The 72,089-nt window shown below is 45.0% G+C and overlaps 2 protein-coding genes across 2 annotated transcripts in view; one reads left to right on the top strand and one right to left on the bottom strand.

Annotated features, from left to right (window-relative positions):
- Positions 1 to 23,701: 23,701 nt before the first annotated feature.
- Positions 23,702 to 54,104, bottom strand: ogg1 (8-oxoguanine DNA glycosylase). The gene is made up of 10 exons (XM_079530791.1): positions 53,856 to 54,104; positions 48,943 to 49,027; positions 46,867 to 46,992; positions 45,798 to 45,942; positions 43,847 to 43,985; positions 42,631 to 42,813; positions 30,275 to 30,456; positions 28,994 to 29,141; positions 25,939 to 25,988; positions 23,702 to 25,060 (listed from the first exon to the last, which is right to left on the bottom strand). Exons 1-10 carry the CDS (start codon positions 53,881 to 53,883, stop codon positions 24,800 to 24,802), a joined length of 1,347 nt encoding a protein of 448 aa, XP_079386917.1. The 5' UTR covers positions 53,884 to 54,104; the 3' UTR covers positions 23,702 to 24,799.
- A 2,405-nt stretch (positions 54,105 to 56,509) lies between these two features.
- Positions 56,510 to 72,089, top strand: part of LOC306917907 (receptor-type tyrosine-protein phosphatase beta-like) — a gene marked incomplete at its 3' end in the record, with an annotated part of 33,353 nt that continues 17,773 nt past the window's right edge. The window contains exons 1-5 of the mRNA XM_079530805.1: positions 56,510 to 56,642; positions 66,474 to 66,533; positions 69,140 to 69,239; positions 71,597 to 71,687; positions 71,832 to 71,908. Of these exons, the coding sequence (XP_079386931.1) occupies positions 66,529 to 66,533; positions 69,140 to 69,239; positions 71,597 to 71,687; positions 71,832 to 71,908 (273 nt within the window). The 5' untranslated portion in view covers positions 56,510 to 56,642; positions 66,474 to 66,528. The remainder of the gene's footprint in view (positions 56,643 to 66,473; positions 66,534 to 69,139; positions 69,240 to 71,596; positions 71,688 to 71,831; positions 71,909 to 72,089) is intronic.

The following is a 72,089-nucleotide window of genomic DNA, read 5'->3' as shown; positions in this document are numbered from 1 at the left end:
TCAGGGTAGAAGACAGACTCCTTCCAGGCCTAGGGCCCATGATGACCCTCCTCTATAGGTTAGGGTTAGGGTTAGGGCCCATGATGACCCTCCTCTATAGGTTAGGGTTAGGGTTAGGGTTAGGGTTAGGGTTATGGTTAGGGCCCATGATGACCCTCCTCTATAGGTTAGGGTTAGGGTTAGGGTTAGGGTTAGGGTTAGGGTTAGGGTTAGGGCCCATGATGACCCTCCTCTGTAGGTTGGCTCAGGCCTAGGGCCCATGATGACCCTCCTCTATAGGTTGGCTCAGGGTAGAAGACAGACTCCTTCCAGGCCTAGGGCCCATGATGACCCTCCTCTATAGGTTAGGGTTAGAGTTAGGGTTAGGGCCCATGATGACCCTCCTCTGTAGGTTGGCTCAGGCCTAGGGCCCATGATGACCCTCCTCTAGGGCCCATGATGACCCTCCTCTATAGGTAGGCTCAGGGTAGAAGACAGACTCCTTCCAGGCCTAGGGCCCATGATGACCCTCCTCTATAGGTTAGGGTTAGAGTTAGGGTTAGGGCCCATGATGACCCTCCTCTGTAGGTTGGCTCAGGGTAGAAGACAGACTCCTTCCAGGCCTAGGGCCCATGATGACCCTCCTCTAGGGCCCATGATGACCCTCCTCTATAGGTTAGGGTTAGGGTTAGGGTTAGGGCCCATGATGACCCTCCTCTATAGGTTAGGGTTAGGGTTAGGGCTAGGGCCCATGATGACCCTCCTCTAGGGCCCATGATGACCCTCCTCTATAGGTTAGGGTTAGGGTTAGGGTTAGGGCCCATGATGACCCTCCTCTATAGGTTAGGGTTAGGGTTAGGGCTAGGGCCCATGATGACCCTCCTCTAGGGCCCATGATGACCCTCCTCTGTAGGTTGGCTCAGGCCTAGGGCCCATGATGACCCTCCTCTAGGGCCCATGATGACCCTCCTCTATAGGTTAGGGTTAGGGTTAGGGCTAGGGCCCATGATGACCCTCCTCTAGGGCCCATGATGACCCTCCTCTATAGGTTAGGGTTAGGGTTAGGGTTAGGGCCCATGATGACCCTCCTCTATAGGTTAGGGTTAGGGTTAGGGCTAGGGCCCATGATGACCCTCCTCTAGGGCCCATGATGACCCTCCTCTGTAGGTTGGCTCAGGCCTAGGGCCCATGATGACCCTCCTCTAGGGCCCATGATGACCCTCCTCTATAGGTAGGCTCAGGGTAGAAGACAGACAAGACCGCAGCGCAAGGTCCTAGGGCCCATGATGACCCTTCTCTATAGGTTAGGGTTAGGGTTAGGGTTAGGGTTAGGGTTAGGGTTAGGGTTAGGGTTATTCCTAGGGCCCATGATGACCCTCCTCTGTAGGTTGGCTCAGGCCTAGGGCCCATGATGACCCTCCTCTATAGGGTTAGGGTTAGGGTTAGGGCCCATGATGACCCTCCTCTATAGGGTTAGGGTTAGGGTTAGGGTTAGGGTTAGGCCTAGGGCCCATGATGACCCTCCTCTATAGGGTTAGGGTTAGGGTTAGGGTTAGGGTTAGGGCCCATGATGACCCTCCTCTGTAGGTTGGCTCAGGGTAGAAGGGCCCATGATGACCCTCCTCTATAGGTTCTCTAGGGCCCATGATGACCCTCCTCTATAGGTTCTCTAGGGCCCATGATGACCCTCCTCTATAGGTTCTCTAGGGCCCATGATGACCCTCCTCTATAGGTTGGCTCAGGGTAGAAGGGCCCATGATGACCCTCCTCTATAGGTTGGCTCAGGGTAGAAGGGCCCATGATGACCCTCCTCTATAGGTTCTCTAGGGCCCATGATGACCCTCCTCTATAGGTTCTCTAGGGCCCATGATGACCCTCCTCTATAGGTTCTCTAGGGCCCATGATGACCCTCCTCTATAGATTCTCTAGGGCCCATGATGACCCTCCTCTATAGGTTCTCTAGGGCCCATGATGACCCTCCTCTATAGGTTCTCTAGGGCCCATGATGACCCTCCTCTATAGGTTCTCTAGGGCCCATGATGACCCTCCTCTATAGGTTCTCTAGGGCCCATGATGACCCTCCTCTATAGGTTGGCTCAGGGTAGAAGACAGACAAGACCGCAGCGCAAGGTCTTTCTTCAGTGCTTTCTTTTTGGACCAATGACTTGACTGTAGTGTACACTGTACTTTTTTGCGGTAATTATGTATTTGCCCGCGGACCCCCATCTGAAAAAGTTTTGTACCAGCCAGGGACCCCCAGCCAGGGACCCCCAGCCAGGGACCCCCATCTGAAGCCAGGGACCCCCGGGGACCCCCATCTGAAGCCAGGGACCCCCATCTGAAGCCAGGGACCCCAAGGGACCCCCATCTGAAGCCAGGGACCCCCGGGGACCCCCATCTCGGCTAGAAGAGAAGATTTGTGTTAAATGTTTTTTAACATCATTCAAACATTTTCATAATCATACTAGATACAGCTGGAACTCTAGTGTCACTGCCCTCTGCTGTCTGCCCGGGGTAATGACACGGAGGGGTGTTGGATTGGGTCAAAGCCTGAAATGAAATGAAATGATTACTATATTTACCCAGGGTATCTGGGCTAAGCTCAATAACTTGTTTCCAGCCAGGCCCTGCTCATAGAACACATTTCATCGTAGTGGTTCAATGCCTTGTTCAAGGGCACTTCAGCGGTGGTAATTTTAACGTGTCGGACCGCTGATTCGAACTGGCGACCTTCCGGTATCAAGACCGCTCCGCTATCCGTTCGGCCACCGCTGCCACTAAATAGCCTATAGCTGGAACTACAGAATAAGGGTTAGGGTTATAATAATTTCTACCAGGCTGTGACGTACAGTAAGGCTGTGACGTACAGTAAGTCAGTCTGGAGTCAGTACAGTAAGGCTGTGACGTACAGTAAGTCCTGCCTGGAGTCGGTACAGTAAGGCTGTGACGTACAGTAAGTCCTGGAGTCAGTACAGTAAGGCTGTGACGTACAGTAAGTCCTGCCTGGAGTCAGTACAGTAAGGCTGTGACGTACAGTAAGTCCTGGAGTCAGTACAGTAAGGCTGTGACGTACAGTAAGTCCTGCCTGGAATCAGTACAGTAAGGCTGTGACGTACAGTAAGTCCTGCCTGGAGTCAGTACAGTAAGGCTGTGACGTACAGTAAGTCCTGCCTGGAGTCAGTACAGTAAGGCTGTGACGTACAGTAAGTCCTGGAGTCAGTACAGTAAGGCTGTGACGTACAGTAAGTCCTGCCTGGAGTCAGTACAGTAAGGCTGTGACATACAGTAAGTCCTGCCTGGAGTCAGTACAGTAAGGCTGTGACGTACAGTAAGTCCTGGAGTCAGTACAGTAAGGCTGTGACGTACAGTAAGTCCTGCCTGGAGTCAGTACAGTAAGGCTGTGACGTACAGTAAGTCCTGCCTGGAATCAGTACAGTAAGGCTGTGACGTACAGTAAGTCCTGCCTGGAGTCAGTACAGTAAGGCTGTGACGTACAGTAAGTCCTGCCTGGAGTCAGTACAGTAAGGCTGTGACGTACAGTAAGTCCTGCCTGGAGTCAGTACAGTAAGGCTGTGACGTACAGTAAGTCCTGGAGTCAGTACAGTAAGGCTGTGACGTACAGTAAGTCCTGCCTGGAGTCAGTACAGTAAGGATGTGACGTACAGTAAGTCCTGGAGTCAGTACAGTAAGGCTGTGACATACAGTAAGTCCTGCCTGGAGTCAGTACAGTAAGGCTGTGACGTACAGTAAGTCCTGGAGTCAGTACAGTAAGGCTGTGACGTACAGTAAGTCCTGCCTGGAGTCAGTACAGTAAGGATGTGACGTACAGTAAGTCCTGGAGTCAGTACAGTAAGGCTGTGACGTACAGTAAGTCCTGGAGTCAGTACAGTAAGGCTGTGATGTACAGTAAGTCCTGGAGTCAGTACAGTAAGGCTGTGATGTACAGTAAGTCCTGGAGTCAGTACAGTAAGGCTGTGACGTACAGTAAGTCCTGCCTGGAGTCAGTACAGTAAGGCTGTGACGTACAGTAAGTCCTGGAGTCAGTACAGTAAGGCTGTGACGTACAGTAAGTCCTGGAGTCAGTACAGTAAGGCTGTGACGTACAGTAAGTCCTGGAGTCAGTACAGTAAGGCTGTGACGTACAGTAAGTCCTGGAGTCAGTACAGTAAGGCTGTGACGTACAGTAAGTCCTGGAGTCAGTACAGTAAGGCTGTGACGTACAGTAAGTCCTGCCTGGAGTTGGTACAGTAAGGCTGTGACGTACAGTAAGTCCTGCCTGGAGTCAGTACAGTAAGGCTGTGACGTACAGTAAGTCCTGCCTGGAGTCAGTACAGTAAGGCTGTGACGTACAGTAAGTCCTGCCTGGAGTCAGTACAGTAAGGCTGTGACGTACAGTAAGTCCTGCCTGGAGTCAGTACAGTAAGGCTGTGACGTACAGTAAGTCCTGGAGTCAGTACAGTAAGGCTGTGACGTACAGTAAGTCCTGCCTGGAGTCAGTACAGTAAGGCTGTGACGTACAGTAAGTCCTGTCTGGAGTCAGTACAGTAAGGCTGTGACGTACAGTAAGTCCTGGAGTCAGTACAGTAAGGCTGTGACGTACAGTAAGTCCTGCCTGGAGTCAGTACAGTAAGGCTGTGACGTACAGTAAGTCCTGCCTGGAGTCAGTACAGTAAGGCTGTGACGTACAGTAAGTCCTGGAGTCAGTACAGTAAGGCTGTGACGTACAGTAAGTCCTGGAGTCAGTACAGTAAGGCTGTGACGTACAGTAAGTCCTGCCTGGAGTCAGTACAGTAAGGCTGTGACGTACAGTAAGTCCTGGAGTCAGTACAGTAAGGCTGTGACGTACAGTAAGTCCTGGAGTCAGTACAGTAAGGCTGTGACGTACAGTAAGTCCTGCCTGGAGTCAGTACAGTAAGGCTGTGACGTACAGTAAGTCCTGGAGTCAGTACAGTAAGGCTGTGACGTACAGTAAGTCCTGTCTGGAGTCAGTACAGTAAGGCTGTGACGTACAGTAAGTCCTGCCTGGAGTCGGTACAGTAAGGCTGTGACGTACAGTAAGTCCTGGAGTCAGTACAGTAAGGCTGTGACGTACAGTAAGTCCTGGAGTCAGTACAGTAAGGCTGTGACGTACAGTAAGTCCTGGAGTCAGTACAGTAAGGCTGTGACGTACAGTAAGTCCTGCCTGGAGTCAGTACAGTAAGGCTGTGACGTACAGTAAGTCCTGCCTGGAGTCAGTACAGTAAGGCTGTGACGTACAGTAAGTCCTGCCTGGAGTCAGTACAGTAAGGCTGTGACGTACAGTAAGTCCTGCCTGGAGTCAGTACAGTAAGGCTGTGACGTACAGTAAGTCCTGCCTGGAGTCAGTACAGTAAGGCTGTGACGTACAGTAAGTCCTGGAGTCAGTACAGTAAGGCTGTGACGTACAGTAAGTCCTGCCTGGAGTCAGTACAGTAAGGCTGTGACGTACAGTAAGTCCTGGAGTCAGTACAGTAAGGCTGTGACGTACAGTAAGTCCTGCCTGGAGTCAGTACAGTAAGGCTGTGACGTACAGTAAGTCCTGCCTGGAGTCAGTACAGTAAGGCTGTGACGTACAGTAAGTCCTGCCTGGAGTCAGTACAGTAAGGCTGTGACGTACAGTAAGTCCTGCCTGGAGTCAGTACAGTAAGGCTGTGACGTACAGTAAGTCCTGGAGTCAGTACAGTAAGGCTGTGACGTACAGTAAGTCCTGCCTGGAGTCAGTACAGTAAGGCTGTGACGTACAGTAAGTCCTGCCTGGAGTCAGTACAGTAAGGCTGTGACGTACAGTAAGTCCTGGAGTCAGTACAGTAAGGCTGTGACGTACAGTAAGTCCTGCCTGGAGTCAGTACAGTAAGGCTGTGACGTACAGTAAGTCCTGGAGTCAGTACAGTAAGGCTGTGACGTACAGTAAGTCCTGCCTGGAGTCAGTACAGTAAGGCTGTGACGTACAGTAAGTCCTGCCTGGAGTCAGTACAGTAAGGCTGTGACGTACAGTAAGTCCTGTCTGGAGTCAGTACAGTAAGGCTGTGACGTACAGTAAGTCCTGGAGTCAGTACAGTAAGGCTGTGACGTACAGTAAGTCCTGCCTGGAGTCAGTACAGTAAGGCTGTGACGTACAGTAAGTCCTGCCTGGAGTCAGTACAGTAAGGCTGTGACGTACAGTAAGTCCTGCCTGGAGTCAGTACAGTAAGGCTGTGACGTACAGTAAGTCCTGGAGTCAGTACAGTAAGGCTGTGACGTACAGTAAGTCCTGCCTGGAGTCAGTACAGTAAGGCTGTGACGTACAGTAAGTCCTGTCTGGAGTCAGTACAGTAAGGCTGTGACGTACAGTAAGTCCTGGAGTCAGTACAGTAAGGCTGTGACGTACAGTAAGTCCTGGAGTCAGTACAGTAAGGCTGTGACGTACAGTAAGTCCTGTCTGGAGTCAGTACAGTAAGGCTGTGACGTACAGTAAGTCCTGGAGTCAGTACAGTAAGGCTGTGACGTACAGTAAGTCCTGCCTGGAGTCGGTACAGTAAGGCTGTGACGTACAGTAAGTCCTGGAGTCAGTACAGTAAGGCTGTGACGTACAGTAAGTCCTGGAGTCAGTACAGTAAGGCTGTGACGTACAGTAAGTCCTGCCTGGAGTCGGTACAGTAAGGCTGTGACGTACAGTAAGTCCTGCCTGGAGTCAGTACAGTAAGGCTGTGACGTACAGTAAGTCCTGGAGTCAGTACAGTAAGGCTGTGACGTACAGTAAGTCCTGTCTGGAGTCAGTACAGTAAGGCCGTGACGTACAGTAAGTCCTGGAGTCAGTACAGTAAGGCTGTGACGTACAGTAAGTCCTGGAGTCAGTACAGTAAGGCTGTGACGTACAGTAAGTCCTGCCTGGAGTCAGTACAGTAAGGCTGTGACGTACAGTAAGTCCTGCCTGGAGTCAGTACAGTAAGGCTGTGACGTACAGTAAGTCCTGGAGTCAGTACAGTAAGGCTGTGACGTACAGTAAGTCCTGGAGTCAGTACAGTAAGGCTGTGACGTACAGTAAGTCCTGCCTGGAGTCAGTACAGTAAGGCTGTGACGTACAGTAAGTCCTGCCTGGAGTCAGTACAGTAAGGCTGTGACGTACAGTAAGTCCTGGAGTCAGTACAGTAAGGCTGTGACGTACAGTAAGTCCTGCCTGGAGTCAGTACAGTAAGGCTGTGACGTACAGTAAGTCCTGGAGTCAGTACAGTAAGGCTGTGACGTACAGTAAGTCCTGCCTGGAGTCAGTACAGTAAGGCTGTGACGTACAGTAAGTCCTGCCTGGAGTCAGTACAGTAAGGCTGTGACGTACAGTAAGTCCTGCCTGGAGTCAGTACAGTAAGGCTGTGACGTACAGTAAGTCCTGGAGTCAGTACAGTAAGGCTGTGACGTACAGTAAGTCCTGCCTGGAGTCAGTACAGTAAGGCTGTGACGTACAGTAAGTCCTGGAGTCAGTACAGTAAGGCTGTGACGTACAGTAAGTCCTGCCTGGAGTCAGTACAGTAAGGCTGTGATGTACAGTAAGTCCTGGAGTCAGTACAGTAAGGCTGTGACGTACAGTAAGTCCTGGAGTCAGTACAGTAAGGCTGTGATGTACAGTAAGTCCTGGAGTCAGTACAGTAAGGCTGTGACGTACAGTAAGTCCTGGAGTCAGTACAGTAAGGCTGTGACGTACAGTAAGTCCTGGAGTCAGTACAGTAAGGCTGTGACGTACAGTAAGTCCTGCCTGGAGTCAGTACAGTAAGGCTGTGACGTACAGTAAGTCCTGGAGTCAGTACAGTAAGGCTGTGACGTACAGTAAGTCCTGCCTGGAGTCAGTACAGTAAGGCTGTGACGTACAGTAAGTCCTGCCTGGAGTCAGTACAGTAAGGCTGTGACGTACAGTAAGTCCTGGAGTCAGTACAGTAAGTCCTGGAGTCAGTACAGTAAGGCTGTGACGTACAGTAAGTCCTGCCTGGAGTCAGTACAGTAAGGCTGTGACGTACAGTAAGTCCTGCCTGGAGTCGGTACAGTAAGGCTGTGACGTACAGTAAGTCCTGCCTGGAGTCGGTACAGTAAGGCTGTGACGTACAGTAAGTCCTGCCTGGAGTCAGTACAGTAAGGATGTGACGTACAGTAAGTCCTGCCTGGAGTCAGTACAGTAAGGCTGTGACGTACAGTAAGTCCTGGAGTCAGTACAGTAAGGCTGTGACGTACAGTAAGTCCTGCCTGGAGTCAGTACAGTAAGGATGTGACGTACAGTAAGTCCTGCCTGGAGTCAGTACAGTAAGGCTGTGACGTACAGTAAGTCCTGGAGTCAGTACAGTAAGGCTGTGACGTACAGTAAGTCCTGCCTGGAGTCAGTACAGTAAGGATGTGACGTACAGTAAGTCCTGCCTGGAGTCAGTACAGTAAGGCTGTGACGTACAGTAAGTCCTGGAGTCAGTACAGTAAGGCTGTGACGTACAGTAAGTCCTGCCTGGAGTCAGTACAGTAAGGCTGTGACGTACAGTAAGTCCTGGAGTCAGTACAGTAAGTCCTGGAGTCAGTACAGTAAGGCTGTGACGTACAGTAAGTCCTGCCTGGAGTCAGTACAGTAAGGCTGTGACGTACAGTAAGTCCTGCCTGGAGTCGGTACAGTAAGGCTGTGACGTACAGTAAGTCCTGCCTGGAGTCGGTACAGTAAGGCTGTGACGTACAGTAAGTCCTGCCTGGAGTCAGTACAGTAAGGCTGGGACGTACAGTAAGTCCTGCCTGGAGTCGGTACAGTAAGGCTGTGACGTACAGTAAGTCCTGCCTGGAGTCAGTACAGTAAGGCTGTGACGTACAGTAAGTCCTGGAGTCAGTACAGTAAGGCTGTGACGTACAGTAAGTCCTGCCTGGAGTCAGTACAGTAAGGATGTGACGTACAGTAAGTCCTGCCTGGAGTCAGTACAGTAAGGCTGTGACGTACAGTAAGTCCTGGAGTCAGTACAGTAAGGCTGTGACGTACAGTAAGTCCTGCCTGGAGTCAGTACAGTAAGGATGTGACGTACAGTAAGTCCTGCCTGGAGTCAGTACAGTAAGGCTGTGACGTACAGTAAGTCCTGGAGTCAGTACAGTAAGGCTGTGACGTACAGTAAGTCCTGCCTGGAGTCAGTACAGTAAGGCTGTGACGTACAGTAAGTCCTGGAGTCAGTACAGTAAGTCCTGGAGTCAGTACAGTAAGGCTGTGACGTACAGTAAGTCCTGCCTGGAGTCAGTACAGTAAGGCTGTGACGTACAGTAAGTCCTGCCTGGAGTCGGTACAGTAAGGCTGTGACGTACAGTAAGTCCTGCCTGGAGTCGGTACAGTAAGGCTGTGACGTACAGTAAGTCCTGCCTGGAGTCAGTACAGTAAGGATGTGACGTACAGTAAGTCCTGCCTGGAGTCAGTACAGTAAGGCTGTGACGTACAGTAAGTCCTGGAGTCAGTACAGTAAGGCTGTGACGTACAGTAAGTCCTGCCTGGAGTCAGTACAGTAAGGATGTGACGTACAGTAAGTCCTGCCTGGAGTCAGTACAGTAAGGCTGTGACGTACAGTAAGTCCTGGAGTCAGTACAGTAAGGCTGTGACGTACAGTAAGTCCTGCCTGGAGTCAGTACAGTAAGGATGTGACGTACAGTAAGTCCTGCCTGGAGTCAGTACAGTAAGGCTGTGACGTACAGTAAGTCCTGGAGTCAGTACAGTAAGGCTGTGACGTACAGTAAGTCCTGCCTGGAGTCAGTACAGTAAGGCTGTGACGTACAGTAAGTCCTGCCTGGAGTCGGTACAGTAAGGCTGTGACGTACAGTAAGTCCTGCCTGGAGTCAGTACAGTAAGGCTGTGACGTACAGTAAGTCCTGCCTGGAGTCAGTACAGTAAGGCTGTGACGTACAGTAAGTCCTGGAGTCAGTACAGTAAGGCTGTGACGTACAGTAAGTCCTGCCTGGAGTCAGTACAGTAAGGCTGTGACGTACAGTAAGTCCTGGAGTCAGTACAGTAAGGCTGTGACGTACAGTAAGTCCTGGAGTCAGTACAGTAAGGCTGTGACGTACAGTAAGTCCTGCCTGGAGTCAGTACAGTAAGGCTGTGACGTACAGTAAGTCCTGCCTGGAGTCGGTACAGTAAGGCTGTGACGTACAGTAAGTCCTGCCTGGAGTCAGTACAGTAAGGCTGTGACGTACAGTAAGTCCTGCCTGGAGTCAGTACAGTAAGGCTGGGACGTACAGTAAGTCCTGCCTGGAGTCGGTACAGTAAGGCTGTGACGTACAGTAAGTCCTGCCTGGAGTCAGTACAGTAAGGCTGTGACGTACAGTAAGTCCTGCCTGGAGTCAGTACAGTAAGGCTGTGACGTACAGTAAGTCCTGGAGTCAGTACAGTAAGGCTGTGACGTACAGTAAGTCCTGCCTGGAGTCAGTACAGTAAGGCTGTGACGTACAGTAAGTCCTGCCTGGAGTTGGTACAGTAAGGCTGTGACGTACAGTAAGTCCTGCCTGGAGTCAGTACAGTAAGGCTGGGACGTACAGTAAGTCCTGCCTGGAGTCGGTACAGTAAGGCTGTGACGTACAGTAAGTCCTGCCTGGAGTCAGTACAGTAAGGCTGTGACGTACAGTAAGTCCTGCCTGGAGTCAGTACAGTAAGGCTGTGACGTACAGTAAGTCCTGGAGTCAGTACAGTAAGGCTGTGACGTACAGTAAGTCCTGGAGTCAGTACAGTAAGGCTGTGACGTACAGTAAGTCCTGGAGTCAGTACAGTAAGGCTGTGACGTACAGTAAGTCCTGCCTGGAGTCAGTACAGTAAGGCTGTGACGTACAGTAAGTCCTGCCTGGAGTCAGTACAGTAAGGCTGTGACGTACAGTAAGTCCTGGAGTCAGTACAGTAAGGCTGTGACGTACAGTAAGTCCTGCCTGGAGTCAGTACAGTAAGGCTGTGACGTACAGTAAGTCCTGCCTGGAGTCAGTACAGTAAGGCTGTGACGTACAGTAAGTCCTGCCTGGAGTCAGTACAGTAAGGCTGTGACGTACAGTAAGTCCTGCCTGGAGTCAGTACAGTAAGGCTGTGACGTACAGTAAGTCCTGCCTGGAGTCGGTACAGTAAGGCTGTGACGTACAGTAAGTCCTGCCTGGAGTCAGTACAGTAAGGCTGTGACGTACAGTAAGTCCTGCCTGGAGTCAGTACAGTAAGGCTGTGACGTACAGTAAGTCCTGGAGTCAGTACAGTAAGGCTGTGACGTACAGTAAGTCCTGCCTGGAGTCAGTACAGTAAGGCTGTGACGTACAGTAAGTCCTGCCTGGAGTCAGTACAGTAAGGCTGTGACGTACAGTAAGTCCTGCCTGGAGTCAGTACAGTAAGGCTGTGACGTACAGTAAGTCCTGGAGTCAGTACAGTAAGGCTGTGACGTACAGTAAGTCCTGCCTGGAGTCAGTACAGTAAGGCTGTGACGTACAGTAAGTCCTGGAGTCAGTACAGTAAGGCTGTGACGTACAGTAAGTCCTGCCTGGAGTCAGTACAGTAAGGCTGTGACGTACAGTAAGTCCTGCCTGGAGTCAGTACAGTAAGTCCTGCCTGGAGTCAGTACAGTAAGGCTGTGACGTACAGTAAGTCCTGGAGTCGGTACAGTAAGGCTGTGACGTACAGTAAGTCCTGGAGTCAGTACAGTAAGTCCTGCATGGAGTCAGTACAGTAAGGCTGTGACGTACAGTAAGTCCTGGAGTCAGTACAGTAAGGCTGTGACGTACAGTAAGTCCTGCCTGGAGTCAGTACAGTAAGGCTGTGACGTACAGTAAGTCCTGGAGTCAGTACAGTAAGGCTGTGACGTACAGTAAGTCCTGGAGTCAGTACAGTAAGGCTGTGACGTACAGTAAGTCCTGCCTGGAGTCAGTACAGTAAGGCCGTGACGTACAGTAAGTCCTGGAGTCGGTACAGTAAGGCTGTGACGTACAGTAAGTCCTGCCTGGAGTCAGTACAGTAAGGCTGTGACGTACAGTAAGTCCTGCCTGGAGTCAGTACAGTAAGGCTGTGACGTACAGTAAGTCCTGGAGTCAGTACAGTAAGGCTGTGACGTACAGTAAGTCCTGGAGTCAGTACAGTAAGGCTGTGACGTACAGTAAGTCCTGCCTGGAGTCAGTACAGTAAGGCCGTGACGTACAGTAAGTCCTGGAGTCGGTACAGTAAGGCTGTGACGTACAGTAAGTCCTGCCTGGAGTCAGTACAGTAAGGCCGTGACGTACAGTAAGTCCTGGAGTCGGTACAGTAAGGCTGTGACGTACAGTAAGTCCTGCCTGGAGTCAGTACAGTAAGGCTGTGACGTACAGTAAGTCCTGCCTGGAGTCAGTACAGTAAGGCTGTGACGTACAGTAAGTCCTGCCTGGAGTCAGTACAGTAAGGCTGTGACGTACAGTAAGTCCTGCCTGGAGTCAGTACAGTAAGGCTGTGACGTACAGTAAGTCCTGCCTGGAGTCAGTACAGTAAGGCTGTGACGTACAGTAAGTCCTGGAGTCAGTACAGTAAGGCTGTGACGTACAGTAAGTCCTGGAGTCAGTACAGTAAGGCTGTGACGTACAGTAAGTCCTGCCTGGAGTCAGTACAGTAAGGCTGTGACGTACAGTAAGTCCTGCCTGGAGTCAGTACAGTAAGGCTGTGACGTACAGTAAGTCCTGCCTGGAGTCAGTACAGTAAGGCTGTGACGTACAGTAAGTCCTGCCTGGAGTCGGTACAGTAAGGCTGTGACGTACAGTAAGTCCTGCCTGGAGTCAGTACAGTAAGGCTGTGACGTACAGTAAGTCCTGCCTGGAGTCAGTACAGTAAGGCTGTGACGTACAGTAAGTCCTGGAGTCAGTACAGTAAGGCTATGACGTACAGTAAGTCCTGGAGTCAGTACAGTAAGGCTGTGACGTACAGTAAGTCCTGCCTGGAGTCAGTACAGTAAGGCTGTGACGTACAGTAAGTCCTGCCTGGAGTCAGTACAGTAAGGCTGTGACGTACAGTAAGTCCTGGAGTCAGTACAGTAAGGCTGTGACGTACAGTAAGTCCTGCCTGGAGTCAGTACAGTAAGGCTGTGACGTACAGTAAGTCCTGGAGTCAGTACAGTAAGGCTGTGACGTACAGTAAGTCCTGCCTGGAGTCAGTACAGTAAGGCTGTGACGTACAGTAAGTCCTGCCTGGAGTCAGTACAGTAAGTCCTGCCTGGAGTCAGTACAGTAAGGCTGTGACGTACAGTAAGTCCTGGAGTCGGTACAGTAAGGCTGTGACGTACAGTAAGTCCTGGAGTCAGTACAGTAAGTCCTGCATGGAGTCAGTACAGTAAGGCTGTGACGTACAGTAAGTCCTGGAGTCAGTACAGTAAGGCTGTGACGTACAGTAAGTCCTGCCTGGAGTCAGTACAGTAAGGCTGTGACGTACAGTAAGTCCTGGAGTCAGTACAGTAAGGCTGTGACGTACAGTAAGTCCTGGAGTCAGTACAGTAAGGCTGTGACGTACAGTAAGTCCTGCCTGGAGTCAGTACAGTAAGGCCGTGACGTACAGTAAGTCCTGGAGTCGGTACAGTAAGGCTGTGACGTACAGTAAGTCCTGCCTGGAGTCAGTACAGTAAGGCTGTGACGTACAGTAAGTCCTGCCTGGAGTCAGTACAGTAAGGCTGTGACGTACAGTAAGTCCTGGAGTCAGTACAGTAAGGCTGTGACGTACAGTAAGTCCTGGAGTCAGTACAGTAAGGCTGTGACGTACAGTAAGTCCTGCCTGGAGTCAGTACAGTAAGGCCGTGACGTACAGTAAGTCCTGGAGTCGGTACAGTAAGGCTGTGACGTACAGTAAGTCCTGCCTGGAGTCAGTACAGTAAGGCCGTGACGTACAGTAAGTCCTGGAGTCGGTACAGTAAGGCTGTGACGTACAGTAAGTCCTGCCTGGAGTCAGTACAGTAAGGCTGTGACGTACAGTAAGTCCTGCCTGGAGTCAGTACAGTAAGGCTGTGACGTACAGTAAGTCCTGCCTGGAGTCAGTACAGTAAGGCTGTGACGTACAGTAAGTCCTGCCTGGAGTCAGTACAGTAAGGCTGTGACGTACAGTAAGTCCTGCCTGGAGTCAGTACAGTAAGGCTGTGACGTACAGTAAGTCCTGGAGTCAGTACAGTAAGGCTGTGACGTACAGTAAGTCCTGGAGTCAGTACAGTAAGGCTGTGACGTACAGTAAGTCCTGCCTGGAGTCAGTACAGTAAGGCTGTGACGTACAGTAAGTCCTGCCTGGAGTCAGTACAGTAAGGCTGTGACGTACAGTAAGTCCTGCCTGGAGTCAGTACAGTAAGGCTGTGACGTACAGTAAGTCCTGCCTGGAGTCGGTACAGTAAGGCTGTGACGTACAGTAAGTCCTGCCTGGAGTCAGTACAGTAAGGCTGTGACGTACAGTAAGTCCTGCCTGGAGTCAGTACAGTAAGGCTGTGACGTACAGTAAGTCCTGGAGTCAGTACAGTAAGGCTATGACGTACAGTAAGTCCTGGAGTCAGTACAGTAAGGCTGTGACGTACAGTAAGTCCTGCCTGGAGTCAGTACAGTAAGGCTGTGACGTACAGTAAGTCCTGCCTGGAGTCAGTACAGTAAGGCTGTGACGTACAGTAAGTCCTGGAGTCAGTACAGTAAGGCTGTGACGTACAGTAAGTCCTGCCTGGAGTCAGTACAGTAAGGCTGTGACGTACAGTAAGTCCTGCCTGGAGTCAGTACAGTAAGGATGTGACGTACAGTAAGTCCTGGAGTCAGTACAGTAAGGCTGTGACGTACAGTAAGTCCTGCCTGGAGTCAGTACAGTAATACAGTAATTCATCTCCTTTACGTAACATAAAGCTCTGTTCAATGACTGGCCTTAATTCTTTAGCATGATTCACTCTCTGCTGCAGTACCACACACACACACACACACACACACACACACACACACACACACACACACACACACACACACACACACACACACACACACACACACACACACACACACACACACATTGCAGTAATGCCCTCCTCCCTTAGAGTATATATACTCTAAGCCTCCTCTCCTTTCCATGCCATGCTGGAAGGCAGCGTTCAGGAGAATAGCTTTTATTTTTCTCCAAAGTCTCCTGAACTTTTGCGTTGAACTAATTTGTTTATAAATCCATGTCGTTACACACCTGCATCTCCACTAGCTAAAGAGTGCTGGGTTGCACCCCGAAAATATCGTCGCAGCGCGACGCGCTGAGAGCTTGTAGATCAGCTATTTTCGTCCAAAAGTGCCCTCTTATGGGATTTCAGCCCCTCTAAGGTGACATTCACACCAGAAAGCTTTGCTGCGATTAAAACGAATCCTGCTGCGCATTGTTGAAAAGTGCACTTCGTTTGGCAGGTGAAGTATCTGAACCTGAACAGAGAGACTGGTTTTCTCTCTATAAAGCTCATGAACAAACTTCTAAAATACTTAGGCAAAAGTACTCAGGATAAACGCGGAGGCAGACAGATGAATGAGGGTTTCCCGAGTCCAGGTTTATTGTAAAGACAAAGTACAGCTCATAGCCATGGGGCCAGAGCCCCATGCCTACATCCTTCAGGCTCTCGGCTCCAGGACTTCTAACTCTTACAAACATTTGCAGTAGACCTTATACAAGCCCAAATCCCAATACACATTTGAAACAGACAGTCGTTGACACCCAAACCAAAATGTTAGGTGTGGTCACAGGAAACACATCAAAAGACCTCTCTCTGTTCTAGGTGCTGCTATCAGCGTAGGCCTATTGCTATTTAGCATAGGTGCAATTAAGCTGTGGTGCCCAAATGTCTAGCCTGTTGGTCCTGTAGCCTCTCACTCATGAGGAGAGATGAGACACTTTTAGTTTAGAACAATTTAGTTTATGTCTAGTTTAACATGATGTAGGCTATATTGATGAAATGTGGTTCCACCAGATACGACACAGGTGTGAAAGCTCATTCGAAATCTAATGCGTATCAAAGAACCGCATTCTACTCCGAGCAAAAACGGGGGTTTCGCTTCGCTTCCAATCGCACTAGATTACGATTCTGTGCAGGTGTGAATGCAATCCGCAGTAAATAAAGGAAATGAAGCAAACAATGTGGCGGGTGAGGAGCTGAACACAGTTGGAGACGGAGAAGGCATATTTTACGCAGCGCAAAGATGTCCCGTTACCGTGGATATACACGTGGTCGAATGAGCAGACTGAAGCCCTGATCGAAATGAGGACGAGTACATTAATCAATTGCTTAAGGAAACACATAAAAACACTGCAGTGTATTATAGCCTAGAGAATATTCTGTCTGTCTGTCTGTGCGGGCGGTAAACATGGAGTGCTGTCACTGTGTGGGACTTACATCTCAATAAACTTGTAAACATTTTGCGCTGCTGTCTGTTAACAGTGCGTGGCTGCGTGCGGGGAGAGAGAGAGAGAGAGAGATAGAGAGAGAGAGGGGGGGGGGTCCAGTCCCAGACGGCACGACACATGCACGTTATGAGTATAATTGTATCACCATAGATTTCACTGTGTAGGCTAGTTTATGAATGGAACACATTGATAAAGGTCCCCCCTGCTGCGTTTCCAATTGCTGCGGATGACAGTGTGAAGGCAAACCGCAGCAAATTAAATATGCAAGAAGTCCCAATTCTCCTCCCATTCGCATCGAGTCTACCGAAGTATTAGGTGAGAATGTGACCTTCACTCTGCACGTCTCTGAGTTGTACCGAACCGACCTCCTGCTGTTAGTGACAGGGTGAACTGACAGTGAGTTGTACCGAACCGACCTCCTGCTGTTAGTGACAGGGTGAACTGACGGTGAGTTGTACCGAACCGACCTCCTGCTGTTAGTGACAGGGTGAACTGACAGTGAGTTGTACCGAACCGACCTCCTGCTGTTAGTGACAGGGTGAACTGACGGTGAGTTGTACCGAACCACCCTGATCCTCTTCTTCATGTCCTCTACAGTAACTAACTGTAACTAACACTAACCCTACCACCCTGATCCTCTTCTTCATGTCCTCTACAGTAACTAACTGTAACTAACACTAACCCTACCACCCTGATCCTCTTCTTCATGTCCTCTACAGTAACTAACTGTAACTAACACTAACCCTACCACCCTGATCCTCTTCTTCATGTCCTCTACAGTAACTAACTGTAACTAACACTAACCCTACCACCCTGATCCTCTTCTTCATGTCCTCTACAGTAACTAACTGTAACTAACACTAACCCTACCACCCTGATCCTCTTCTTCATGTCCTCTACAGTAACTAACTGTAACTAACACTAACCCTACCACCCTGATCCTCTTCTTCATGTCCTCTACAGTAACTAACTGTAACTAACACTAACCCTACCACCCTGATCCTCTTCTTCATGTCCTCTACAGTAACTAACTGTAACTAACACTAACCCTACCACCCTGATCCTCTTCTTCATGTCCTCTACAGTAACTAACTGTAACTAACACTAACCCTACCACCCTGATCCTCTTCTTCATGTCCTCTACAGTAACTAACTGTAACTAACACTAACCCTACCACCCTGATCCTCTTCTTCATGTCCTCTACAGTAACTAACTGTAACTAACACTAACCCTACCACCCTGATCCTCTTCTTCATGTCCTCTTTACGTCTATTTGTTCATCTGTTCATCTTCACATGTTGCTCATCCTTTCATTTCTCTATTTATATCTCCTCAGCCTGAGGTTTTTTGTGTCCAACTGAAAGATGACTCACATATTCATTAACACACACATGGCTGCACGCACACCGACGCACACGCACACACACACACGCATGCACACGCACGCACGCACACGCGCACGCACACACACGCATGCACACGCACGCACACCGACGCACACACACACGCATGCACACACACGCACGCACACGCGCACGCACACACACACACACACACACATGCATGCACACGCACGCACGCACACCCGCACACACACACACACACACACACACATGCATGCACACGCACACATGGCTGCACGCACACAGACACACACACACACGCACACACACGCATGCACACGCACGCACGCACACCCGCACACACACACACACACACGCATGCACACACATGGCTGCACACGCAGACACACACACACAGCCACTAATAAAGGACGACATGCATGTCATGCTCATGCACACAAACACACAAACACAGAAGTGACAAACTACAGCACTTCCTACCGACCGTCCTTATTTGGTCATGGACATCATATGGTTAGATTACATTACGTTGCATTATAAGTACAGCATTTTGTCTACAAAATAAATCTACCTGGAGGGCATGGATTAGGGTTAGTTAACCTAAACCTGGATTAGGGTTAGTTAACCTAAACCTGGATTAGGGTTAGTTAACCTAAACCTGGATTAGGGTTAGTTATAACCTAAACCTGGATTAGGGTTAGTTAACCTAAACCTGGATTAGGGTTAGTTAACCTAAACCTGGATTAGGGTTAGTTAACCTAAACCTGGATTAGGGTTAGTTATAACCTAAACCTGGATTAGGGTTAGTTAACCTAAACCTGGATTAGGGTTAGTTAACCTAAACCTGGATTAGGGTTAGTTAACCTAAACCTGGATTAGGGTTAGTTAACCTAAACCTGGATTAGGGTTAGTTAACCTAAACCTGGATTAGGGTTAGTTAACCTAAACATGGATTAGGGTTAGTTAACCTAAACCTGGATTAGGGTTAGTTAACCTAAACATGGATTAGGGTTAGTTAACCTAAACCTGGATTAGGGTTAGTTAACCTAAACCTGGATTAGGGTTAGTTAACCTAAACCTGGATTAGGGTTAGTTAACCTAAACCTGGATTAGGGTTAGTTATAACCTAAACCTGGATTAGGGTTAGTTAACCTAAACCTGGATTAGGGTTAGTTAACCTAAACCTGGATTAGGGTTAGTTAACCTAAACATGGATTAGGGTTAGTTAACCTAAACCTGGATTAGGGTTAGTTAACCTAAACCTGGATTAGGGTTAGTTAACCTAAACATGGATTAGGGTTAGTTAACCTAAACCTGGATTAGGGTTAGTTAACCTAAACCTGGATTAGGGTTAGTTAACCTAAACCTGGATTAGGGTTAGTTATAACCTAAACCTGGATTAGGGTTAGTTAACCTAAACCTGGATTAGGGTTAGTTAACCTAAACCTGGATTAGGGTTAGCTAACCTAAACCTGGATTAGGTTTAGCTAACCTAAACCTTAAAAGTCTGACTAGGGTTAGCCCTAACCTTAAAAGTCTGTCTAATAAAGTATTCAATCAATAATAGACTATAGATTTCAGACAGATTATAGATTATAGACAGACTATAGATTTCATGGCCACTTCGCTCACGTCACATCGACGCATTGTGAACACGTAGACTGGCTATTTTTGCTATTTGTTGTGTGACAAAGTATGAATGATTTGTTGTGTGACAAAGTGAATGCATATAAATGCCTTTAGGGGCTGTTTAGTTTACAGTTGAGGGTCGTCGGTCCTACAAAGCAGTTTAATGTCATGCTCAGGACGGTCCTCTCCAACCTCAGGACGGTCCTCTCCAACCTCAGGACGGGCGGTCCTCTCCAACCTCAGGACGGTCTTCTCCAACCTCAGGACGGTCCTCTCCAAACTCAGGACGGTCCTTTCCAACCTCAGGACGGTCCTCCATCAGAGCAGTATAACGTCATGCTCGTGAAGAGACAACAGTTCAGCTCAATGCCAAGAAAACAAAGGCAGTCAAAACCACGGGACGGACACCGTAGAGCTATAGAACCTCATGTTAGATAGGAGAGTGTAGAGCTCTAGACCCTCATGGTGTCAGATAGGAGAGTGTAGAGCTCTAGATCCTCATGGTGTCAGATAGGAGAGTGTAGAGCTCTAGATCCTCATGGTGTCAGATAGGAGAGTGTAGAGCTCTAGTCCCTCATGGTGTTGTGATGTGGAGGGCAGCGATCCAGGAGTCTCGAGGTGATGTTGGCTAGAATCTCCCAGTAGAGTTCTAGACCCTCATGGTGTTGTGATGTGGAGGGCAGCGATCCAGGAGTCTCGAGGTGATGTTGGCTAGAATCTCACAGTAACTAACTAAGGGTTTAAGTGGTCAGTTTTCCTGTTTGTGAGCTTTGGGCACAAATTAACTCTCAGAGACAATGACTGCTCAGCAGGCTGGAATTTATACACTCTCTGCTCTCCGTCTAATATTCAACCTTAAAGTGTTTGAAGATAGAGATACGAGAACAGTGTCTCTCCTACACTCCTTAAGACATGTGCATGTTGACATGGGTGACAGTCACACAGCGCAGCATGTTGACATGGGTGACAGTCACACAGAGCCCAATAGCACCCCTGGGTGCCTCTCACCCAGTCAGGGCACTGAGGACGATAAGTGCAACCCTGGGCTATAAACAGACCAAGCTGACACTGCCAAATAATTACGCATATAGATATAGATGCTATGTATGTACAGACAGACAGCATGGCCTCCTATGGTTATGTACAGACAGACAGACAGACAGACAGCATGGCCTCCTATGGTTATGTACAGACAGACAGACAGCATGGCCTCCTATGGTTATGTACAGACAGACAGACAGACAGACAGACAGACAGCATGGCCTCCTATGGTTATGTACAGACAGACAGACAGACAGACAGCATGGCCTCCTATGGTTATGTACAGACAGACAGACAGACAGACAGACAGACAGACAGACAGACAGACAGACAGCATGGCCTCCTATGGTTATGTACAGACAGACAGACAGACAGCATGGCCTCCTATGGTTATGTACAAACAGACAGACAGACAGCATGGCCTCCTATGGTTATGTACAGACAGACAGACAGACAGCATGGCCTCCTATGGTTATGTACAGACAGACAGACAGACAGCATGGCCTCCTATGGTTATGTACAGACAGACAGACAGACAGCATGGCCTCCTATGGTTATGTACAGACAGACAGACAGACAGCATGGCCTCCTATGGTTATGTACAAACAGACAGACAGACAGACAGACAGCATGGCCTCCTATGGTTATGTACAGACAGACAGACAGACAGACAGACAGACAGACAGCATGGCCTCCTATGGTTATGTACAGACAGACAGACAGACAGACAGACAGCATGGCCTCCTATGGTTATGTACAGACAGACAGCATGGCCTCCTATGGTTATGTACAGACAGACAGACAGACAGACAGACAGACAGACAGACAGACAGACAGACAGACAGACAGACAGACAGACAGACAGACAGACAGACAGACAGACAGCATGGCCTCCTATGGTTATGTACAGACAGACAGACAGACAGACAGACAGACAGACAGACAGACAGACAGACAGACAGACAGACAGACAGCATGGCCTCCTATGGTTATGTACAGACAGACAGACAGACAGCATGGCCTCCTATGGTTATGTACAGACAGACAGACAGACAGACAGACAGACAGACAGACAGACAGACAGCATGGCCTCCTATGGTTATGTACAGACAGACAGACAGACAGACAGCATGGCCTCCTATGGTTATGTACAGACAGACAGACAGACAGACAGACAGACAGACAGACAGCATGGCCTCCTATGGTTATGTACAGACAGACAGACAGACAGACAGACAGCATGGCCTCCTATGGTTATGTACAGACAGACAGACAGACAGACAGACAGCATGGCCTCCTATGGTTATGTACAGACAGACAGACAGACAGACAGACAGACAGACAGACAGACAGACAGACAGACAGACAGCATGGCCTCCTATGGTTATGTACAGACAGACAGACAGCATGGCCTCCTATGGTTATGTACAGACAGACAGACAGACAGACAGCATGGCCTCCTATGGTTATGTACAGACAGACAGCATGGCCTCCTATGGTTATGTACAGACAGACAGACAGCATGGCCTCCTATGGTTATGTACAGACAGACAGACAGACAGCATGGCCTCCTATGGTTATGTACAGACAGACAGACAGACAGCATGGCCTCCTATGGTTATGTACAGACAGACAGACAGACAGACGCTCCACACGTCCCAAACTCTGGGACAACGCTCCACACGTCCCAAACTCTGGGACAATACTCCACACGTCCTAAACTCTGGGACAACACTCCACACGTCCTAAACTCTGGGACAACGCTCCACACGCCCCAAACTCTGGGACAACGCTCCACACGTCCTAAACTCTGGGACAACGCTCCACACGTCCTAAACTCTGGGACAACACTCCACACGTCCTAAACTCTGGGACAACGCTCCACACGCCCCAAACTCTGGGACAACGCTCCACACGTCCTAAACTCTGGGACAACGCTCCACACGTCCTAAACTCTGGGACAACGCTCCACACGTCCCAAACTCTTCTCCCTTCTGGCTCCAAAACTATGGAATGAACTTCCCATTGCAGTCAGAACTAGACTCACTCCCAATCTAAACTATGGAATGAACTTCCCATTAAACACAGCGCTCTATAGTGTAGACTCATAGTTTCATTATATTCCACTGTTAGGTTCTTAGGCTTACGTAGGATTCATGATGACGTGTTTGATGCGTCACCATGTTGTTGTTCTTGCTCACTGCAAGGCGCTCTGGATTATGATTAAATATAAAGACCAGTTAATAAAGCTGTTAATCTGAAATAGGATGAATCTAGGATTCAATACAGGACAGGATATAAATTACTGCATCTTTAAAACATTTAAACCTGAGGACGATTCTACAAATGTCTTCTAAATCCTAACAGTTTTCTCGAAAAACCGCATGTTTCTGTCAGTCGTTCTTAAAAAATGTCTCGTGAAGGACCCCCAAGAATATATGAAATTGGCCGCCGACCCCCATCTGAAAATATGTTGTTCCAGGAACCCCCCAGAAGCAAAGATATGAGTTAAAAACGTTGGCTCTGAAAGAATATATATTCAAAGATTTGTGCCACAACATTTTCACGATTTTTCAATAGTAGCAGACCTACAAGCCAGAGCTTGTAGATCTGCTATTTAGCAATAGCTAAATTATAACAATGTTTAAAACACCAAAAGGGGTTTCCGCCCAAACTGGGTTAAAACACTTTTGTTTCTTTGTTTTTGAATCTCGCCTCACGGCGTCACCTGTCATTACTAAACCTGTCATTACTAAACTATTTACAATTCACAGTATTTTCAGCAATGGGATAATTCATATTAATTATATAATATATAATATGTTTTGGTCATTTTAAAAGTAGTAAAGTCATAAAAGTGTGGCCACCCTGTGCTAAATAAATGCATGTGACTTGACCTGTGATCTATGACCTATGGTTTGTCTCCCTCGTGTGGACAAAATTAGTCAATACAAGTGGAAGTCATCAATTTGGTAGTTCATACTAGGACTGAAAAGTTGCATCAATAAAATAAAGCTGTACATTATATCTATATAATCTGATGATTCTAAGTAGTCTAGGAACACACACAGTCCACTTAGAAGAAAAGACAGATGTTTTATGATACAAAACCATTACAAATGCTTTATATTTCTATAGACAATTGTACATTTGTAGAGATATTTTATGAGATTAAGATACAACTAAAGATACAGTTGAGATATTCAGCATTATAACATGAAGTATTGATCAAAACAACCAAGTTAATTTACTAACTATTACAACATGAAGTACTGATGCTGTATACTATAGTATTATAAGTTATAATACTATACTAAACTATAGTATTATAAGTTATAATACTATAGTATTATAAGTTATAATACTATACAGCATCAGAACTTCACGTTATAATTTATAACATGAAGTATTGATCAAAACAACCAAGTTCATTTACTCAACTTGAGTACAACTTCCAGGTACATTTAAACAAGTAAGACACGTTAACGCGGGAAGCGAACGCAGCTGTTGTGGCAGTCTGACACACACACACACACACACACACACACACACACACACACACACACACACACACACACACACACACACACACACACACACACACACACACACACAGAGCTTTTTTTTCCTCTTAATTTTTTATTTTTAGTTTGTATTTTTTGCGTGCGTGTGTGCGTGCGTGCGTGTGATGCACGTGCGTGCGATGCACGTGCGTGCGTGCATGTGTGTTTTTGTGTGTAATACAGCTGCGCCCTCTGGTGGCGGGCGGGTGGTGTTACAGCGTGACACACAGACAGACACACACACAGACAGACATGATCTGCTGGGTCTCATAGTAAATGCTCACTGCGTTCGCAATGACTTGACTTGAGGTTAAAAGAACCAAAAAACAAAAACAATGTTGAACACTTGCTTTGGTTCTGAATACAGTATACAGAAATATTATAATATATAATATAATGTAATAGTAGAACCCTGATGGTGCTGTAAATATACAGAGATATGTACTGTAAGTATACAGAGATATGTACCTCGTTGGCCTGCAGTAGTACAGTAGTAGTACATATCTCTGTAAGTATACAGAGATATGTACCTCGTTGGCCTGCCGCCTGACGGAGACGTAACGACACATGGAAACGTCTTGTTTACCTGAACCCTGAATTAAACTGTCTGTGATGCTCCAGGGTTTTACTTCCTATTTACTTCTGTACTTTGTACTCAAGCCACTGTACAGTAGTACTAATGGACAGTAGTACTAATGGACAGTAGTGGGGAGGGGAGAGGAGAGGAGAGGAGAGGAGGGCATTTTGCATTTCTTCCACCATGTCGTAAACGCTGCATTCGTGGTCTGGACTCTGGAGAGGGCAGTTGTTTTACAGACGGGTAAAAGGGCAGGGGCTGAAGCCCCCTTTGATGTCTGTGTGTGCACGTTCACACTTTCTCTTTCTTCACTGTTCTCCCTTTCTTCACTGTTCTCTCTTTCTTCACTGTTCTCTCTTTCTTCACTGTTCTCTCTTTCTTCACTGTTCTCTCTTTCTTCACTGTTCTCTCTTTCTTCACTGTTCTCTTCTCTTCTCTCTTCATGTTCTTCTGAATGGTCTCCCCTGCTTCCCTCTTCTGTTTCCTGGTTCCTTCCTCCTCCTGCTTCTCCTTCATCTTCTGGAACTTCTTGAGGTCTGCACAGAACAACACCTGAGAACAAAAACACTTCATTTCATTTATGCACAACATTCTGCTTCTGTACAGAGCTGGGAGGAGACCCCGAGGCAGACCAAGGACTAGATGGATTATATCTCCACTGGGAGGAGACCCAGGGGCAGACCAAGGACCAGATGGATTATATCTCCACTGGGAGGAGACCCCGGGGCAGACCAAGGACCAGATGGATTATATCTCCACTGGGAGGAGACCCCGGGGCAGACCAAGGACCAGATGGATTATATCTCCACTGGGAGGAGACCCCGGGGCAGACCAAGGACCAGATGGATTATATCTCCACTGGGAGGAGACCCCGGGGCAGACCAAGGACCAGATGGATTATATCTCCACTGGGAGGAGACCCCGGGGCAGACCAAGGACCAGATGGATTATATCTCCACTGGGAGGAGACCCCGGGGCAGACCAAGGACCAGATGGATAATATCTCCACTGGGAGGAGACCCCGAGGCAGACCAAGGACCAGATGGATTATATCTCCACTGGGAGGAGACCCCGAGGCAGACCAAGGACCAGATGGATTATATCTCCACTGGGAGGAGACCCCGGGGCAGACCAAGGACCAGATGGATTATATCTCCACTGGGAGGAGACCCAGGGGCAGACCAAGGACCAGATGGATTATATCTCCACTGGGAGGAGACCCCGGGGCAGACCAAGGACCAGATGGATTATATGTCCACTGGGAGGAGACCCCTGGGCAGACCAAGGACCAGATGGATTATATCCCCACTGAGAGGAGACCCCGGACCCCCCAGACCAAGGATCAAATTGAACCACTGTGCATAGTGAAACTTGCGGTCACCAGTATAATTATTGTCGTGACGACCAGTAGAATGTGAAGGAAAACTCACCGAGTGAGCCCAGCCGGCATAAGGACCCCATAGCTGTCTGAAGAAATCGCCTGTGTAGGAATACATTGAGCACAGTCTGAGTAATAAGGACCCCATAGCTGTCTGAAGAAATCGCCTGTGTAGGAATACATTGAGCACAGTCTGAGTAATAAGGACCCCATAGCTGTCTGAAGAAATCGCCTGTGTAGGAATACATTGAGCACAGTCTGAGAAATAAGGACCCATAGCTGTCTGAATACATTGAGCACAGTCTGAGTAATAAGGACCCATAGCTGTCTGAATACATTGAGCACAGTCTGAGTAATAAGGACCCATAGCTGTCTGAATACATTGAGCACAGTCTGAGTAATAAGGACCCATAGCTGTCTGAATACATTGAGCAACTCTGTCAGTCAGACTCTTCACTCCACTGCCAGCAGCACAGCTGTATTAGACATGGATTTAACATATTAGTGGTAAATAAATGTTAGATTAATTCTAACCGATCTGTGTGTGGAGTGAGGGAGTGTATTTAACATATATGAATGGTAATAAACATTAGATTAATTCTAACCTATCTCTCTGTGGAGTGAGACTCTTATTAAAGGTAAATAAACTAATAACTAACTAATCTCTGTGTGGCTTATAATAACTAACCTATCTCTCTGTGGGTCAGGTTATAATAACTAACATATCTCTGTGTGGGTCAGGTTATAATAACTAACCTATCTCTCTGTGGGTCAGGTTATAATAACTAACATATCTCTGTGTGGGTCAGGTTATAATAACTAACCTATCTCTGTGTGGGTCAGGTTATAATAACTAACCTATCTCTGTGTGGGTCAGGTTATAATAACTAACCTATCTCTGTGTGGGTCAGGTTATAATAACTAACCTATCTCTGTGTGGGTCAGGTTATAATAACTAACCTATCTCTGTGTGGGTCAGGTTATAATAACTAACCTATCTATGTGGGTCAGGTTATAATAACTAACCTATCTCTCTGTGGGTCAGGTTATAATAACTAACCTATCTCTGTGGGTCAGGTTATAATAACTAACCTATCTCTGTGGGTCAGGTTATAATAACTAACCTATCTCTGTGTGGGTCAGGTTATAATAACTAACCTATCTCTGTGTGGGTCAGGTTATAATAACTAACCTATCTCTGTGTGGGTCAGGTTATAATAACTAACCTATCTCTGTGTGGGTCAGGTTATAATAACTAACCTATCTCTGTGTGGGTCAGGTTATAATAACTAACCTATCTCTCTGTGGGTCAGGTTATAATAACTAACCTATCTCTGTGTGGGTCAGGTTATAATAACTAACCTATCTCTGTGTGGGTCAGGTTATAATAACTAACCTATCTCTGTGTGGGTCAGGTTATAATAACTAACCTATCTCTGTGTGGGTCAGGTTATAATAACTAACCTATCTCTGTGGGTCAGGTTATAATAACTAACCTATCTCTGTGTGGGTCAGGTTATAATAACTAACCTATCTCTGTGTGGGTCAGGTTATAATAACTAACCTATCTCTGTGTGGGTCAGGTTATAATAACTAACCTATCTCTGTGTGGGTCAGGTTATAATAACTAACCTATCTCTGTGTGTCAGGTTATAATAACTAACCTATCTCTGTGTGGGTCAGGTTATAATAACTAACCTATCTCTGTGTGGGTTATAATAACTAACCTATCTCTGTGGGTCAGGTTATAATAACTAACCTATCTCTGTGGGTCAGGTTATAATAACTAACCTATCTCTGTGTGGGTCAGGTTATAATAACTAACCTATCTCTGTGTGGGTCAGGTTATAATAACTAACCTATCTCTGTGGGTCAGGTTATAATAACTAACCTATCTCTGTGGGTCAGGTTATAATAACTAACCTATCTCTGTGTGTCAGGTTATAATAACTAACCTATCTCTGTGTGGGTCAGGTTATAATAACTAACCTATCTCTGTGGGTCAGGTTATAATAACTAACCTATCTCTGTGTGTCAGGTTATAATAACTAACCTATCTCTGTGTGGGTCAGGTTATAATAACTAACCTATCTCTGTGTGGGTTATAATAACTAACCTATCTCTGTGGGTCAGGTTATAATAACTAACCTATCTCTGTGGGTCAGGTTATAATAACTAACCTATCTCTGTGTGGGTCAGGTTATAATAACTAAACTATCTCTGTGTGGGTCAGGTTATAATAACTAACCTATCTCTGTGTGTCAGGTTATAATAACTAACCTATCTCTGTGTGGGTCAGGTTATAATAACTAACCTATCTCTGTGTGGGTCAGGTTATAATAACTAACCTATCTCTGTGTGGGTCAGGTTATAATAACTAACCTATCTCTCTGTGGGTCAGGTTATAATAACTAACATATCTCTGTGTGGGTCAGGTTATAATAACTAACCTATCTCTGTGTGGGTCAGGTTATAATAACTAACCTATCTCTGTGTGGGTCAGGTTATAATAACTAACCTATCTCTGTGTGGGTCAGGTTATAATAACTAACCTATCTCTGTGTGGGTCAGGTTATAATAACTAACCTATCTCTGTGTGGGTTATAATAACTAACCTATCTCTGTGTGGGTCAGGTTATAATAACTAACCTATCTCTGTGTGGGTTATAATAACTAACCTATCTCTGTGTGGGTCAGGTTATAATAACTAACCTATCTCTGTGTGGGTTATAATAACTAACCTATCTCTGTGTGGGTCAGGTTATAATAACTAACCTATCTCTGTGTGGGTCAGGTTATAATAACTGACCTATCTCTCTGTGAGTGAGACTCTTATTAAAGGTAAATAAACTAATAACTGACCTATCTCTCTGTGAGTGAGACTCTTATTAAAGGTAAATAAACTAATAACTGACCTATCTCTCTGTGAGTGAGACTCTTATTAAAGGTAAATAAACTAATAACTGACCTATCTCTCTGAGGACTCGGTCAGTCAGACTCTAATAACTGACCTATCTCTCTGTGAGTGAGACTCTTATTAAAGGTAAATAAACTAATAACTGACCTATCTCTCTGAGGACTCGGTCAGTCAGACTCTAATAACTGACCTATCTCTCTGTGGACTCGGTCAGTCAGACTCTTGGCTCCACCACCTCCAGACCAGCTGTAGTCTCTCTTGGCGATCTGCCAGACGTGCGTGTCGACGGGCACGGCTTCAGCCTTGTCTAAAGACATCAGACACACACAGTCTGCCACCTGGACGGACACGCACGCACGCACGCACGCACGCACGAAAAGTCATTATTCTTTCCTGAAGTGAACTGTCCATCCTGACATCCGTACACAGACATAAACAACTACAATTAGCCCTGTGGTTGTGGTTGCCCTAGTTAGTTAGTTAGTTAGGGTTAGATGGGTTAACCCTAACCTTGTAGTTGTGGTTGCTCTAGTTAGTTAGTTAGTTAGGGTTAGATGGGTTAACCCTAACCTTGTAGTTGTGGTTGCTCTAGTTAGTTAGTTAGGGTTAGATAGGGTTAGTGTTGCTCTAACAGGCCTCAATGAGTGACGTAAAACTCCATTCATTGTCAAAATGGGAACTTAATCTTTGTGTAGGACACATTCTGTGGACAAACACCACAAGCTGTATATAGGAGGGGCTAGGGGAGGGGCTAGTGCACCTCAAAACAGATACTAAGTTGTACATTGAAGCTCCAGAAAGGTCAACATGTGTCTAAATAACATACTATCTAAATGTCATTTTAACCTTTCCAGGTACGGAACCTCTCGTAGGCAGGGTTAGGAGGGTTAAGGTTAGGTTTAGGGTTACCCAGAGTGTAGAGTAGGAGAGTAGCGACACTTTGATCTCGCCGCAAAGCGGGTCCCTACGGGCTATAGTTCCACACATTGCTCCTATAATGAATTGCATTTTTATAGCGCTTTTCCATGCACTACGTGCCTACTCAAAGCGCTTACAATGGTACATTCATTCATACATTGGGAGGTGAAGCGGCAATTTACAATTTAGGCAACAGTCGACGCCAGCGTCCTCACTTCCCACATTCACACACCAACGGTGGCGAGCTCACACCGACCGACTCATTGGAGGCAATGTAGGGTTCAGTGTCTTGCCCAAGGACACTTCGACATGTGGACAGGAGGAGCCGGGATTCGAACCGCCGACCCAGGGATCATTGGACGACCTGCTCTACCTCCTGAGCCACAGCCGCCCTATGGCTGGAACTATCCCATTGAGATAGAATGAGCACTTCCGCATTCCATTGTTACAATGGGAGTCAACGATAGTGTCGCCACTCTGGGGTTACCTAGGTACCTTGACCTCCACCCCAGGGTTAGGGTAGGTTTAGGGGGTAGTAGGGTAGAGTAGGTACCTTGACTCCCACCCCAGGCAGGGTCCTCAGGGCGTCTCTGGCCTCCTGGTAGGGAACATCTCGTAGGTTGTGGAGCCACTGAGCTCCTCCATGGAGCTGCAGGATTTTCTGGGCACTCTGCTGGAGGAACCGAGCCCGGTAGCCGAAGCCCAGGTCCCTGAGACAGGCCTCCACACCTACCCCTAAATATAATAACACACAGTTAAACCTCCCTGAGACAGGCCTCCACACCTACCCCTACATATAATAACACACAGTTAAACCTCCCTGAGACAGGCCTCCACACCTACCCCTAAATATAATAACACACAGTTAAACCTCCCTGAGACAGGCCTCCACACCTACCCCTAAATATAATAACAGACAGTTAAACCTCCCTGAGACTGGCCTCCACACCTACCCCTAAATATAATAACACACAGTTAAACCTCCCTGAGACAGGCCTCCACACCTACCCCTAAATATAATAACACACAGTTAAACCTCCCTGAGACTGGCCTCCACACCTACCCCTAAATATAATAACACACAGTTAAACCTCCCTGAGACAGGCCTCCACACCTACCCCTAAATATAATAACACACAGTTAAACCTCCCTGAGACAGGCCTCCACACCTACCCCTAAATATAATAACACAGTTAAACCTCCCTGAGACAGGCCTCCACACCTACCCCTAAATATAATAACACACAGTTAAACCTCCCTGAGACAGGCCTCCACACCTACCCCTAAATATAATAACATACAGTTAAACCTCCCTGAGACAGGCCTCCACACCTACCCCTAAATATAATAACACAGTTAAACCTCCCTGAGACTGGCCTCCACACCTACCCCTAAATATAATAACACACAGTTAAACCTCCCTGAGACAGGCCTCCACACCTACCCCTAAATATAATAACATACAGTTAAACCTCCCTGAGACAGGCCTCCACACCTACCCCTAAATATAATAACATACAGTTAAACCTCCCTGAGACAGGCCTCCACACCTACCCCTAAATATAATAACATACAGTTAAACCTCCCTGAGACAGGCCTCCACACCTACCCCTAAATATAATAACACACAGTTAAACCTCCCTGAGACAGGCCTCCACACCTACCCCTAAATATAATAACACAGTTAAACCTCCCTGAGACAGGCCTCCACACCTACCCCTAAATATAATAACACAGTTAAACCTCCCTGAGACAGGCCTCCACACCTACCCCTAAATATAATAACACAGTTAAACCTCCCTGAGACTGGCCTCCACACCTACCCCTAAATATAATAACAGTTAAACCTCCCTGAGACTGGCCTCCACACCTACCCCTAAATATAATAACAGTTAAACCTCCCTGAGACTGGCCTCCACACCTACCCCTAAATATAATAACACAGTTAAACCTCCCTGAGACTGGCCGCCACACCTACCCCTAAATATAATAACAGTTAAACCTCCCTGAGACTGGCCTCCACACCTACCCCTAAATATAATAACACAGTTAAACCTCCCTGAGACTGGCCTCCACACCTACCCCTAAATATAATAACATACAGTTAAACCTCCCTGAGACAGGCCTCCACCCCTACCCCTAAATATAATAACAAGGTTAAACCTCCCTGAGACAGGCCTCCACACCTACCCCTAAATATAATAACACACAGTTAAACCTCCCTGAGACTGGCCTCCACACCTACCCCTAAATATAATAACACACAGTTAAACCTCCCTGAGACTGGCCTCCACACCTACCCCTAAATATAATAACACAGTTAAACCTCCCTGAGACAGGCCTCCACACCTACCCCTAAATATAATAACACACAGTTAAACCTCCCTGAGACAGGCCTCCACACCTACCCCTAAATATAATAACACACAGTTAAACCTCCCTGAGACTGGCCTCCACACCTACCCCTAAATATAATAACACACAGTTAAACCTCCCTGAGACAGGCCTCCACACCTACCCCTAAATATAATAACATACAGTTAAACCTCCCTGAGACTGGCCTCCACACCTACCCCTAAATATAATAACACAGTTAAACCTCCCTGAGACTGGCCTCCACACCTACCCCTAAATATAATAACAGACAGTTAAACCTCCCTGAGACTGGCCTCCACACCTACCCCTAAATATAATAACACAGTTAAACCTCCCTGAGACTGGCCTCCACACCTACCCTAAATATAATAACACAGTTAAACCTCCCTGAGACTGGCGTCCACACCTACCCCTAAATATAATAACACACAGTTAAACCTCCCTGAGACTGGCCTCCACAACTACCCCTAAATATAATAACACACAGTTATACCTCCCTGAGACAGGCCTCCACACCTACCCCTAAATATAATAACAGTTAAACCTCCCTGAGACTGGCCTCCACACCTACCCCTAAATATAATAACACACAGTTAAACCTCCCTGAGACAGGCCTCCACACCTACCCCTAAATATAATAACATACAGTTAAACCTCCCTGAGACTGGCCTCCACACCTACCCCTAAATATAATAACACACAGTTAAACCTCCCTGAGACTGGCCTCCACAGTCCTACCCCTAAATATAATAACACACAGTTAAACCTCCCTGAGACAGGCCTCCACACCTACCCCTAAATATAATAACACAGTTAAACCTCCCTGAGACTGGCCTCCACACCTACCCCTAAATATAATAACAGTTAAACCTCCCTGAGACAGGCCTCCACACCTACCCCTAAATATAATAACACAGTTAAACCTCCCTGAGACAGGCCTCCACACCTACCCCTAAATATAATAACACAGTTAAACCTCCCTGAGACTGGCCTCCACACCTACCCCTAAATATAATAACATACAGTTAAACCTCCCTGAGACACGCCTCCACACCTACCCCTAAATATAATAACACACAGTTAAACCTCCCTGAGACTGGCCTCCACACCTACCCCTAAATATAATAACACAGTTAAACCTCCCTGAGACAGGCCTCCACACCTACCCCTAAATATAATAACACAGTTAAACCTCCCTGAGACTGGCCTCCACACCTACCCCTAAATATAATAACATACAGTTAAACCTCCCTGAGACAGGCCTCCACACCTACCCCTAAATATAATAACACAGTTAAACCTCCCTGAGACTGGCCTCCACACCTACCCCTAAATATAATAACACACAGTTAAACCTCCCTGAGACAGGCCTCCACACCTACCCCTAAATATAATAACACACAGTTAAACCTCCCTGAGACTGGCCTCCACACCTACCCCTAAATATAATAACACACAGTTAAACCTCCCTGAGACAGGCCTCCACACCTACCCCTAAATATAATAACACAGTTAAACCTCCCTGAGACTGGCCTCCACACCTACCCCTAAATATAATAACAGTTAAACCTCCCTGAGACTGGCCTCCACACCTACCCCTAAATATAATAACACACAGTTAAACCTCCCTGAGACAGGCCTCCACACCTACCCCTAAATATAATAACACACAGTTAAACCTCCCTGAGACTGGCCTCCACACCTACCCCTAAATATAATAACACACAGTTAAACCTCCCTGAGACTGGCCTCCACACCTACCCCTAAATATAATAACACACAGTTAAACCTCCCTGAGACAGGCCTCCACACCTACCCCTAAATATAATAACACAGTTAAACCTCCCTGAGACTGGCCGCCACACCTACCCCTAAATATAATAACAGTTAAACCTCCCTGAGACTGGCCTCCACACCTACCCCTAAATATAATAACACAGTTAAACCTCCCTGAGACTGGCCTCCACACCTACCCCTAAATATAATAACATACAGCTAAACCTCCCTGAGACAGGCCTCCACACCTACCCCTAAATATAATAACACACAGTTAAACCTCCCTGAGACTGGCCTCCACACCTACCCCTAAATATAATAACATACAGTTAAACCTCCCTGAGACAGGCCTCCACACCTACCCCTAAATATAATAACACACAGTTAAACCTCCCTGAGACAGGCCTCCACACCTACCCCTAAATATAATAACACACAGTTAAACCTCCCTGAGACTGGCCTCCACACCTACCCCTAAATATAATAACACACAGTTAAACCTCCCTGAGACAGGCCTCCACACCTACCCCTAAATATAATAACAGTTAAACCTCCCTGAGACTGGCCTCCACACCTACCCCTAAATATAATAACAGTTAAACCTCCCTGAGACTGGCCTCCACACCTACCCCTAAATATAATAACACAGTTAAACCTCCCTGAGACAGGCCTCCACACCTACCCCTAAATATAATAAAATACAGTTAAACCTCCCTGAGACTGGCCTCCACACCTACCCCTAAATATAATAACACAGTTAAACCTCCCTGAGACTGGCCTCCACACCTACCCCTAAATATAATAACACAGTTAAACCTCCCTGAGACAGGCCTCCACACCTACCCCTAAATATAATAACACACAGTTAAACCTCCCTGAGACTGGCCTCCACACCTACCCCTAAATATAATAACACAGTTAAACCTCCCTGAGACTGGCCTCCACACCTACCCCTAAATATAATAACACAGTTAAACCTCCCTGAGACAGGCCTCCACACCTACCCCTAAATATAATAACACACAGTTAAACCTCCCTGAGACAGGCCTCCACACCTACCCCTAAATATAATAACAGTTAAACCTCCCTGAGACAGGCCTCCACACCTACCCCTAAATATAATAACACACAGTTAAACCTCCCTGAGACTGGCCTCCACACCTACCCCTAAATATAATAACACACAGTTAAACCTCCCTGAGACTGGCCTCCACACCTACCCCTAAATATAATAACAGACAGTTAAACCTCCCTGAGACTGGCCTCCACACCTACCCCTAAATATAATAACACACAGTTAAACCTCCCTGAGACTGGCCTCCACACCTACCCCTAAATATAATAACACAGTTAAACCTCCCTGAGACTGGCCTCCACACCTACCCCTAAATATAATAACACACAGTTAAACCTCCCTGAGACAGGCCTCCACACCTACCCCTAAATATAATAAAATACAGTTAAACCTCCCTGAGACTGGCCTCCACACCTACCCCTAAATATAATAACACAGTTAAACCTCCCTGAGACTGGCCTCCACACCTACCCCTAAATATAATAACACAGTTAAACCTCCCTGAGACAGGCCTCCACACCTACCCCTAAATATAATAACACACAGTTAAACCTCCCTGAGACTGGCCTCCACACCTACCCCTAAATATAATAACACACAGTTAAACCTCCCTGAGACAGGCCTCCACACCTACCCCTAAATATAATAACATACAGTTAAACCTCCCTGAGACTGGCCTCCACACCTACCCCTAAATATAATAACACAGTTAAACCTCCCTGAGACTGGCCTCCACACCTACCCCTAAATATAATAACATACAGTTATACCTCCCTGAGACAGGCCTCCACACCTACCCCTAAATATAATAACACAGTTAAACCTCCCTGAGACTGGCCTCCACACCTACCCCTAAATATAATAACACAGTTAAACCTCCCTGAGACTGGCCTCCACACCTACCCCTAAATATAATAAAATACAGTTAAACCTCCCTGAGACTGGCCTCCACACCTACCCCTAAATATAATAACACAGTTAAACCTCCCTGAGACTGGCCTCCACACCTACCCCTAAATATAATAACACAGTTAAACCTCCCTGAGACTGGCCTCCACACCTACCCCTAAATATAATAACACACAGTTAAACCTCCCTGAGACTGGCCTCCACACCTACCCCTAAATATAATAACACACAGTTAAACCTCCCTGAGACTGGCCTCCACACCTACCCCTAAATATAATAACAGACAGTTAAACCTCCCTGAGACTGGCCTCCACACCTACCCCTAAATATAATAACACACAGTTAAACCTCCCTGAGACAGGCCTCCACACCTACCCCTAAATATAATAACACAGTTAAACCTCCCTGAGACTGGCCTCCACACCTACCCCTAAATATAATAACACACAGTTAAACCTCCCTGAGACAGGCCTCCACACCTACCCCTAAATATAATAAAATACAGTTAAACCTCCCTGAGACTGGCCTCCACACCTACCCCTAAATATAATAACACAGTTAAACCTCCCTGAGACTGGCCTCCACACCTACCCCTAAATATAATAACACAGTTAAACCTCCCTGAGACAGGCCTCCACACCTACCCCTAAATATAATAACACACAGTTAAACCTCCCTGAGACTGGCCTCCACACCTACCCCTAAATATAATAACACACAGTTAAACCTCCCTGAGACAGGCCTCCACACCTACCCCTAAATATAATAACATACAGTTAAACCTCCCTGAGACTGGCCTCCACACCTACCCCTAAATATAATAACACAGTTAAACCTCCCTGAGACTGGCCTCCACACCTACCCCTAAATATAATAACATACAGTTATACCTCCCTGAGACTGGCCTCCACACCTACCCCTAAATATAATAACACACAGTTAAACCTCCCTGAGACAGGCCTCCACCCCTACCCCTAAATATAATAACACACAGTTAAACCTCCCTGAGACAGGCCTCCACACCTACCCCTAAATATAATAACACAGTTAAACCTCCCTGAGACTGGCCTCCACACCTACCCCTAAATATAATAACACAGTTAAACCTCCCTGAGACTGGCCTCCACACCTACCCCTAAATATAATAAAATACAGTTAAACCTCCCTGAGACTGGCCTCCACACCTACCCCTAAATATAATAACACAGTTAAACCTCCCTGAGACTGGCCTCCACACCTACCCCTAAATATAATAACACAGTTAAACCTCCCTGAGACAGGCCTCCACACCTACCCCTAAATATAATAACACACAGTTAAACCTCCCTGAGACAGGCCTCCACACCTACCCTAAATATAATAACACAGTTAAACCTCCCTGAGACAGGCCTCCACACCTACCCTAAATATAATAACACAGTTAAACCTCCCTGAGACAGGCCTCCACACCTACCCTAAATATAATAACACAGTTAAACCTCCCTGAGACAGGCCTCCACACCTACCCCTAAATATAATAACAGTTAAACCTCCCTGAGACTGGCCTCCACACCTACCCCTAAATATAATAACACACAGTTAAACCTCCCTGAGACAGGCCTCCACACCTACCCCTAAATATAATAACACAGTTAAACCTCCCTGAGACAGGCCTCCACACCTACCCCTAAATATAATAACACAGTTAAACCTCCCTGAGACAGGCCTCCACACCTACCCCTAAATATAATAACATACAGTTAAACCTCCCTGAGACTGGCCTCCACACCTACCCCTAAATATAATAACACAGTTAAACCTCCCTGAGACTGTCCTCCACACCTACCCCTAAATATAATAACACAGTTAAACCTCCCTGAGACTGGCCTCCACACCTACCCCTAAATATAATAACACAGTTAAACCTCCCTGAGACAGGCCTCCACACCTACCCCTAAATATAATAACACACAGTTAAACCTCCCTGAGACAGGCCTCCACACCTACCCCTAAATATAATAACATACAGTTAAACCTCCCTGAGACAGGCCTCCACACCTACCCCTAAATATAATAACACAGTTAAACCTCCCTGAGACTGGCCGCCACACCTACCCCTAAATATAATAACACAGTTAAACCTCCCTGAGACTGGCCTCCACACCTACCCCTAAATATAATAACACAGTTAAACCTCCCTGAGACTGGCCTCCACACCTACCCCTAAATATAATAACACACAGTTAAACCTCCCTGAGACTGGCCTCCACACCTACCCCTAAATATAATAACACACAGTTAAACCTCCCTGAGACAGGCCTCCACACCTACCCCTAAATATAATAACACAGTTAAACCTCCCTGAGACTGGCCGCCACACCTACCCCTAAATATAATAACAGTTAAACCTCCCTGAGACTGGCCTCCACACCTACCCCTAAATATAATAACACAGTTAAACCTCCCTGAGACAGGCCTCCACACCTACCCCTAAATATAATAACACAGTTAAACCTCCCTGAGACAGGCCTCCACACCTACCCCTAAATATAATAACACAGTTAAACCTCCCTGAGACAGGCCTCCACACCTACCCCTAAATATAATAACACAGTTAAACCTCCCTGAGACAGGCCTCCACACCTACCCCTAAATATAATAACACAGTTAAACCTCCCTGAGACAGGCCTCCACACCTACCCCTAAATATAATAACAGTTAAACCTCCCTGAGACTGGCCTCCACACCTACCCCTAAATATAATAACATACAGCTAAACCTCCCTGAGACAGGCCTCCACACCTACCCCTAAATATAATAACACACAGTTAAACCTCCCTGAGACTGGCCTCCACACCTACCCCTAAATATAATAACATACAGTTAAACCTCCCTGAGACAGGCCTCCACACCTACCCCTAAATATAATAACACACAGTTAAACCTCCCTGAGACAGGCCTCCACACCTACCCCTAAATATAATAACACACAGTTAAACCTCCCTGAGACTGGCCTCCACACCTACCCCTAAATATAATAACACACAGTTAAACCTCCCTGAGACAGGCCTCCACACCTACCCCTAAATATAATAACAGTTAAACCTCCCTGAGACTGGCCTCCACACCTACCCCTAAATATAATAACAGTTAAACCTCCCTGAGACTGGCCTCCACACCTACCCCTAAATATAATAACACAGTTAAACCTCCCTGAGACTGGCCTCCACACCTACCCCTAAATATAATAAAATACAGTTAAACCTCCCTGAGACTGGCCTCCACACCTACCCCTAAATATAATAACACAGTTAAACCTCCCTGAGACTGGCCTCCACACCTACCCCTAAATATAATAACACAGTTAAACCTCCCTGAGACAGGCCTCCACACCTACCCCTAAATATAATAACACACAGTTAAACCTCCCTGAGACTGGCCTCCACACCTACCCCTAAATATAATAACACAGTTAAACCTCCCTGAGACTGGCCTCCACACCTACCCCTAAATATAATAACACAGTTAAACCTCCCTGAGACAGGCCTCCACACCTACCCCTAAATATAATAACACACAGTTAAACCTCCCTGAGACAGGCCTCCACACCTACCCCTAAATATAATAACAGTTAAACCTCCCTGAGACAGGCCTCCACACCTACCCCTAAATATAATAACACACAGTTAAACCTCCCTGAGACTGGCCTCCACACCTACCCCTAAATATAATAACACACAGTTAAACCTCCCTGAGACTGGCCTCCACACCTACCCCTAAATATAATAACAGACAGTTAAACCTCCCTGAGACTGGCCTCCACACCTACCCCTAAATATAATAACACACAGTTAAACCTCCCTGAGACTGGCCTCCACACCTACCCCTAAATATAATAACACAGTTAAACCTCCCTGAGACTGGCCTCCACACCTACCCCTAAATATAATAACACACAGTTAAACCTCCCTGAGACAGGCCTCCACACCTACCCCTAAATATAATAAAATACAGTTAAACCTCCCTGAGACTGGCCTCCACACCTACCCCTAAATATAATAACACAGTTAAACCTCCCTGAGACTGGCCTCCACACCTACCCCTAAATATAATAACACAGTTAAACCTCCCTGAGACAGGCCTCCACACCTACCCCTAAATATAATAACACACAGTTAAACCTCCCTGAGACTGGCCTCCACACCTACCCCTAAATATAATAACACACAGTTAAACCTCCCTGAGACAGGCCTCCACACCTACCCCTAAATATAATAACATACAGTTAAACCTCCCTGAGACTGGCCTCCACACCTACCCCTAAATATAATAACACAGTTAAACCTCCCTGAGACTGGCCTCCACACCTACCCCTAAATATAATAACATACAGTTATACCTCCCTGAGACAGGCCTCCACACCTACCCCTAAATATAATAACACAGTTAAACCTCCCTGAGACTGGCCTCCACACCTACCCCTAAATATAATAACACAGTTAAACCTCCCTGAGACTGGCCTCCACACCTACCCCTAAATATAATAAAATACAGTTAAACCTCCCTGAGACTGGCCTCCACACCTACCCCTAAATATAATAACACAGTTAAACCTCCCTGAGACTGGCCTCCACACCTACCCCTAAATATAATAACACAGTTAAACCTCCCTGAGACTGGCCTCCACACCTACCCCTAAATATAATAACACACAGTTAAACCTCCCTGAGACTGGCCTCCACACCTACCCCTAAATATAATAACACACAGTTAAACCTCCCTGAGACTGGCCTCCACACCTACCCCTAAATATAATAACAGACAGTTAAACCTCCCTGAGACTGGCCTCCACACCTACCCCTAAATATAATAACACACAGTTAAACCTCCCTGAGACAGGCCTCCACACCTACCCCTAAATATAATAACACAGTTAAACCTCCCTGAGACTGGCCTCCACACCTACCCCTAAATATAATAACACACAGTTAAACCTCCCTGAGACAGGCCTCCACACCTACCCCTAAATATAATAAAATACAGTTAAACCTCCCTGAGACTGGCCTCCACACCTACCCCTAAATATAATAACACAGTTAAACCTCCCTGAGACTGGCCTCCACACCTACCCCTAAATATAATAACACAGTTAAACCTCCCTGAGACAGGCCTCCACACCTACCCCTAAATATAATAACACACAGTTAAACCTCCCTGAGACTGGCCTCCACACCTACCCCTAAATATAATAACACACAGTTAAACCTCCCTGAGACAGGCCTCCACACCTACCCCTAAATATAATAACATACAGTTAAACCTCCCTGAGACTGGCCTCCACACCTACCCCTAAATATAATAACACAGTTAAACCTCCCTGAGACTGGCCTCCACACCTACCCCTAAATATAATAACATACAGTTATACCTCCCTGAGACTGGCCTCCACACCTACCCCTAAATATAATAACACACAGTTAAACCTCCCTGAGACAGGCCTCCACCCCTACCCCTAAATATAATAACACACAGTTAAACCTCCCTGAGACAGGCCTCCACACCTACCCCTAAATATAATAACACAGTTAAACCTCCCTGAGACTGGCCTCCACACCTACCCCTAAATATAATAACACAGTTAAACCTCCCTGAGACTGGCCTCCACACCTACCCCTAAATATAATAAAATACAGTTAAACCTCCCTGAGACTGGCCTCCACACCTACCCCTAAATATAATAACACAGTTAAACCTCCCTGAGACTGGCCTCCACACCTACCCCTAAATATAATAACACAGTTAAACCTCCCTGAGACAGGCCTCCACACCTACCCCTAAATATAATAACACACAGTTAAACCTCCCTGAGACAGGCCTCCACACCTACCCTAAATATAATAACACAGTTAAACCTCCCTGAGACAGGCCTCCACACCTACCCTAAATATAATAACACAGTTAAACCTCCCTGAGACAGGCCTCCACACCTACCCTAAATATAATAACACAGTTAAACCTCCCTGAGACAGGCCTCCACACCTACCCCTAAATATAATAACAGTTAAACCTCCCTGAGACTGGCCTCCACACCTACCCCTAAATATAATAACACACAGTTAAACCTCCCTGAGACAGGCCTCCACACCTACCCCTAAATATAATAACACAGTTAAACCTCCCTGAGACAGGCCTCCACACCTACCCCTAAATATAATAACACAGTTAAACCTCCCTGAGACAGGCCTCCACACCTACCCCTAAATATAATAACATACAGTTAAACCTCCCTGAGACTGGCCTCCACACCTACCCCTAAATATAATAACACAGTTAAACCTCCCTGAGACTGTCCTCCACACCTACCCCTAAATATAATAACACAGTTAAACCTCCCTGAGACTGGCCTCCACACCTACCCCTAAATATAATAACACAGTTAAACCTCCCTGAGACAGGCCTCTGAGACAGGCCTCCACACCTACCCCTAAATATAATAACACACAGTTACATTTAAATTTTTTAATGATTATGGCAATTAATCACAGAATGTACTGAGAGACAGAGGCAGTGAAGCTGCTCTGTACATCTCCTTACAACAGTGTTTACCGGATTTTGCCGTTTGTGCAAAATAACTCCATAAAACCACCATTACCCTTTTCATGTCACGCACCCACTAGAGGGTGTTGGCGCACCACAGTTTGGGAACCCGTGGTCTAACGGTACCTGCCAGGGCCTCCCTGGAGGGACAGTCACAGCGCCACCCAGAGGCACAGCCTCTCCTAGCAGCCACCTACCTGCCAGGGCCTCCATGGAGGGGAAGTGGTAGTAGCTGGTTCCATCCAGGGTGGCGAGGGCAGCGCCACCCAGAGCCTGGCACAGCCTCTCCACCATGCCCTGGATACGAGAGATGTGGTTGTTGGACGTACAGATGAAGGAGAAGAGGCACTCTGTGGGGTCCTGGCGCAGCATCCTCACACCTGGTGGGACGATACACCATGTTAATAACACTCTGTGGGGTCCTGGCGCAGCATCCTCACACCTGGTGGGACGATACACCATGTTAATAACACTCTGTGGGGTCCTGGCGCAGCATCCTCACACCTGGTGGGACGATACACCATGTTAATGACTTCATACACACCTGGCAAAGAGACAATACACAATATCCCTTTATTCTCACACCTGGTAAATGGTGCATTTATACAGCACCTTTATCCAAGGCACCTTTACATAGATTGTGCATTACATTCACCCATCCACACACACATGCACACACCTTTACATAGATTGTGCATTACATTCACCCATCCACACACACATTCACACACCTTTACATAGATTGTGCATTACATTCACCCATCCACACACACATTCACACACCTTTACATAGATTGTGCATTACATTCACCCATCCACACACACATTCACACACCTTTACATAGATTGTGCATTACGTTCACCCATCCACACACACACCTTTACATAGATTGTGCATTACATTCACCCATCCACACACACACCTTTACATAGATTGTGCATTACATTCACCCATCCACACACACACCTTTACATAGATTGTGCATTACATTCACCCATTCACACACCTTTACATAGATTGTGCATACTCAGACAGACATGCATGTACACTTAAGGTGGCCTTACACTAGCCAATAATCGGGCATTTTTGACGCGCGATCGGCCTGATCAACATCAAGAATGTTTGATATTTGCTCTGCCCCCGCTCCGATTATCCTGTAGTGTGTGGTGCTATCAGATTATCCTGTAGTGTGTGGTGCTATCAGATTATCCTGTAGTGTGTGGTGCTATCAGATTATCCTGTAGTGTGTGGTGCTATCAGATTATCCTGTAGTGTGTGGTGCTATCAGATTTCAGATTGAAAAGAATCGGCTAGTGTAAGGCCACCTTAAGTGCATTTATTTTCCATACCTATGTTTGATTACTTTGTCTACTATCACTGACCAGTAACTGACCAGTAAAGATGTCACTGACCAGTAAAGATGTCTGCTATAATCCTGAAGTGTGGGTCAGCTGCTCTCCATTCTCTGTAGAGATCTTCCAGCTTCACGTCCAGCTGGAAGTAATCCTTCAGCAGGGAGACCAGCTCTGATGCTTCTCCATCTTCCTCTACCTGACATTTATAATTTAATCCAGAGCGATTTGCAGTAAGCAAGAACAACACATGGTAATACTGTACATCACATACATAGAAATAGTCACCAAGAATCATACGTAAGCTAAGAACCTAACAGTGGAATATCTATATAATGAAACTATGAGTCTACACTATAGAGTTTTGAAAAGAGGGAAGCACGCACAACTCCACTGTCTCAATCTCTTGGAACATTTTACCGGGTGCACGGTCAAGAAACACTTTTAGAAGAAGGAGAATACCAGCACTCACGGAGTCCTTTAAGGAGAATAGCAGCACTCACGGAGTCCTTTAAGGCACTTTATTGTTTCATCTTTACAAGGGAAAGGTAAGCTGCACGCAGCAACACAACGAACACGTTTCGGACAAGGCGAAGTGTCACATTTATACTGTCCGACAGTGCGACGTCCTCCCCTGTCCGGGTTGATACACACAACAACCAGCTAAACACATTAAATAGGATAAGTATGCTGCAAGCAGCACCACAACGAAAGTGCAAACATAATAGAGTCAACAACACAAGTTTAACGAAAATGTCACAATGTCCATAAGACTTCAGGAATGAATAAGGCACCCACTGCTGGTATCAGTCTTTAAGTCCAAGTTACAAATACATAATATATACAACATTAATAAATAGGTTCACAGGGCATCCTTAAAGAGGAGTTAATAAATAGGTTCACAGGGCATCCTTAAAGAGGAGTTAATAAATAGGTTCACAGGGCATCCTTAAAGAGGAGGGGAGAGTTAAGTACTCAGAAAGACTTCACATAGCAAATAGTAAACACACATGAAGTGCCAAAGAGGCTACAAACAGGCTTATTCTTAGTTGAAAATAAAGGTAGAGCAATACCCCTGTGAACCTATTTATTAATGTTGTATATTTGATGTATTTGTAACTTGGACTTAAAGACTGATACCAGCAGTGGGTGCCTTATTCATTCCTGAAGTGTTATGGACAAATATTGTGACATTTTCGTTAAACTTGTGTTGTTCACTTTATTATGTTTGCACTTTCGTTGTGGTGCTGCTTGCAGCATACTTATCCTATTGAATGTGTTTAGCTGGTTGTTGTGTGTATCAACCCGGACAGGGGAGGACGTCGCACTGTCGGACAGTATAAATGTGACACTTCGCCTTGTTTACAACATTTTCAACGCTGACGAAGGCCCTTGGCCGAAACGTGTTCGTTGTGTTGCTGCGTACAGCTTACCTTTCCCTTGTAAAGATGAAACAATAAAGTCCCTTAAAGGACTCCGTGAGTGATGTTTACATAAAATGCCATCTAAGTTACATAAGTTGAGCCTTTGCATACGTTTTGCTTTGCTACGGGCTAAGATGGAGTCTAAAGAGGTGGGTTTTCAGACTACGGCAGAAGATTGGGAGTGAGTCTGTAGTTCTGACTGCAATGGGAAGTTCATTCCATAGTTTAGATTGGGAGTGAGTCTGTAGTTCTGACTGCAATGGGAAGTTCATTCCATAGTTTAGATTGGGAGTGAGTCTGTAGTTCTGACTGTAATGTGAAGTTCATTCCATAGTTTAGATTGGGAGTGAGTCTGTAGTTCTGACTGTAATGTGAAGTTCATTCCATAGTTTAGATTGGGAGTGAGTCTGTAGTTCTGACTGTAATGGGAAGTTCATTCCATAGTTTAGATTGGGAGTGAGTCTGTAGTTCTGACTGTAATGGGAAGTTCATTCCATAGTTTAGATTGGGAGTGAGTCTGTAGTTCTGACTGTAATGTGAAGTTCATTCCATAGTTTAGATTGGGAGTGAGTCTGTAGTTCTCATACCTTCACTCTTAAAACAGGAAGAGGGTTTTCCTCAACCTTCACTCTGAACTTCTCCTCAGACGTGATTGGCTCCTTTAGTGGATCTGTAGCCTTCCTCTTCCTGCCAGCTTCCTGCTTCCTCTTCCTGCCAGCTTCCTCCTTCGGCCTGTGACACAATTATCACAGAAACACATTTATCTGTTGATAATCACAGTAGTGTTTTTTTATCATAAACGTCAATCGTTTCCGTGTTGAAAAATGTCCGTACATTTTCAAAAATACAACACATTACTTTGTGATGTGTTGCTAAGGACTAAATGTGTCAGTGATTTCTTTGCGTATTTATTACTAATTATTTGTCATTAAAACCTAAAAGGCAAACAGAAATACATTGTAACGATCCAATGTTCAAAGAAAACAAACAATAACCCTGTTCCTCTGTTTAGAGGCAGTCCCCAGCTAACCCTAACCCTCTTCCTCCTCCTCCTCCTCTTCATCTGTGTTGGTTTAAGGTTAGGGTTAGTCTAACCCTAAACCTCTTCCTCTGGGTTGGGTTAGGGTTAGCCTAACCCTGAACCTCTTCCTCCTCCTCCTCCTCCTCTGTGTTGGGTTAGGGTTAGGGTTAGCCTAACCCTGAACCTCTTCCTCCTCCTCTGTGTTGGGTTAGGTTTAGAGTTAGCCTAACCCTGAACCTCTTCCTCCTCCTCTGTGTTGGGTTAGGGTTAGGGTTAGCCTAACCCTGAACCTCTTCCTCCTCCTCTGTGTTGGTTCAGGTTTAGGGTTAGCCTAACCCTAAACCTGTTCCTCTGTGTGTTGGTTTAGGGTAAATGGGTTAGGCCGCATTTTCACGATTTTTCAAAAAAGCTCACTCGGTGGCGCGCTATGAGAGTGCTTCCACTAAGGAAAGTAGGCTTTCTAATGACACAACCCGCCTTTGTTTTGGTGAGAAGCAAAAACATTATTTTTTATTTACGCTAAAGACGAGAGGCTGGTCTGCGTTTATGTGAGCCCCGGAAGTCATCGGTAACATAGCTCTAAATGCAACGGCATTAGAGCTATGGATCAGAGCTACCTATTATGATATATGTACCTGCCAGCCCCATCCTCCTCTTCCTTCGTATAGGCGTGGTACCAGAGGGCGTGGTCAGTCTGGGTCAGAGTCCACACCCGTCCTCCCATCACTCCTGTCCAGTGGCCGTCCCCAGTCTCCCTCCATCTGATTGGTTAAGACAGTGATGGACACATGGATTGTGGAATATATATTAAGATTTTATGGAAAATGCTTCTGAACACATTAGTCAGAAATAAAATGAGTTAGTTTCCTGGTGGTGATAACTGTAAAGTTATACTTTGGTCAGGTGATAAATAACATGAGATTCTTATATTAACTGTAAAGTTATACTTTGGTCAGGTGCTCCACAAGGTTATAATAGTTTTGGTTAGTTAGTTTTGACTTTTTTTCCCTAATTCAGTTAGTTTTAGTTAGTTTTTAGAGCGGGTTTGTTAGTTTTTATTTAGTTTTCATTTTGGTGAAATGCTTAGTTTTAGTTTAGTTATAGTTTAGTTTTTTTCGTACTTTGGTTTATAGGATTAAAAAAGATCAGAGTAAGTATAAAGATCAGAGTAAGTATAAAGATCAGAGTAAGTATTGTGTAATAAAACCTCAAACAATATAGGCTACCATTTAAACATACATACTCAGCAACAAAAGTTCAGAAATGTAACTTTGGTCCTTTATTTCTCTACTTTGATAAAACCAATTGGTTTATGTTTTATATCATTTTAATCGTTGATCGTTGTCACCTGTATATACAACGAGGTATACGTATATGTAAGGATCGGGCATTCGTGGAATGAGCAACACAGCTAGGGTAGGTAGGGCCCCAAAAAATTGCCAAAATTGCAAATGGTTGGTATACCAACCCTTGCTTTGAGTTGCTTAGTGGATTGGATGATTGCACTATCCCACAGTAATAAGGAACAAACAACACTTGGTTCTGTTGGTCGCATGTACAGCCCGTACAGCACGCCCAAGCTGATCCCACAAGTGTTCAATTGGGTTGAGGTCTGGACTCACGGCAGGCCATTCCATCCTCTCCACTCCTACATTTTGGATTTAGGAGGTACTCTGTGATCCTGGCTCTGTGGGGGCGAGCGTTGTCATCCTGGAGGATGGCGTTCTTCAGATTCTGAAGATATGGGATCGCCGCTGGCTCCAGAATCTCACTGCATTGAGATTGCCTTTAATGATGACAAGTTCTGTCTTGCCCGTGAGAGAGATACTGTTCCATACCAAACCAAGCTGTTGTGGCAAGGGTGAATAAATACCAACCACTTGCCATTTTGGCAAATGTTTTGGGGGCGCTACCAACACATTTAGCTGTGTTGCTCATTCCACGAATGCCCGACCCTTATACAATAGGCCTATATACCCTTATACAATAGGCCTATATACCCTTATACAATAGGCCTATATACCCTTATACAATAGGCCTATATACCCTTATACAATAGGCCTATATACCCTTATACAATAGGCCTATATACCCTTATACAATAGGCCTATATACCCTTATACAATAGGCCTATATACCCTTATACAATAGGCCTATATACCCTTATACAATAGGCCTATATACCCTTATACAATAGGCCTATATACCCTTATACAATAGGCCTATATACCCTTCAGACGTGCTCCGCGTATTTTACCATCATCCTTTTCCACAAGGCACTTCCTTGCATCTCTCTTCAAGTAACATGCAGTCAGTTTCAGGCAGTGCAGAATGTAAACAAGCAATGTAAAACGTGGCTACATGCTGCCGTACGGTGCTGAAAACTGCCGTAAACCTTGTTGGAGAAATGAGGAAATTAATCGAATTAATTTAAAAGGTTAATATTATAAATATCCGAAAGGCATATAAATATTGATAAAAACTAAAACTACGGGTATTTTGTCTATAATTTCAGTTAGTTTTAGTTTGTTTTGTGAACACACAATACAGTTATAGTTTAGTTATTGGTTTTTATTTTTTTATTTTATTAGTTTCAGTTAACTACAATGTTTTTTTAATTCTAGTTTTCGTTTTTTAATTAGTTTACTATTATAACATTGGTGCTCCATGGTGATATTAACAGTATAGTTGGTCAGGTGTTTCTCACTCACCGGAAGGTCTGTCCGCAGCCCAGAGTCAGGTCCAGTCTGAGTTCTGACCGAGGACAGTTTATAGAACCCCACAGAGCCCTGGTTCCTGAAACAGGGATGATATGATATGATATATTACTTTATTGTCAGTTCGCACTGAAATTCGTTTTGCGACCCAGCGGCCTTGTATGCAATACATATACACATTTGACATAACACAGGACAAAAAATAAATAAATAAATAAAATACAGTTACATACATAGAGAACATAAGGGCAGAAAGCAATGTCCACAGCTCAGTCTAGTTCTGGCCAAAATCCTGATTAAGCCTGATTAAGTTGATTGATGGACAAAAGACCTCTTCAGTCTGACCTTATTGTATGCTGGAACACCATATCTCCTTCCTGAAGGCAGCAACCTATACTCTCCATACAAGACATGGCTAGTATTAGAGGTGATATTCCTTGCTAACCTTAGGATGCTGTTATCATACGTGGATGTATAGAGCCTCTGAAGTGGTTGTCCAACAATCTTTGAACAAATGTTTAGTTGTTGCAGCATCTGTGACTTTAAGGCTACAGACAAGCATCCATACCAGGTGGTACTACAGTACTGAAGAACACTCATAATAACAGAAGTGAAAAACAAAAGAAGAATCCGTCTACTAGCACCAAAGGATCTTAAACGGCGAAGGAAATAGATTCTTTGCTTTGTTTTCTTACACACTGATTCAGTCTGATCTTTCCACGACAGTAGGTGATCTATTTCTACTCCTAGATATTTATATGAACATACCTGGTTGATCTGTTCACTATGAATAGTGATGGGGGATCTGTGTGTCTCTAGAGGTGCACCAAAAATAAAAACATTTTTTGTGTTAATGATGAGAGCGTTGTTATCACTCCATTCAACCACTTTATTTACTCTGTGTTGGTGCAGTCCAGGATCACTGGAACGATCTAGAAGAGAAATTAAAGTTGTATCATCTGAGTACTTTAGAATGTACTGATCTAGTGTGTCGGTGCGACAATCAGACAGACATTCCTCAGTACGACAGCTGTCAGTATAAAGGGTGAAAAGTACAGCTGAGCTTACACACCCCTGGGGGGCCCCAACATTCGTAGTTAATGCTGAAGAGAGGCTTGTGTTCACTTTCACCCTCTGTACTCTGTTAGTAAGAAAGGAAGCATACCAGTGAATTAAGTATGGATTCAGTTCCAACTGTACCATCTTTGACACTAGTATGTCAGACTGTATTGTATTGAAAGCTGAAGAGAAGTCTAAGAACAGCACCCTTGCATAATTCTTATTTGACTTATCTAGGTGTTTCGTAATTAGGTGGACCAGTGTGACAACCGCATCCTCTGTGCCGCAACCCTTTTTATAAGCAAACTGACAGGGGTCGAATTTATCTTTGGTTATACTAACAAGATGTTGTAAAAGTATTCTTTCAAGTGATTTCATAATCACTGAAGTGAGGGCTATGGGTCTATAATCCTTATGTTCTTTTGGACATTGGATTTTGGGTAATGGCTTTATGTGTGAGGTTTTCCAAGACAGAGGAATTGGGTGTGTGTCTACAGAGGTTTGAAATATTGGTTGCCACACTGGGGCCAACTCAGATGCAAAATTCTTAAGGAGGCTTTCCTTGTGTTAGTACACTGAAACACTTTCCTGACATCCTCTTCTGTGATGATGATTCTGTCTGAGGGGGCAGGTGTTACAGCCTTAAGTATATCAGTGCACTTATAAGAATTGTCCAGTGATTCGAATCTGGCAAAGAAAGTGTTTAGGTCGTCAGCAAGGCCAGGTTCATTGTCTGTCGTGATATGTTTGGTTGGGGCTGACATTCCTGTCATAGATTTCATTGTGTCCCATACCTTTTTATGATTGTTAGTCCTGAACACATTCTCTAGACGCTGGCCATGTGCCAATTTTGCCTGCCTCATTTTGTTTTTTAGCTTTTTTTCTGTAACTTTCAGTGCACTGAGATCTTTGTTTATGAAGGCTGTTTTCCTTTCATTTATTACCTCTTTTATATCCTTGGTCACATATGATTTATTATTTGGGTAGATTTTTATCTCCTTTTTCGGAACAACCAAATCGACACAGAAATTAATGTAATCATTTGTGACCTTAGTGATTTCATCCAATGAACCATTTCCAAAAGTGTCCCAGTCGGTCCAGTCCAGGCATGCTTTTAGTTGTTCCCTGCTTTAGTTTGTCCATGTCCTAACTATTTTCTTTTCCAGCTTCCCCCTCTTTAGTTTTGACTTGTAAACTGGAGTTAAGCACACAACATTATGATCAGAGGTCTCTATAGGTGGCCCAACCTTGGCTACAAAAGCATTTGCAATGTTCACATAGCACTTGTCCAGAATGTAATTTTTCCTTGTTGCATCCTTTACATATTGTTCGAATCCAGGCAACACAGTGTCCAAATAACACTGGTTCAGATCTCCAAGCACGATGGCTGGTGCCTCTGGGTACTGGTTCAGATCTCCAAGCACGATGGCTGGTGCCTCTTGGTACTGCAGTTGAAGTTCATGTACACAGTCAGCAATGTTTTTTGCTGCTTGTATAGCTCTTCCTGGCCCTTTTGGGGGCACATAAACGACAAACAGTAGAATGCAACCAAATTCGCGGGGCAGGTAAAATGGTCTTAAAGTCATGCCCAGGATCTCTACGTTAGGATCGTCACATATCCTAACTTTGACAGAGTAGGCTCGACACCAGAGATCATTGATGTATACACAAACACCTCCGTAACCGCCCCCTCCTCCCCTGTCAAGTCGCACCAGAGTGAATCCGGGGACTTCATAGAGTGAGTCTGGTTTAGATGGCTTTAACCAGCTTTCGGTGAAACACAACAATGATGCCTCACGGAAATCATGACTGTACCTTGTGTTTAGTCGATACACTTAATTGTTTTAGCTCATGCTCATTTGATTTAGCTATTTTGTCTCATCTGTTTAAGGAAATAGGTAGCTGATATATTGCACTTTTACCTTAGCACTAGGTATACTCTTGGTTGCTTGTTTTTGCAGAAAATGCACTAAAGACTTCTGGTGATTAGTAGTTTTTGTTCCCTACCTATGTTGAATACACTTATTGTAAGTCGCTTTGGATAAAAGCGTCTGCTAAATGACTGTAATGTAATGTAATGTATGTCCGTATCGTGTCGATTTTGTTGTGTAAGCTGCGCACGTTGGCCAGAACGATAGAAGGTAACGGGGGGCGGGTGAATCTCCTCCGTAGACGATTCCGAATACCTGCTTTTTTCCCTCGTTTCTTCCTCCTTTTATGTCGGATCAACTCCACCGGGATGTTATCCAACAGACAGACGTGGCTTGGATCTGCTGTATTCCGGTCCCTCGGCTCCGGTCGTAGTGCCAGCAGTGCATCTCGGCTCCGGTCGTAGTGCCAGCAGTGCATCTCGGCTGTACACAGAATAGCCTGGGCGCTGTCACTTCTTCCTGCCACCGCTTTGTGTTGAGCTGAGTGAAAAGTTCGACCGAGCAGCATCTTCCACAGGATCCAATGATCCACAGGACCAGCAGAGCAGCATCTTCCACAGGATCCAATGATCCACAGGACCAGCAGAGCAGCATCTTCCACAGGATCCAATGATCCACAGGACCAGCAGAGCAGCATCTTCCACAGGATCCAATGATCCACAGGACCAGCAGAGCAGCATCTTCCACAGGATCCAATGATCCACAGGACCAGCAGAGCAGCATCTTCCACAGGATCCAATGATCCACAGGACCAGCAGAGCTATTTCCAAAGCTCTCATTTTACACCTCTCATATGTATCAACTTACATAAGCACGCGGACAAAAAAGACGAAAACTAGACTAAAAACATTAAGGCATACAAGGCACGCTGAGCCGCAGTGCTGCCGCTGTGCAGCGCACCGTCAAGCAAAAAAAGAGATTATGGGACACAAGGACAGTTTATAGAACCCCACAGAGCCCTGGTTCCTGAAACAGGGATGGGACAATGAAGTTAGCCTGGCTAATAATAAGGCAGATTTGCGTCTGGCTTATTAGCCAGACTACAATGAAGTAGCCTGTCCTGTCCTATGTCCTGTGTCATGTCCTATGTCCTGTGTCCTATGTCCTGTCCTATGTCCTGTGTCCTATGTCCTGTGTCCTTGGGGCGACTGTGGCTCAGGAGGTAGAGCAGGTCGTCCAATGATCCATGGGTCGGCGGTTCGAATCCCGGCTCCTCCTGTCTACATGTCGAAGTGTCCTTGGGCAAGACACTGAACCCCAAATTGCTCCCGATGTGCTGGTTGGTACCTTGCATGGCTTCCGCCACAATCGGTGTATGCATGTGTGTGTGTGAATGGGTGAATGTAATGCACAATCTATGTAAAGCGCCTTGGATAAAGGCGCTATATAAATGCACCATTTACCATTTATCATGTCCTATATCCTGTGTCCTACTCACACATTGGTTTTACCAACTAAAATACTATAATACCTAATATTATAGTATATTTATATTATAATAATACAAACTAAAAGTAGCTATAATACCACATGATAAACACTACCAACTAGCCTAAATGCTATGAATTAAAAACGAGTACAAGTACAAAAGTATTGTAGGCCTACCAAAAATAGTAAATAAATGAAATAAAATGAATGAATGAATAACAGAGTGTACGTTGTGAAATAATATACATCTGCAAAGTAACTGCATGGTCACTAAAGTTTTCAAATAATTGAAATGGAGTAAAAAAATACAATATTTGCCCCTGAGATGTAGTGGAGTATAAACTATATAAAGTATCTTGTAATTAAGTACAGTAAAGTCAAACTGAGTAATATTTGCATCCTTACTCCTGACAACAGAGCATGTTACTCCATAGAGACATGAGTAATATTATTATTATTATTATTATATAGTATTATATCCTTACTGACCTGCAGACAACAGAGCATGTCTGGCCATGTTGTGTTTCTATGACAATAACACTGAGGAGATGAAGTCACTTTAATTATTATTATTCTCACGTCTCAAACTCACTGAGTAACAAAGTTAACAGACTACACTACTGTACTAATCCACTGAGTAACAAAGTTAACAGACTACACTACTGTACTGATTCACTGAGTAACAAACATCCGCAGATGTCGTACAGATATCTATACTTTAACTATAGCAACAAACACTAAAACCATAGAGTATATATATAATAGAGACTGAACTAGCGCGAAGCTCCGCCCCCCCAGCTATTCATGTCAGTGGAAGTTGCTCAGTGGCGTTTTGAAGCACCCGGAAGACTGCCGGAAGTCCCTCCCAGGACCTCAACTTTGAGGTCCTGAGTGACGTAGGGCAACTGAGCGCTCAACGTTAAAGCCCAGCTGCACGGGGTTTCCCGGTCATGAATCCACGGGTCCGCCTGTAGTCCCTCGTCCTACCACTAGGACCTAGAGCTTCAACGTTGGAAAGCCTGCCTGCCCCCTTGACTAAAACTAGTAAAACACTGGGCTGTGGTTGTTGTGGAGGCCGCCATGTTTGTAGTCCGTTTCAGAATTAGGTCCGGCTGGAAACAAGTTACGGTGGTTGTTACAATACAACGTTCCGGATGTTGCGGTGAAATGCATCAGCGAAAAGCTGAAAGTAAAAACTGTTCTTTATTTCAATACATCCAAATAATGAGTAATTAATCACACAATGAATGGACTTTAAAACAATGATAAAATACGGAACCTTTAACAGTAGCTATTGTTATGATACAAGCCCATGCACAGTACATCTTAGTTTATGTACTTGAACTTGAGATACAGTGTACTTGATATGTATTGTGTACTGCCGGTACTGTAGCATACTTTATAGATAGGCTACGAGACATCTAGGCGGCAGCAAGGTCAGCCTTGCTGCAGTAGGCACGTTCTTCTGTCTCATATCTTATTGTTACGTCATTATGATCCAGCACTATATATACTTTTTGAACCTTAGCGTGATACTGTCTCGTGTCTCGTTAATTTGTTCTCCCGAGTACTCGCCGCCGCAGTCGCCGTACCAAAGGAATACTTCACCTGGATTGTCACACACCACCCAGACTGCACACACTACCTGTCGGTCAATACCAGACGAGGGTCCAGTACTTAGAGATATATTACAACAGCTATAAAGATAAGAAAGGCTAAACAATAAGTTAAGATAATGTTAATTGACTGTTCATCATCTGTCAACATTATATTCTGCAATGTGCCGTTATCACCATGAGGCGGCAGCAAAGCCTATATGTTGACTATTATGTTGTAAATTGACCTGGAAAATGAGTGGAAATATTTGTGTCAGTTATAGTTCTTTAATAATAATAATAATAATAATAATAATAATAATAATAATAATAATAATAACAATAATTCCTAACCCTAATGATAATAGCTACCAAACACAGAAACATATAAATGAGGATTTTTTATTTTTTTTAAGAGGTAAACTTTGAGGAGTTCTTTAAGGTTTAAAGCATGATGCAAACATGCTATGATTCACTTCACATATTTGTATTGAAGAGACAGACAGACAGACAGACAGACAGAAAGGCAGGAAGACAGACAGACAGACAGGCAGACAGGCAGGCAGACAGACAGACAGACAGGCAGGCAGGAAGACAGACAGACATACAGGCAGAAAGGCAGGCAGGCAGACAGACAGGCAGGCAGGCAGGCAGGCAGGCAGACAGACAGGCAGGCAGACAGACAGACAGGCAGGCAGGCAGGCAGGCAGGCAGACAGGCAGACAGACAGACAGACAGACAGACAGACAGACAGACAGACAGACAGACAGACAGGCAGGAAGACAGACAGACAGACAGGCAGAAAGGCAGGAAGACAGACAGGCAGGCAGGCAGGCAGGCAGGCAGGCAGACAGACAGACAGACAGACAGACAGACAGACAGACAGACAGACAGACAGACAGACAGACAGACAGACAGACAGACAGACAGACAGACAGGCAGACAGGCAGGAAGACAGACAGACAGACAGGTAGAAAGGCAGGCAGGCAGACAGACAGGCAGGCAGGCAGGCAGGCAGGCATGCAGGCAGGCAGGCAGGCAGACAGACAGACAGACAGACAGACAGACAGGCAGGAAGACAGACAGACAGACAGGCAGACAGGCAGGCAGACAGACAGACAGGCAGGCAGGCAGGCAGACAGACAGACAGACAGACAGACAGACAGACAGGCAGACAGGCAGGAAGACAGACAGACAGACAGGTAGAAAGGCAGGCAGACAGACAGGCAGGCAGGCAGGCAGGCAGGCACATAGATATATATATCTATGGGCAGGCAGGCAGACAGACAGACAGACAGACAGACAGACAGACAGACAGACAGACAGACAGACAGACAGACAGATCGAAACCATAGAGTTATTAAACTCTAAGGTAAAAATATCAAACATGTTTAAAGTGAACTAGTATTAAAATAGTCGCTTCTTTTGGGCTTGTTTTCATAGACCATGTTGCTTATTTCGCTAATCTGGCAACACTGGACTCCGCCCACCTGTACCTGAGAGAGAGAGAGAGAGAGAGAGAGAGAGAGAGAGATAGATAGAGAGAGAGAGAGAGAGAGAGAGCGAGAGAAGGAAGATCATTGTTTATTAGCGGACAGTTTCTAAGTGTTTTATGACTGTGTTTAGCCTCAGAGTGAAGCCTGGAGTCACTGACTTTAAACTAAGAGCTCCACTTGGAAAGGTATGGATTCATTCATTAAGTACTATTATATTTATAACCCTAGTTAAAGATATTATCTTTGTTTATAGTATCTGTTCTTTGTGTTTCTGACTGGAGGAAGTAAAGGTCCAGAACTAGTTTGAGCAGTTTACCTGTTCTGTAGGCGCCCCCTAGTGGGGTGTGAGGTTAGTGTTGAAATAGCCACATTATAATAGGGTTTATTTAATTGATATTGTAATTTATGTGAAATATAGCAATCAATGGAATGTTCTGCAAGTCAGGGTGGATTAATTATAATACCGCTATGTGTATGATTATTTAATTGTGTATTTTGACAGCTATAGGCTGGTAAACAAAGTACCACAGGGTAGTACCACAGGGTAGTACCACAGGGCAGTACCACAGGGCAGTACCACAGGGTAGTACCACAGGACAGTACCACAGGGCAGTACCACATACAGGGCAGTACCACAGGGCAGTACCACATACAGGGCAGTACCACAGGGTAGTACCACATACAGGGCAGTACCACTGGGTAGTACCACAGGGCAGTACCACATACAGGGCAGTACCACTGGGTAGTACCACAGGGCAGTACCACATACAGGGTAGTACCACATACAGGGTAGTACCACAGGGCAGTACCACTGGGTAGTACCACAGGGCAGTACCACATACAGGGCAGTACCACAGGGTAGTACCACATACAGGGCAGTACCACAGGGCAGTACCACATACAGGGTAGTACCACAGGGCAGTACCACATACAGGGCAGTACCACAGGGCAGTACCACATACAGGGCAGTACCACAGGGCAGTACCACATACAGGGTAGTACCACAGGGTAGTACCACATACAGGGCAGTACCACAGGGCAGTACCACATACAGGGCAGTACCACAGGGCAGTACCACATACAGGGTAGTACCACAGGGCAGTACCACATACAGGGCAGTACCACAGGGCAGTACCACATACAGGGCAGTACCACAGGGTAGTACCACATACAGGGCAGTACCACTGGGTAGTACCACATACAGGGCAGTACCACAGGGTAGTACCACATACAGGGCAGTACCACTGGGTAGTACCACAGGGCAGTACCACATACAGGGCAGTACCACTGGGTAGTACCACAGGGCAGTACCACATACAGGGCAGTACCACAGGGCAGTACCACATACAGGGTAGTACCACAGGGCAGTACCACATACAGGGCAGTACCACAGGGCAGTACCACAGGGTAGTACCACTGGGTAGTACCACATACAGGGCAGTACCACAGGGTAGTACCACAGGGCAGTACCACATACAGGGCAGTACCACAGGGCAGTACCACAGGGTAGTACCACTGGGTAGTACCACAGGGTAGTACCACATACAGGGCAGTACCACAGGGTAGTACCACAGGGTAGTACCACAGGGCAGTACCACAGGGTAGTACCACATACAGGGCAGTACCACAGGGTAGTACCACATACAGGGCAGTACCACTGGGTAGTACCACAGGGCAGTACCACAGGGTAGTACCACAGGGTAGTACCACAGGGCAGTACCACAGGGTAGTACCACAGGGTAGTACCACATACAGGGCAGTACCACTGGGTAGTACCACAGGGTAGTACCACATACAGGGCAGTACCACAGGGCAGTACCACAGGGTAGTACCACAGGGTAGTACCACAGGGCAGTACCACAGGGCAGTACCACAGGGTAGTACCACAGGGCAGTACCACAGGGCAGTACCACAGGGCAGTACCACAGGGCAGTACCACAGGGTAGTACCACAGGGCAGTACCACAGGGCAGTACCACAGGGCAGTACCACAGGGTAGTACCACAGGGCAGTACCACAGGGTAGTACCACATACAGGGCAGTACCACAGGGCAGTACCACAGGGCAGTACCACAGGGCAGTACCACAGGGCAGTACCACAGGGCAGTACCACATACAGGGCAGTACCACAGGGTAGTACCACATACAGGGTAGTACCACAGGGCAGTACCACATACAGGGCAGTACCACAGGGTAGTACCACATACAGGGCAGTACCACAGGGTAGTACCACATACAGGGCAGTACCACAGGGTAGTACCACAGGGCAGTACCACAGGGTAGTACCACAGGGTAGTACCACAGGGTAGTACCACAGGGCAGTACCACAGGGTAGTACCACAGGGTAGTACCACAGGGCAGTACCACAGGGTAGTACCACATACAGGGCATGGTAAATAAATAGTGATAATTGTGTGGTCTTGGATCAACACTAGACTATATCAGATGTATCGAATGTGACTTTTACTTTCGTATCATAATTCATACATCCACGATAGTCTTGATCCAAGGCTATAATTAATGTTGTTTAGAACACGTGTTCATAATTTCATATTCATGTTGTTATGTCTTCACTGTATTGTCAACATCATGTACAGCCTTTAAAACAACATCACATCAACATCACATGTACAGCCTTTAAAACAACATCACATCAACATCATGTACAGCCTTTAAAACAACATCACATCAACATCATGTACAGCCTTTAAAACAACATCACATGTACAGCCTTTAAAACAACATCACATCAACATCATGTACAGCCTTTAAAACAACATCACATGTACAGCCTTTAAAACAACATCACATCAACATCATGTACAGCCTTTAAAACAACATCACATCAACATCATGTACAGCCTTTAAAACAACATCACATCAACATCATGTATAGCCTTTAAAACAACATCACATGTAGAGGTGCTTTAAAACAACATCACATCAACATCATGTACAGCCTTTAAAACAACATCACATCAACATCATGTACAGCCTTTAAAACAACATCACATCAACATCATGTACAGCCTTTAAAACAACATCACATGTAGAGGTGCTTTAAAACAACATCACATCAACATCACATGTAGAGGTGCTTTAAAACAACATCACATCAACATCACATGTAGAGGTGCTTTAAAACAACATCACATGTAGAGGTGCTTTAAAACAACATCACATCAACATCACATGTAGAGGTGCTTTAAAACAACATCACATGTAGAGGTGCTTTAAAACAACATCACATCAACATCACATGTGGAGGTGCTTTAAAACAACATCACATGTAGAGGTGCTTTAAAACAACATCACATAAACATCACATGTAGAGGTGCTTTAAAACAACATCACATCAACATCACATGTAGAGGTGCTTTAAAACAACATCACATCAACATCACATGTAGAGGTGCTTTAAAACAACATCACATGTAGAGGTGCTTTAAAACAACATCACATCAACATCATGTACAGCCTTTAAAACAAGATCACATGTAGAGGTGCTTTAAAACAACATCACATCAACATCACATGTAGAGGTGCTTTAAAACAACATCACATCAACATCACATGTAGAGGTGCTTTAAAACAACATCACATCAACATCACATGTAGAGGTGCTTTAAAACAACATCACATGTAGAGGTGCTTTAAAACAACATCACATCAACATCATGTACAGCCTTTAAAACAAGATCACATGTAGAGGTGCTTTAAAACAACATCACATCAACATCACATGTAGAGGTGCTTTAAAACAACATCACATCAACATCACATGTAGAGGTGCTTTAAAACAACATCACATGTAGAGGTGCTTTAAAACAACATCACATCAACATTACATGTAGAGGTGCTTTAAAACAACATCACATGTAGAGGTGCTTTAAAACAACATCACATGTAGAGGTGCTTTAAAACAACATCACATGTAGACATGCTTTAAAACAACATCACATCAACATCACATGTAGAGGTGCTTTAAAACAACATCACATGTAGAGGTGCTTTAAAACAACATCACATCAACATCACATGTAGAGGTGCTTTAAAACAACATCACATCAACATCACATGTAGAGGTGCTTTAAAACAACATCACATCAACATCACATGTAGAGGTGCTTTAAAACAACATCACATGTAGAGGTGCTTTAAAACAACATCACATGTAGAGGTGCTTTAAAACAACATCACATCAACATCACATGTAGAGGTGCTTTAAAACAACATCACATCAACATCACATGTAGAGGTGCTTTAAAACAACATCACATGTAGAGGTGCTTTAAAACAACATCACATGTAGAGGTGCTTTAAAACAACATCACATGTAGAGGTGCTTTAAAACAACATCACATCAACATTACATGTAGAGGTGCTTTAAAACAACATCACATGTAGAGGTGCTTTAAAACAACATCACATGTAGAGGTGCTTTAAAACAAGATCACATCAACATCACATGTAGAGGTGCTTTAAAACAACATCACATCAACATCACATGTAGAGGTGCTTTAAAACAACATCACATCAACATCACATGTAGAGGTGCTTTAAAACAACATCACATGTAGAGGTGCTTTAAAACAACATCACATGTAGAGGTGCTTTAAAACAACATCACATCAACATCACATGTAGAGGTGCTTTAAAACAACATCACATGTAGAGGTGCTTTAAAACAACATCACATGTAGAGGTGCTTTAAAACAACATCACATGTAATCAAGAGCGACTTACATTAAGCAAGAACAAAAGCATGGGAATACATCACATATGTAAAATGCATTTATCGCGAAACATGCGTAAGCTAAGAACGTGACTAGAACATATCTATATAATGACACTATACATATAAACTATAACTAGAACATATCTATATAATGACACTATACATATAAACTATACATATATGCTATACTATGCTGTACATATATACTATGAAGTGCTATGACTACATACAATGCACTTATTGTGCTGTCTACATGACATGCTATAAGTCTGTTTCAAATGCTATATAAGTCTAAGAAGTGCTGTCTAAGGGGGGTAGGGTAAGTGCTATGGGCCATGATGGAGTCTGAAAAGGTGGGTTTTCAGACTACGGCGGAAGATCGGGAGTGATGCTGCAGTTCTGATTGCAACGGGAAGTGCATTCCACAGTTTTGGGGCCAGAAGGGAGAAGAGTTTGGGACGTGTGGAGCGTTGTCCCGGCGTTTTTAGTGAGGGTACTTCCAGCTTCCCTGCGTTGGCTGATCTGAGAGCGCGGGAGGGTTTGTAGGGTTCAATCATGCTGGCAAGATATGGGGGAGCCATACCTTTGGTTGCTTTAAATGCCAACATCAGAGTTTTGTATTCTGTGCGGGCAGCGACCGGGAGCCAGTGCAGGGAGCGGAGCAGGGGGGAGACATGTGAGACTTTTGGCTGGTTGAAGACCAAGCGAGCTGCGGCATTTTGGATCAGTTGGAGAGGCTTCAGTGCACATGCCGGTAGGCCAGTAAGGAGAGAGTTACAATAGTCAAGTTTTGACAGGACTGTTGTCTGGATTAGGAGCTGGGATGATTCCTGGGTGAGGAACGGTCTAATTCGTCGTATGTTATAGAGTGTGAACCTACAGGATCGAGTGACAGCTGTGATGTGAGTTTTGAACGAGAGCTGACTGTCCAGGACAACACCAAGGTTCCTGGCTGTTGGGACAGACGTTACCAGGGCGTTGTCTACGGAAATAGTTAGCTCCCGCATCGGGCAGGACTTAGCTGGGAAGAAGAGAAGCTCAGTCTTGTCTGGGTTCAGCTTGAGGTGGTTGGAGGACATCCACTGTGAGATGTCAGCCAGGCAAGCAGTGATGCGCTCTTCCACCTGGGTGGCAGAGGGGGGGAAGGATAGAAACAGTTGTGTGTCATCGGCATAACAGTGATAGGATATATTGTGAGCAGAGATGATAGTGCCAAGGGATTTAGTGTACAGTGAGAAAAGGAGGGGACCAAGTACAGATCCCTGTGGGACCCCAGTTTGGAGGGTTCGGGGGGATGATAACAGACCTTTCCAGGAGACCTGGTAGGTCCGGTCGGTGAGGTAAGAGGAGAACCACTTTAGTGCCGTCCCGCCGATGCCTAGATCAGCTAGGTTGTCTAGGAGCAGCTGGTGGTTCACTGTGTCAAATGCTGCTGATAGGTCTAGGAGAATCAGGACTGCAGAGTGGGAAGCAGCCTGCAGCATGTAGTGCTTCTGTGACATCACATGTAGAGGTGCTTTAAAACAACATCACATCAACATCACATGTAGAGGTGCTTTAAAACAACATCACATCAACATCACATGTAGAGGTGCTTTAAAACAACATCACATGTAGAGGTGCTTTAAAACAACATCACATGTAGAGGTGCTTTAAAACAACATCACATGTAGAGGTGCTTTAAAACAACATCACATGTAGAGGTGCTTTAAAACAACATCACATCAACATCACATGTAGAGGTGCTTTAAAACAGCATCACATGTAGAGGTGCTTTAAAACAAAATCACATGTAGACATGCTTTAAAACAACATCACATCAACATCACATGTAGAGGTGCTTTAAAACAACATCACATCAACATCACATGTAGAGGTGCTTTAAAACAACATCACATGTAGACATGCTTTAAAACAACATCACATCAACATCACATGTAGAGGTGCTTTAAAACATCACATGTAGAGGTGCTTTAAAACAACATCACATGTAGAGGTGCTTTAAAACAACATCACATCAACATCACATGTAGAGGTGCTTTAAAACAACATCACATCAACATCACATGTAGAGGTGCTTTAAAACAACATCACATGTAGAGGTGCTTTAAAACAACATCACATCAACATCACATGTAGAGGTGCTTTAAAACAACATCACATGTAGAGGTGCTTTAAAACAACATCACATGTAGAGGTGCTTTAAAACAACATCACATCAACATTACTTGTAGAGGTGCTTTAAAACAACATCACATGTAGAGGTGCTTTAAAACAACATCACATCAACATCACATGTAGAGGTGCTTTAAAACAACATCACATGTAGAGGTGCTTTAAAACAACATCACATGTAGAGGTGCTTTAAAACAACATCACATGTAGAGGTGCTTTAAAACAACATCACATCAACATCACATGTAGAGGTGCTTTAAAACAACATCACATCAACATCACATGTAGAGGTGCTTTAAAACAACATCACATCAACATCACATGTAGAGGTGCTTTAAAACAACATCACATCAACATCACATGTAGAGGTGCTTTAAAACAACATCACATCAACATCACATGTAGAGGTGCTTTAAAACAACATCACATCAACATTACTTGTAGAGGTGCTTTAAAACAACATCACATGTAGAGGTGCTTTAAAACAACATCACATGTAGAGGTGCTTTAAAACAACATCACATCAACATCACATGTAGAGGTGCTTTAAACAACATCACATCAACATCACATGTAGAGGTGCTTTAAAACAACATCACATGTAGAGGTGCTTTAAAACAACATCACATGTAGAGGTGCTTTAAAACAACATCACATCAACATCACATGTAGAGGTGCTTTAAAACAACATCACATGTAGAGGTGCTTTAAAACAACATCACATCAACATCACATGTAGAGGTGCTTTAAAACAACATCACATGTAGAGGTGCTTTAAAACAACATCACATGTAGAGGTGCTTTAAAACAACATCACATGTAGAGGTGCTTTAAAACAACATCACATGTAGAGGTGCTTTAAAACAACATCACATCAACATCACATGTAGAGGTGCTTTAAAACAACATCACATCAACATCACATGTAGAGGTGCTTTAAAACAACATCACATGTAGAGGTGCTTTAAAACAACATCACATGTAGAGGTGCTTTAAAACAACATCACATGTAGACATGCTTTAAAACAACATCACATCAACATCACATGTAGAGGTGCTTTAAAACAACATCACATGTAGACATGCTTTAAAACAACATCACATCAACATCACATGTAGAGGTGCTTTAAAACAACATCACATGTAGAGGTGCTTTAAAACATCACATCAACATCACATGTAGAGGTGCTTTAAAACAACATCACATCAACATCACATGTAGAGGTGCTTTAAAACAACATCACATGTAGAGGTGCTTTAAAACAACATCACATCAACATCACATGTAGAGGTGCTTTAAAACAACATCACATGTAGACATGCCTTAAAACATCACATCAACATAACATGTAGAGGTGCTTTAAAACATCACATCAACATCACATGTAGAGGTGCTTTAAAACAACATCACATGTAGAGGTGCTTTAAAACAACATCACATCAACATCACATGTAGAGGTGCTTTAAAACAACATCACATGTAGAGGTGCTTTAAAACAACATCACATCAACATCACATGTAGAGGTGCTTTAAAACAACATCACATGTAGAGGTGCTTTAAAACAACATCACATGTAGAGGTGCTTTAAAACAACATCACATGTAGAGGTGCTTTAAAACAACATCACATGTAGAGGTGCTTTAAAACAACATCACATCAACATCACATGTAGAGGTGCTTTAAAACAACATCACATCAACATCACATGTAGAGGTGCTTTAAAACAACATCACATGTAGAGGTGCTTTAAAACAACATCACATGTAGACATGCTTTAAAACAACATCACATCAACATCACATGTAGAGGTGCTTTAAAACAACATCACATGTAGACATGCTTTAAAACAACATCACATCAACATCACATGTAGAGGTGCTTTAAAACAACATCACATGTAGAGGTGCTTTAAAACATCACATCAACATCACATGTAGAGGTGCTTTAAAACAACATCACATCAACATCACATGTAGAGGTGCTTTAAAACAACATCACATGTAGAGGTGCTTTAAAACATCACATCAACATCACATGTAGAGGTGCTTTAAAACAACATCACATGTAGAGGTGCTTTAAAACAACATCACATGTAGAGGTGCTTTAAAACAACATCACATGTAGAGGTGCTTTAAAACAACATCACATGTAGACATGCTTTAAAACAACATCACATCAACATCACATGTAGAGGTGCTTTAAAACAACATCACATCAACATCACATGTAGAGGTGCTTTAAAATAACATCACATGTAGAGGTGCTTTAAAACAACATCACATCAACATCACATGTAGAGGTGCTTTAAAACAACATCACATCAACATCACATGTAGAGGTGCTTTAAAACAACATCACATGTAGACATGCCTTAAAACATCACATCAACATAACATGTAGAGGTGCTTTAAAACATCACATCAACATCACATGTAGAGGTGCTTTAAAACATCACATCAACATCACATGTAGAGGTGCTTTAAAACAACATCACATCAACATCACATGTAGAGGTGCTTTAAAACAACATCACATCAACATCACATGTAGAGGTGCTTTAAAACAACATCACATGTAGAGGTGCTTTAAAACAACATCACATCAACATCACATGTAGAGGTGCTTTAAAACAACATCACATGTAGAGGTGCTTTAAAACATCACATGTAGAGGTGCTTTAAAACAACATCAGATCAACATCACATGTAGAGCCTTTAAAACAAGCTGACACTAATTCAAAGGATAATCATAAGAAAAAGGACATGTTCACATAAATCATATCACACGTAAATAATACATAAATATCACTATAATAATATATACATATAATATTATTCATATCACACATAAATCATATCACACGCGTAGAACTTATTAAGTTGTTTACTTATTGCAATAGTTTGGTGTCACATGTAGCTCTGTTGAGGCAACACACATTCTTTGACTTTACTAATTATTACTAATGCAACACATCTTCATGTCATATTGTCATATCTAATTATCCTCTCTCTCTCTCTCTCTCTTCCCCCCCCCCATCCCCCCCCCTCTCTCTCTCTCTCCCCCCCCCCCTCTCTCCCCCCCCCCCCTCTCTCCCCCCCCCAGTGGGAATATATCCATGATTTATTTTAAGTAAATTCTAAAGCACTTCAGAGGAATTATGAGGTAAGGAAAATGTTTCATCTTCAAGCTGTGTAGTTCCCAAAGCGGCTATACGTATGCTGTCTATCCAATACGTATGCTGTCTAATAACTATATAACTATAACTATATAACTATAACTATATAACTATACGTATGCTGTCTAATAACTGTCTAATACGTATGCTGTCTAATAACTGTCTAATACGTATGCTGTCTAATAACTGTCTAATACGTATGCTGTCTAATAACTGTCTAATACGTATGCTGTCTAATAACTGTCCACAGTGTAAACGTACAGATATACAGAGTCAGACCACAGTGTAAACGTACAGATATACAGAGTCAGACCACAGTGTAAACGTACAGATATACAGAGTCAGACCACAGTGTAAACGTACAGATATACAGAGTCAGACCACAGTGTAAACGTACAGATATACAGAGTCAGACCACAGTGTAAACGTACAGATATACAGAGTCAGACCACAGTGTAAACGTACAGATATACAGAGTCAGACCACAGTGTAAACGTACAGATATACAGAGTCAGACCACAGTGTAAACGTACAGATATACAGAGTCAGACCACAGTGTAAACGTACAGATATACAGAGTCAGACCACAGTGTAAACGTACAGATATACAGAGTAGAGACTGACACGGGAGTGGATTTTCACTCCTGTCCTGTCCCACTCCCACAGAAAAAATCCTGTCCTGTCCCACTCCTGGGCCAGAGTTTAAAAAAAAATCCCATCCTGTCCCACTCCTGTAGAATGACTCCTGATCCCATCCCGCTCCCACTCGAAATGACTCCCGCTCCCATCCCGCTCCTGTTTTTTTTTTTTTTAGTTAGTCATTGACACTGTTTTTCCCTGAACAGAACTTAAAGCTTAACAGTTAACAAGTGCTTTGTCAATTAAGATAAAAAAACCCCTCAGTGTTCATTTAACTCTATATGAATATTTATTCAGTGTACAAGTCTGTGTGTATGGCAGTGGTTCCCAGGGGTCCTTGAGGGAGTTCCAGGGGGTCCCCAGCTAATTAATAGTTTGGAACCAAATGGACCCTTATGGGTCTAACAAATTATGTTATGGGAGTGTACAAATTGAACCAAATGTTGTTCCATTTGTATACACTCAGAGTTAAATTAACTTGATTGATTTTACAATATAATTTGGGGGTCCCAGCGATAAAAATGCCATGGGTCCGTAGACTAATGCATGTCAAACTGGGGGTCCTTGAAATTAAAATGGTTGAGAATCACAGCTAGAAGTTGAACCGTAATAAAAAATCTTCTCTTATGGGGGTCCCCGTCCCTGGCATCTTTTCAAATGGGGGTCCGCGGGCTAATAAATGTCGATTTAGGGGTCCTTGACACGAACATGTTTGGGAACCACTGGTGTATGGGACATTCGCTCAGACAGCTGTTCAGGGAACTAGCTAACAGTAACAGCATTAGCATGTAGCTAACGTAGCATCACAATTGAAAGTTGCAACATTGCCACTGCCAGGGGAAACAAATGCATCAGGATGATCTGGTTTATAAATAATCGATTAAATCACGGCACCGGCGCGATGCAGAATCATACACGGCCGCATTGCGATGTTTTCATATAAAACTGTAAAAGACGTCCAGCCCGACTGGATTGCATGGAGGAGTTTTTTGTGTTGTGGAAGGCAGCACTAGCACTGCTGGATTATGGGTAACTATGTAGTTCTTTTGACCTGTGTCAGCAAAAGAGTGTTGGCTCACAGAAAGATGACTACAACAAAAATGGGTGCTTCTGTTCTTTTGGTTGGAACTTGGCAGCGCGACCAACGTCATTCACGATCCTGCACGCTCCCGTTAACTTTCATTCCCGTCCCGTCCCGATCACGGGATCATTAAAAATATGAATCCCATCCCGCGGGAATCCCGCGGGAATCCCGCGGGAATCCCGTGTCCCGCTGGAGTCCCGACAAAATGTCAGTCTCTAATACAGAGTCAGACCACAGTGTAAACCTAGATATAGAGTCAGACCACAGTGTAAATCAGTGTTCCTCTGCCTGTCAGCAACACCTGGGCTCAATCAGGGACAGGATTAAATACACTGGGTAACCATGGCAACCTTGGCCTCGCCCATGCCCTGCTGTGATGTCATCAATATAATATTAAAGGTCATAATGGCTCTTATAGGCTGTCTTCTAACTATACCTGTACTGTACCTACTGTAGTTATAACAGACCAGCTGTCTTCACTGAGCTACAGTCTGGTGTTAACAGTGTGCCTGTTTATAGTCTAACTATAACTAACTGTATTTAGCTGTAGCACATGTAGCATTATGCAGAAGGTCCTGTAGCAATAAATAGCAGATCTACAAGCTCACAGCTTGTAGATTAGCCAAGAACATATAGGTCTGAATTGGCTTTGTAATAATAATACAAATCTACAAAGTACAGTAAGCCTAACTAAAGTTTTCAAATATTTATAGGGGAGTAAAAGTACTATATTTGGCTTTGATCTGCAGTGGAGTAGAAGTCAAATAATAATTCCAGTAAAGTACAACAAAACCACAAAACTGTTCTTATACAGTAAATGTAGTGCACTAGTCCTGTAATAATAATAATACTAATAATACTGTGTTTCAGAGTCCAGCCTCTGTCCAGAGCTCACATCCTGCAGCATTTCCAGCTGCACTGCCAGTCTCTGGCTGCCTCCGACAACAGAGCCTTTAAACAGGAGTTTGAGGTAATTATAATGTTCTGTCTTTTAAACAGGAGTTTGAGGTAATTATAATGTTCTGTCTTTTAAACAGGAGTTTGAGGTAATTATAATGTTCTGTCTTTTAAACAGGAGTTTGAGGTAATGTTTGTTCAGACTGTGAACATTCCACAAGCGTTGTGTTTTAGACTCTTTATTAAACACCATTAAGGTTTTGTCACATCACTGATTTTCGGAGGTGTAAAAATAAAGTGAGTAAAGTTCCTTTCTGTACAAACTCCTGTCATGTTGTCAGGAAAGAGAAAACAAACTCCTGTCATATTGTCAGGAAAGAGAAAACAAACTCCTGTCATATTGTCAGGAAAGAGAAAACAAACTCCTGTCATGTTGTCAGGAAAGAGAAAACAAACTCCTGTCATATTGTCAGGAAAGAGAAAACAAACTCCTGTCATGTTGTCAGGAAAGAGAAAACAAACTCCTGTCATGTTGTCAGGAAAGAGAAAACAAACTCCTGTCATGTTGTCAGGAAAGAGAAAACAAACTCCTGTCATGTTGTCAGGAAAGAGAAAACAAACTCCTGTAAAACGACATTTCAGAAACGTCAGACATTCCTGATAAGAGTAGAGTAAATACAGTAAATACAGTAAATACACACACGAGGTTGGAAGAAAGGAAAGAAAAACATAATGTAACTAGAAAAAGTGCCCTTCTGGGCACAGGTCTCCACCAGGAGGATAGGACTGTGTGAGATGTTTGGCAAAATGTTTAGGAGTAATATAAACATGTTTTTTTGTTTGTTAGTTTTTTGCAACAATTTTCTTCATTTTGTTGAGGAAATGCAGAGTGCCTGGTGGCACTATAATAGGCCAATGTGAAAAGGGTGCCATTTCTTCATACGCCTTTAATGGCAATTGGATGATTTGAGGCATTTTGTTCCAAAAATGTGTTTTGCAAAAATCTACCTGTTGGTGGCGCTATAACAGGCCAATGTGAAAAGGGTTCCTCAGCCTAGTAAGAAAATGTGTGAAAGATTTCACGTAAATTGCATGCTGCGTTCATGGTTTGAGGCTTTTGTTCAAAACGGGGCAATCTTGCAAACTGTGAAAGCCAATTATAGCCAATTAGGATGGAATATGAAATATCGGACAGATCCGACTTGAGCACATGACCATAGAGATACTGTGTAACGATTTGTGAGATTTTTGGACAGAATCTGGAGGAGTAATATAAAAAAATGTGTTTTACAAAAGTCGGCCTCCTGGTGGCGCTATAAAAGGCAGATGCGGAAAATGCAGGTCAAAGATTTGTCATTGGCCTCTAGGGAGTGTGCATGCAACGTTTCACGCAGATCGGTGCAGTTTTAGGTAAAACATGTGAAAAGCTGCCTCATGGTGGCGCTATAACAGGCCAATCTGGAAAATGTGGGGCAGAGGTTCATCGTTGGCATCCAGGGAGTGTGTGTGCAAAGTTTGGCATCGACCGGGTTAACGGTGCCGGAGATTAGCTGGTAACAGACGGACGGACACACAAGGACGGACACACGGACGGAGTGCAAAACATACTCTCTCCCCATGCCTTCGGCCTGGTGGAGACAATGAGACACACAAGGTTAGAACAGAAGTAGATGATGTAGTGGCTGGCTGGCTGGCTGGCTGGCTGGCTGGCTGGCTGGCTGGCTGGCTGGCTGGCTGGCTGGCTGGCTGGCTGGCTGGCTGGCTGGCTGGCTGGCTGGCTGGCTGGCTGGCTGGCTGGCTGGCTGGCTGGCTGGCTGGCTGGCTGGCTGGCTGGCTGGCTGGCTGGCTGGCTGGCTGGCTGGCTGGCTGGCTGGCTGGCTGGCTGGCTGGCTGGCTGGCTGGCTGGCTGGCTGGCTGGCTGGCTGGCTGGCTGGCTGGCTGGCTGGCTGGCTGGCTGGCTGGCTGGCTGGCTGGCTGGCTGGCTGGCTGGCTGGCTGGCTGGCTGGCTGGCTGGCTGGCTGGCTGGCTGGCTGGCTGGCTGGCTGGCTGGCTGGCTGGCTGGCTGGCTGGCTGGCTGGCTGGCTGGCTGGCTGGCTGGCTGGCTGGCTGGCTGGCTGGCTGGCTGGCTGGCTGGCTGGCTGGCTGGCTGGCTGGCTGGCTGGCTGGCTGGCTGGCTGGCTGGCTGGCTGGCTGGCTGGCTGGCTGGCTGGCTGGCTGGCTGGCTGGCTGGCTGGCTGGCTGGCTGGCTGGCTGGCTGGCTGGCTGGCTGGCTGGAACAGTCCATATTACCACTACCACTAAAACTACTAAGTAACTACACTAATACCACTAGAATGTACAGAATATCATCAGATTAATACCACTAAAACTACTAAGTAACTACACTAATACCACTAGAATGTACCTTAACTATTCTCTGTTGTGTTTAAGGAGTTAAATGATGTCGGTAAAGAACTGTCCACTCGGGCTGGGAGTCTGGAGTACAACAGGGACAAGAACCGCTACCCCACCATTTTACCCTGTGAGTACACACTAAATACTAGCTGTAGGCTACTAAGTACACATTAAATACTAGCTGTACTAAGTACACATTAAACTAGCTGTGAGTAGTAGAGTACACATTAAACTCATTATTTATGAATTGTATTGTGTATTTATTGTATAGATGACCACTGTCGAGTCCGACTGTCACTTCAAGACCAGCAGCCTCACTCTGACTACATCAATGCAAGCTTTGTACCTGTAAGTACATTAACTAACTATATAGTACTGTACTATTACTATAGCTTTGTACCTGTAAGTACAACTACTGTACTACTACTATATACTGTACTATTACTGTACTACTACTATACTATACTAGTACTAACGTTACCCTAACCTCTGACTGAGTTTTGTAAGTACATTAAGTAGTAATAGTATA

This window comes from Electrona antarctica (genome assembly GCF_951216825.1).
Source record: "Electrona antarctica genome assembly, contig: scaffold_56, whole genome shotgun sequence".
Classification (NCBI taxonomy): Eukaryota; Metazoa; Chordata; class Actinopteri; order Myctophiformes; family Myctophidae; genus Electrona; species Electrona antarctica.
The sequence above is the reverse complement of the archived record's forward strand: the minus strand, read 5'-3'. Positions and strand labels throughout refer to the sequence as shown.

Coding starts and splice junctions, on each gene's coding strand:
- ogg1 (XM_079530791.1), bottom strand. CDS start 53,883: ATGGCCAGACATGCTCTGTTGTCTGCAG. Junction 46,993..48,942: donor GGCTGCGGACAGACCTTCCG/GTGAGTGAGAAA, acceptor TTAACCAATCAG/ATGGAGGGAGACTGGGGACG. Junction 42,814..43,846: donor TATAGCAGACATCTTTACTG/GTCAGTGACATC, acceptor TCGTCCCACCAG/GTGTGAGGATGCTGCGCCAG.